The sequence below is a fragment of the Castor canadensis genome, chromosome 13 (assembly GCF_047511655.1).
Source record: "Castor canadensis chromosome 13, mCasCan1.hap1v2, whole genome shotgun sequence".
Lineage (NCBI taxonomy): Eukaryota > Metazoa > Chordata > Mammalia > Rodentia > Castoridae > Castor > Castor canadensis.
Window position 1 is genome coordinate 6000325 of NC_133398.1, and position 71709 is coordinate 6072033.

General features: G+C 44.5%; 1 protein-coding gene across 3 annotated transcripts; it reads right to left on the bottom strand.

The window, feature by feature from the left end:
* Positions 1-544: 544 nt before the first annotated feature.
* On the bottom strand, positions 545-52739 carry Fubp3 (far upstream element binding protein 3). 3 transcript variants are annotated; one of them, XM_074052991.1, is made up of 19 exons: positions 52571-52738; positions 38914-39019; positions 26381-26414; positions 24076-24125; positions 23636-23707; positions 22238-22295; positions 20111-20273; positions 18190-18288; positions 16064-16168; positions 14957-15059; positions 14144-14244; positions 12100-12241; positions 7866-8026; positions 7036-7109; positions 6697-6777; positions 6442-6518; positions 3917-3988; positions 2661-2788; positions 545-1865 (listed from the first exon to the last, which is right to left on the bottom strand). In XM_074052991.1, the coding sequence occupies exons 1-19, from the start codon at positions 52652-52654 to the stop codon at positions 1857-1859; spliced, it is 1719 nt and encodes a 572-aa protein (XP_073909092.1). In that variant the 5' UTR covers positions 52655-52738; the 3' UTR covers positions 545-1856. The 3 variants fall into 3 exon arrangements, with proteins under 3 accessions (XP_073909092.1, XP_073909091.1, XP_073909090.1); XM_074052990.1 differs by lacking the exon at positions 545-1865 and having other exon boundaries at positions 1874-2788; positions 26381-26411; positions 52571-52739; XM_074052989.1 differs by lacking the exon at positions 545-1865 and having other exon boundaries at positions 1874-2788; positions 52571-52739.
* Positions 52740-71709: the final 18970 nt, after the last annotated feature.

Sequence of the window (71709 nt, forward strand, 5' to 3'; positions counted from 1 at the left end):
TGATCTTTATTCTTCAATAGTCCTGTGGCCCTCCCTTTTGGTTTCTTTGATTTACACAACAGAAGGAAACCAAACACCTGCTGGCTTCTCCAGCTCTCCAGCAATCCAGGGTCTGGGCTGAGACAGGAACACTACCACAGAGCCACAGGTGAACACTGGGGTCACAGGTGGCAGCAGCTAGAGAAACAAGGACCAGGCCATGGGTAGGACACGAGTTTTCAGGTGAGGAGGTGCTGGGGAGGTATGGGGGTGGAGAGGGGAAGCAGGTCTGTCTCAGTCACAGGACACTGGGCTGATCTGGCACCTTCCAGGCCCATTTAAGATGACCAGTCTCGGAACAAGGAAACTCCAATCCCTTCTTGGGGTCAAGTCACTCAGAAATGTTTGAGTGACAGAGAAGAGGGCTGATTGTCACCCACCAGGGCTCTTGTCAAGATATTCAAATAAAAGCAGCTTAAGGCAGTTGCTGGGCATTTAGGCTTGCCCCTGCAATTCGGGCTGATGCAGGGAAGGAGGGACGAGCACACAGCAGACAGACTGCAAATACTTGGCCCACAAGATGCCTTGTGGAAATTTTATTACATAGTGTAAAATGTCAGTCAAATAAAAAGAACACCTTTTTAAAACGACATGCATAACACTTCCCAACTGCCTTCTTTAATAGTTAGACATTTCAAGCATTGCAAGAAAAATAAAGAGAAAAACCAGAAGGTGTAACTTCAGTACATTTCAAACGGAATGTCCTCAGGTCAATTAAAAATGCAAGAAAAAATAGCTTCAATTCCGTTTTTTTTTTTTCCTTTAAAAATACATGTTATCTGTACAAGATACACTACAGTAAACATTGAAAATCATATTATCCCTTTTAATAAATCAAAATTATTTAATTCATACTGTGGTTAATACTAGATTTACTTATTCATCTAGTTAATTTGACAAATATTAAGAAAATATTCAAAAGAAAAAAGCAAAACACATCTTGGAATTAAAAAATAGTTACTACATTTTATATGGTTTAATGTTCCACAGTGTTTGTTAAAAGTTATATTGAATTTCTTTTTAATATTAAAAATAACAGTATTTATATTTCTGAGAATAGAGAAAGGCTTTTTGTTTTGTTTTTAAAACCAGCTTGGAGGTCTTAGATACACAATTGCACCTGGTAATAGAGACATGAGAAAATGTCTGCTAAACACACGGACGCGTTTTATATTACCCTTTAGAACTCTAGAAATTATACAAACCCTAAAAAATGCCCCTCCCAATCCCTGTTGGACAGCAATACAATTATCTGTCTCAATTCAGAATTCACATAATTAATTACAATACATAATAGTTGTTTTTTAAAAAAATGCAATAAAACCAGACAGCCAAGATACAAGAAATTAGAAGTAAAACACTACTGAATTTACATTTAAGAATATTTAAATACTGTTTAAAATTTTTAAAAAGAATTTGTTACATACCACCTAAGACTTCCAAGCCACTTTCTGTTGCAACAGAAAAAAACTGTAAATAAAAAGACACAAAAACAACAAAACAAAACAAAACAAAACACACCATGTTGAAATGTCACTGCTCTGAGGCATTTTCTGGCACCTGAATTTGCAGGTATTGTTCCAAAAAGAATCCCAGAGCCTACACTTTGAAATAACAAACACAAATAATGAAATAAAAATTATCAGCAATTTTTAGTATCTACCTTTTCCGATTTTTAGAAAAATTTTGTTAATGTAAATATAGTGTTTCACAGAACAAAGGTTCTTCATCAAAAGGTTTGCAAATCTAGAAACCTCTGTTACAAACAGGTTTTCTCTCACACTGATTCGGGGGAAGAGCCAGCTGCAGACGCCCATCTACTGCTCCTGTGGGGGGGGGGGGAGGGAGAGGGTCAGCCTGAGGGCCATGGCGGGAGGTGATGGGTGCCCCTGCCAAAGCACCTCTGGGTCTCAGGTCAGGAAAACCTCTCTGGAAGAAGATGGGGCTTTTCTTCTGCTGGGAACCCTGGGCAGGGACAAGGGAAGGGAGCAAGTACTGCTTCTCCTTGGTCCCCACCAGTCCTAACAATTGGCCTCCACAAGGCCCAGCCAACTGGGCAGTGAGATGCCAGGGCTGGAGGTAACCAGCATGCTTTCCTGGGGCCTACTGGCATCAGGTCACCTAAAAGGTGCCCTGTGGAAACACTTTAATGGGAAATCCATTTTTGGCCTTGGGGTGGACAGAGCTCTTCAGGTTTCTGTGCAGGACGGTGAGCTGGCACTCCTCCTGCCCAGTCATGGGTGTGCACAGCAGCCACCTCCTGCTGCTGCCCACCTTCTTCAAAAGCAATCTGCTGGAGTGTGCCACCATTCAGTGTTGGAGGTAAGCTTGGCACTCATTTATAATCAGGGAAACTTTAAGGCCCAGAGGGAATGAGAGAGCAGCCATCAGCACTGAGCAGGTACTTCCTTTTAAGGGGCTACCCAACCAATTTTCCTTTTCCTGAGCCCCAACTTCTCTCTGGGGCAAAGAAAGGGACAGAGTAGTTACAGCTGGGCTCTCAGGGGATCACAGGGCCTGAGCTGCTCCTCCATGGCTCAGTGTGAGGCAAGCACAGAGCGGGGAGACAGGAGTTAGAGCTGCTCTGGGACACATTACAGTGCTGGGGACTGGCTACAGACCTGGCTGTGGGCCTGAGCCTGCCCTAATGTCTGCCCGTAGAAAGCGACTTGCTGTCTGTAATATTCTGCCCAGGCCATTGTGTAGTCTGGCGGGGAGCTGGCCTGAGGAGCAGCACTGGCAGCATGACCTGGTTGACAAAGGAAGAAAACACTGGAGTTAACTAATGAGAGGGGAATAGGGGCCATGGGGAGGTCCCTTCCCTAAAGCCCTCGGGCATCTGCTCCCCCTCTGGATATGGTGCCTGAGCCCAGGTTGTAATGCGACATGTGGCACTGCAGAGAGCTTACTACAGAAAGTGTGACTGGCCTTTTGTTGCTGGGTCCCTACCACACCCCACTTGAGGATATACCCTCTCTACAGAAGAACATCACCTGCCTTGCAGTTCCCAGCACTGGAAGACAGAACAGGTAGACGGAGAGGGGAGAAAGGAGCCCACATTTGTCTGTACAGGGTAGCCAGGCCCACAAGAGAGCATGAAACACTGTGTGAGAGGTCTGGGAACAATGGACAACTGAACTATCCAAGTTTCCCTGGTGATGAAGATCTCCCCAATACCCTGCCTCTGGCCTCCATAAGGTCTACTGTCCTGGTGAGTGCTAAGTCCAACTCGGGGCGAACCAGCTTTCTGACCGCCTTTGACCTAAGCATAGTCAAGTTACTACAAGCAACACCCCTCAGATGCAAGACACCAGATTTCTCTGGAGGCCAGAGCCCAACCTCAGCCAGTAACTGGAATGCGTGGAGGGTCAATGCTGACCCTCACTCACTAGGGTGTTTTTCCTTGCTATCTGCAACCCCTAGCTTGGCTGATATATGAAGAAAAACAAACGACCCAGCACTCAGTCAGTTTTAGGATTCCTCCCCTGAATTTCATCATCTCTTTTCTCTTCAGCTGCCCTGAAACAGTCCAATAGATGGGGCAGCAGTGACGCTGTCCAAGAGCAAGACACCCAGCTGGGCTGCATCCACACACAGCACCCCATAGGAGCTAGCTTTACTGTGACAGGTGACGCTGGACCTGAGGCCACACCTCTGGGCAGCAGCCTACCTCCAGGCCCTTCTGAATCCAGCAGGGGAAAGAGTAGGGACTGGCATGCAGGAACAAAGCCAGCAATGGAGGAGATAAAGTGAGTACTGTAACCCAGTCACACAGGGAAGGCACTAGAGACCCGATTATACCACGCTGTGGACAATTTTGAAGCCTATGGGTGAGCAGCTGGGACAGGACTGCTGGTCCAGAGGCCTTGGCACTCACTCTGCTTTTTGTAATAGTCTTCCCAGGCCTTGCTGTAGTCAGGCTGGCTGCTCTGCGGTTGGCTCTGCTGGCCTGTGAGAAAAACAAAAAGCAGTTAGGACATTTGGCCCTGCCTAGCCTCGGCCCAGCTCTCTGCATATCCTAGGCTCACTACTGGCCCATGTGAGTCCACAGCTTCCGCCTGTAAGGCACAGCAGGCCACCAGGTGAAGGCTGCAACTATGGTCCTTGTGAGGCAAGGACTGGCAACTAGTGGGGTGTGGCGAGCCTTGACATGCCCCCCCAGTTAGAGCCAAGCTGTAGCTAGCAAAGTCTTGAAGGGGCTGCAGCAATAGCCTTCCCAGACTCCCTGAACCTGCCTTCAAAAAGACAAAGGGTCCAGACAATCCTGGACACCCTACACCTGGCCCTTCTGCTCAGCAACCCACAGTTGCCCATCTAGGCACAACAGCAGGGAGCATGCAGACAGCCATGCAGAGCCTGACATTAAGGTGACAGCCTTGGAAAAAGCCACACCAGCAAGGTGCATGCAGTGGGAGGTGCTCGACTCAGCCTCCTTGGGACAAGTGGGATGAAAAGGGAAGACATCTGCTGGGGCAGATTCTGTGCAGAGCTCTGGATGCCTCCCCTGTGCCGCGCTAGCAGTGGAGACCACAATAAGGGGAGACAGAGTTGGGGCCAAAATGAAAAGATTCAAAGACTTAGCACAGGATGAGGCAGGACCTTTTGTTTCTGCTGAGGTCAAGGATGGGTGAGCGTCCACCTGTGGAGGCTCACAAAAGGCCCTTCAGCGTGTTCCCTATTACAATTGCAGCCTACAGCAGGCAGAAGGATGTGCCGCTATATATGCCTCACAGCAAAGTGCTTTCTCCACTTGTTCACTTACTGAAGCCTGGTTGTGAGGAAGAGGACAGTTACCGAGCTCCACGCGTGGGGCTGGGGAGGAAGCAAGAAAGGAGAGCAGACATCCTCCCTTTCCTCCAGGGGGCCGGGGTGGGGGCCCAGAAGAGTGGGATGTGGGCAGCAACCTCCCCTCAGGCATGGAAGGCAGGTGGCAGGACTCTGCTTCCTAACAAGATTTCACTGACCAAAACCAGAGTCTTGAACGATCAGGCTGCCACATGGCGGCCAGAAAGCAAGGCCTGTTCACTTACTCTGCTTGCCCCCACACCTTGGCCAATCTCACTGGGCTTGCCTGTGGTCTCTGCTGAATCATGGCTTAAGGGCCAAGCTTTCCACAGGAGAGAATTCACAGAAGGAGGACAGATCTTTCAGGCTCTACTGTCCTCACAGTCTAGGGGTTCTCACAGGTCCTCTGGCACAACAGGGCAAATGTGAATGCAATTCCATCACCCTGCTTCCCGGGGAGCACAAGGATCAGAACAGGATTTGACAATGAGAACACTGCCCTCCACAGGGCCATGCAGCAAGGAGGTGAAAAACTGGGGAACTAAGTGCAAGCAGGGTCTGGGATACAGCAAGCACAGTAAGTAGGGACTGACAGCAGGGCCCAGATGGCAGACAGGTGCTGATCATGAAATTTCTGCTCAAGTTTTAAACACTGCATAAGAAGGTTTTGGGGAAAAACACAACTATATAGTTGTGCTTGCAAGTCCTTGAGAAACCAAACCCAAACACTTTATTTCACATAGGGCAGAATAAAGGTACTGGGGAGGGGAGTGTGCTTAAGGCCCTGCTCCACAGAAAGGGGCCATGGCATGGGCAGTAGCCTGGTGTGGTTCCTGGCTGACCTATAGCTGTGCTGAACAAGGCTTTCCAGGCAGACGGACATTTAGGTGGGTCAAAAGAAACCTACTGTCCTAAGGTAAGGAGGAGGGGCTGGATCATGCACAAGCACTTCTCCACAACCAGTTGCCCCTTTTTCAGGACCTGGTTATACACACTTATAATCCCAGCACTCAGGAGACTGAGGCCAGGAGGATCCTGTCTTTGAGATCAGACAAGGTTACACAGTGATAAAACACCAAAAAATATTAGGGCTCGCAGAGTGGTTCAAGCGGTAGTGTGCTTGCCCTGTCTAGCAAGTATGCAAGTATGACACCCTGAGTGTGCAAACCCCAGTACTACAAAAAAAAAGGACCACTTTCTACTTTCTAAGAAGATACTGGAGACAAGACAGAAGGTCACCTTGAGGCAAGATGGGGAAGTGGGAAAGGGCCCCCAGCAACCAGGGAACTGATTAGAGGAGCAGGGCAGGGCATTGGGGAGGAGTGCAGAGCTCTGGGGCCCTCGAAGTGCAAAAATAAGAGGAGGGCAGGAGAGGTTCAGTGGAAACATCCCCACAACCAACCTGTTTATGGGGCTGAGAGGACGTGTGGGTCAGGGAGAGCCAGCCCGGACTCCCAAGTCAGCTGGAGGCCGATACCGTTTTTTCTGAGCCCCAACTGTGCACATGCATTCCGCTATGTCCCCCATCTCTGGAGAAGGGCAACCTGTACCTGGCACCAGGCCACTTCTGGATTTCCCAGGAGGGCAGATGCACCCCACCCCTCAGGAGTCACTTACTTGGGACCTGCTGTGTGGGCTGCTGCCATGCTTGGTAGGTGCTGCCCCAGCCTTGGGTCAAAAAGGCTGGAGGACCACTGTGGATGACAAAAGAGAGTCACTTATGTCTGTGTGTGTCAAAGGCGCCCTCCGCCCTCTAACCCCCATTGCCTGCTTCTGTATTGACTACCTCCCTCACCCCACCAGGCAAAATGGCCATGCCAGTAGCAGAGGGCCACATGACACCTCTAGCACTGTCTGTTCCAGGCCACCTACCTTACAGGTGTGCTGTGGGGGTTTCCATTCACCTTAGCAGCAATGTTGGTGAAGCACCCTGAGCCCCTTGGAGGAAAGGCGCTGCAGGAAGAGGAGCAAGTGAAACCAGCTGAGCCTGGTGGAGAGAGGCTCTGCCCACTCCCCTTAAGAAAATGGCAGTGACAGAAAGAGCCCCCTGGCTCTGGGGGGCTTCACTTATCACTGGTCAGTGAGCTACAGACAGGCAGGAGGGACCACTGGTGAGAGGAAAGCAAGCAGTGCTTTCTTGGAAGAAGCGGAAAAGAAAGAAGGGTGGGGAGTGACGGAGGCTCCGTGGTGAGGCAGAGGCAGAAAACTCACTTTTGATGAGGCGCAGCAGGCGGCTGGCTGAAGGGGCTCTGTCCGAAGGCTGTGGGGGCTCCAAGGCTGGCACCCTGTGTAGGCACAGAGGAGCTCTCACCCCCGCTGGCAGTGCCTCACCCCACTCAGTCCCGCCCGAGGCAAAGCCCATGTCTGGGAGGCAAGTCAAGTGAAGGAGACAGCTCTGCACTCACACTAGCTTCCTTCTCATGCAGGCCGTATCTGCAGCAGTGCTGCTGCCCCGTGAGTGACCAAGACCACCACACGGCCAGTCCTGGCACCACCACAATTGCCCTGGCATGTCACCCGGGGAGGACCAACCTGCTTGACTCTCCCGTCAATTTAGGCTGGCCCAGGGCTCTTTCTGCCATTCTACGTCCCCATTGAGGTAAGCAGTGGCCCATCTGTCCTCCATCAACACTCCCTTTCTTTATCTGCTTTGAGGTGCCTGAAACTAAAGCCAGAGTCAATGAATGCTGCCTGCAGGCTGGCGGCCAGGGCGATGCCCCAGGGAGCCCAGGGCAGTGCTGGGGGAGGCTGCTGCCCAGCTGCTCATCTAAGCCTGCAGGGGACATGCTCTGGGGACTGACTTCTGTGGCCTGGCGAGTCCTGCCAGGAGCTTCCTTCATTGCATCTGGGCCTGAGCCTGGCCCTGGTATTCCCTGGGCCTCGGACCTTCTACTTGGCAAAGGAAGAAGGGACACCCCCATGTGATGCAATGACAGAAAGGCACAGGAAGTACAAGGTTCTGGGGAAAAGCAGGTACCTTGGCCATCCAAAAGCAAATCCAGCTAGTATTAAGGCAGGTGGGGAAAGGCCTGTGTACGTACGCCAACTTTCTCATCTACGAGATGTCTGGCCACCTCGATCTGCTGAGGACTGCCCCTGATGGTGAATATCCGCAGGCTGGGGTCGGTGTTAGGAGGGGGATTCCGCTGAAGCTCCACATGTGCTCCCGACTGCTGGTTGATGCTTTTGATGTTTTCACCCCCTACAGGTAGGAGATTCAGGGTAAGTGGCAAGGGTGGTGAATGCAAGGCCATATGGCTGTTTGTGGGAGAGGCTGGAACCTCTGTACACTAGATCTTATTGAGAAAGAGAAGCACTTTCAACTTACTGACCAAACCCAGGGCTTTCTCATCTGCAGCACCAGTTCTCTGGAGCAAAGATGACCTGTCAGAGCTGTACTATGGTCTCTGTGGCCAAGGGGCAGAGAGCCAGTAGGCTGAGGCCCAGAGATCTGCAGGCCACAGAGCTCACCCTTGGAGGCAGCTCATAGTCCTCCCACACTAGCCATGGTCGTCTGCCCAGGGAAGGCACTGGATCCTTCTGTGTAAGGGAGACCTGACAGCCCCAACATACACAATGCGGGCCTTCAGCACGGGCATGAACCACTGCACCACTCTCCCTCCTTTCACGGGTCAAACAGCCGGCCATAGCCCCAACAATGCCTGGAGCCCACTTGGGCCTTCTCAGGTCCCCTCTCAGGGAGCTGCTGCCTCCATGGGTAGAATGGGTAGATAGGTGACAGTGTGATGCAAAAGAGGCAGTGCGAGGAAAAATTGTGTGTGTGTGTGCGCGCCCGCGTGGTAATTAACAGGGGGCTGAGTGGAGTGGGCTAATAAAAATTTAGTTGGACTCTTTGAAAAACCTGTGGGAGTCCCAGCCTCTTAATGAAATTTGCATAACAAAAGCCCCACCAGCTTAACAATACTCTGATTCTTCTTCTGAAATTCCACAGAACTTATAGATCTATTCTGTCAATGTGGGTGGGGGGGGGGTATTAGGAGGACCTACAACATAAGCAAAAGTTAGGATACAGTTTTGCAAAATGAGAAAAAGATACAACGTTGAAAGTCTGGCTTAGGAGAGCAGGAAGCCAGCCCCAGGTGATCAAAGACAGGGCAAGGGTCTGCTGGCTTTGCTCCTCCACAGCCAAAACCAGACTGAGACAATGTGTGTCACTGCACTGACACGTACCCCACAACCCTTAACACATCTCAGTACCCTACCAAGCAAGAAGGGGAGGAGAGGACAAAGAGAAGGGAAAAGATATATATATATATATTTCATCCAGAAGGAAGTCAGGACTCTATGGGGGTCAAGAAGCAAAACTGCAAGCTCTGTCTGGTAGTCCTTCCTATAGGCACAAGGGCAGTTCACACTGAGGAAGACCGGGGACTGCGCATTTGGGTCTTGGGTCCCAAGCTTGATTCAGCATCAGCCTGGTTTTATTTAGGGCCACTTTAAAGGAAAAGCCAGGCACTGATGATTCACGTCCGTAATTCTAGCTACTCAGTAGACAAGAGATCAGTAAGATCAAGGTTTAAGGCCAGCCTGGGAAAGATCTTATCTCAAAAAGACCCAGCACAAAAGAGGGCAAGTGGTAGAATGCTAGCCTAACAAGCATGAGGCCCTGAGTTCAAACCCCAGTACTGCCAAAAATAAATAAATAAAAATAAAATGAAAATTAAGACCAACAAAAGCAAGCCTTGTGTTTGTGGTTTTCTTAAAGTAGTGGTTCAGAAAAGAGCTATGTTTTCTACCATGGCAGACGTGTGACTTGGGGTACCTCAGCCAAAGCAAACAGCCCTGCTTGGCCTCCAGGCAGGTGCAAGCCCCTCCTGACCATGTGGATTTTATCTTTTTGCCAAAAGAAAAGCGAGCAGCTTTGCCCCCAGGCAATGGTTTTGGGAGAGCAATGAAGAGCAAAGAAAAAATGGAGGTCATTTTCACAGGCACCCTCAACAGCCTCCAACATAGGGGACTCATACCAGCCTCCACTCAGAGGCTTCTGCAGGCAGAAGCGTGAGAAGGCAAGTGTCTGAGACTAAGGACCTGAAGGCTTCTGCAGAGAGGCCTCAGGAACATGCTAATAAGGTGAGCAGGCGTCTCAAAACTACATGGGGCCAGAAGGAGTTAATTTAAGTTCATCTTCCCTCAAAATGAGGTCACTGGCTTGGCACATGGTGGCTGTCTATCGACTCATTCAGCAGCCCACTCCATTCTTCTATCTGATGGGGGGGCAGAAGCGACCCACCAGTGGTCCCCGGCTGGATGTGAAATCGTAAAGCAATTAATCAAACCTGCTAAAAGGCCTGGCTGACAAGAGCAGGGCTGGCCACACTATCTGTCAATGTTGCTGTGTTTATCATGGAAATCCAGCAGGGGCCCAGGAGGCCGCTGTCAGTGCAAGGGCCAGAGCAGGGAGAGCTGGGCCTGATGCTTGTGGATCCTGCTCCCTCTCCCTCACCCAAAAAAAGGAAACAGCTCACCCCTAGCCTTGGGGTGTGGAGAAAAAGACCCTCCCCATGCTTATTCACAGATTTCTCCAGGCTACTACTGAGCATACGGGACAGTATCATTGCTTTTTTCTGCTATCCCTGTCCTCTAGGAACCACTGGGGTGATTTTGTGGAATGAATGTGCATGTGTGTGCACATGCGCGCGCGCACACACACACACACACACACACACACACACACACACACGCACAGCTGTCACAGTGAAGACATGTCTCTGCCAGGATCTGCTGAAGACATGCTTAAGTGAAAATCTTATGCTCCTCTCTACCTACAGGTATCTATGAATTTGATATGGTACCAAGTCAACAGTCAGGATTGTGTATGGGATTTATTCAGCATTCTGAGCGGGCTAGCAGTACCCACTTAGCAGCAATATACCAGACAATCAAAACAAACCTGTACTGTTACCTGGGTGTGGTGGCCACATCTATAATCCCAGGAGGCTGAGGCAGGATTTGAGTTCAAAGCCTGTCTGGGCTATAGAGCTAGATCCTGTCTTAAAAAACAAACAACCCAAACCAAGCCAAATAAAACAAAACCTGTATTGTCTCTACCACCCAAGTGTTCAATAATCAAAGTCAAGTTCTCTGCAACATGCACTGCCCCCTTGTCCCCTACCCCACAGCTAAGAGATAGTTGGTGAGCAAAGAAATCTGAGAAACTTTGGGTAGAAAAAGATGATATTTATTTCCTTCATATGCTGTTAAATAAACAGTAAAGAAAATATGAGGCTGGCAGCATGGCTCAAATGTTGGAGTACCTGCTTAGTAATAAGCACAAGGCCCTGAGTTCAAATCTCAGTACCCACCCTACCACCCCCAGGAAAATACAAAATCCAACAAACAGAAGTCTCTGCCAGCAACAAGGTTGGGCTTGGTGCTCTTAGGGGGGCCAGCACTACAGAGCAGCCCCTTTCTGCTGCTCAGCAGCACAGGTGAACCAGCACCAATGGCCTAGACATCTGCCCTCTCTCTGAAGGATAGGAAGGATCTGTTAGTAATTAGTGGGTTTCCATATAACATGTCTAGAAACAACTAACAAATCAATTTTTTATCTCCCTCCATAGGGTGTCTGTTACTCAAGGTACATGTGTTGCTAAAAGAATAAAAACTACCACTATAGCCAGGTGTGGTGGCACACGCCTGTAATCCTAGCTATGCTGGAGGCAGAGGCAAGAAGGTCTTGAGTTCAAGGCAAATAAGGGCAAAGTTAGCAAGACCCTATCTCAAAAACAATACAAACAGAAGGGCTGGAGGCAAAGTTCAAGTGATAGCATTGCCTAAGCATGTGCAAGGTCCTGGGTTCGATCCCCAGTACTGCTGGAGGGGTGGGGGGGGAGAAGAAAAGCTGTCTTCTCCCACGTCAATAAAGACTAAGTACCCAAATCCAGTGAGGAAAAGAAGTGGCACATGCTAGAAAGCACTCTTCCTGAGGATATGAGTTCAACTGCTCCTTTGACTCCCTCAGGGGTGAGTTAATTTGTCAGCAAGCGCCCAAGGCCCTCTCTTCAACAGCCTGAGCTGCTCCAGCAAGTAGTGGGTTTTATTTACCCTCTGCCCATACTCAAATATACTTTGCCCCCATCATGAAAGACTCAGTCAGGGACTCCGGCAAAACAGGGTTCTGGCAGAGGGAAGCTGACACTGCAGCCTTGGCCCCTTAGTTGGTGTTGTGCAAGAATTACTGCAAATTTGGAGGTCTTTGCCACCTGCTTCCCTTCTAGCATCTGGAGAGGAGAAAATCCAGCAGTTGTCTCTTACCTTTGCCTATGACAAGGCCACACTTATCTGCTGGCACGGTGTACGTTATTTCCTGGATACCACCGGGGGTTCCCACGCTCCAGTCGCCACGGCCACGGCCTCTTCCTCTGGCCACCACCAGGCCTCCGAAGCCATCTCTTTCCTGGGAAGGAGACATGGCTCTAGTTGCGATTCTGCCTCTGCCCACCAGCACCATGTTTCATCTCCGGCAAGGAAGTTAAGCGACAGACTATAATCAACACCACATCCTGGAACCACTGTCTCTCAATTTCAGACTTGGAAGCCCACTTTCAGACCAGAATGAACCACATCCGGGGTACACTCTGAGGAGAATGTGTATACATAAACACATGTGGCCCTGTAAACAGCACAAACACACACACACCTGAAACAGGCAGCAGATGCAAACTCACACCTGAAGCCCAGTGGCCCTCTTCCTTGAGTGTTAGTTATAGAGCCCTGATCTACAGGCTTTCTCAAAGCTAAGGCTGCTCTTTCCTGTGGGCCTAACAGAAACCAGGTATTAAATATTAGAGCTGAAGAGCTCTGGACATTTGTAAGTGACATACAAGTCCTGACCCTTTCCCAGCCAAGGCTCCTCTAAAGGACAATTTAGTCTTGGTGGTCCGAATCAGAATACCTTATACTCAAGCCAACCAGCCTGGGCTGCATAGCAAGACCTGACTCAAAACAAGGTAGGATGGAGAGACTAGCCAGGCCTACCCACAGCCTGGAGCTGGAGATGTCTGGGGATCATGCTCACATCATCCATCAGGCAGACAGCCTAAACTTCACCCTAACAGAAGAAGGTCCTTTCTCTTTAGAAGGAACAAGCTTTCAGCCTGTATACCATTTCACTCTGGAGCTGCAGTACTAAAATGTTTTAAATACTGAGGTGAACCTGGTCAGGCTACACTCTTCCTCATGCAAGGAAGAAGCCAAGTAGTAGATCAATACAGTGCAGAAATATTTGGCAACACCTACTCGTGTCAATTGTGAACAAACTGAACATTTACCCAGAATCTAAACCAGCAGAAAGCTGAGACAATTGGAGTGCTTTCCTGTGCACTCTGCTTTTATGAGAGACAACTGACAAGTAAACAAAGTAATCTGAGGACTTACGTTAAAGCACACAATCTCACATACCAGAGCCAGTTTTCTGGGTACAGTACATTTAGAGGACAAGGCTCTCTTGCAAACGCTTCATGGCCTCTGCAGCCCTAGACTCATAAACTTGCTACAGGAGAGGACATCAAAGCCCATGCGGCCAGCTGTTCCTAACCCTAGGAAGTACCTGGGACTCCAATTAAGAACCTAGCTCCTCCTGTGGGAGTTAAAGACCTAGGATGGGGCCCACATATTTGTAATTTAGAAGGGTTCCCAGAGGGCTTACTTTCCTCCTGGTGAAAAGCGCCCAGTTTGCTGGTGAGGAAAGGAGGCGGCTCAGAGAGCTGAGCTTCCTAGGCTAATCCAAGATTACATGTCTAAGGGCAAAGGTGGGAATATAATTTCCAACCTGCTGCTTTTTCCTTTGGCTGTAGGTGTTCTCAGGCTTTTCCTCAGTCACACACCAGAAAGACATGCCAATCTGCCACCAGTTATAGCAGCTCCCTAGTGCAAGCCACAGTGGAGCAGGTGGACTCTGGTGCTAAGAGATACTAACGTCAGACAAGTTCACTCATATTCCAAAGACACACATGAAACCAAGTGCATGAAGACAACATTAGGACTCTGGAGGATCCTGACGTGCTTTCTAGATTTCACTTAATATTGTTGGAAACTTGGTATTCTAGCTTGGTATTTTTCCAAACAGTTTAAACAGTCTAGCATTTACTGGGTAAAGAAATCTAGATTCTGGGTAATAAAGGCAGGGAATAAGAAGCCAGCAGAAAAAAATGCACAGGCAAGGAGAAATATTTGGAGAAACCTTTGGTCTCCAATTAGGAGCCTGAGGGGTAAGTACTCTGTGGTGCTGCCCCAGTGCTCCACTGTGCATTTTCTGCTTCTGGGGGCCAGATCTTTAAATCCAGAGAACTGGACCCACCTGTGCTGTAAGAATCAGCTCGTTGATGATGTGTGCTGCATGCTGACACCGATCTGGAGGGCCCATGACCTGAGCGGCTCTTTCTGGACTAATCCCATCATCTGTGGAACCAGATGAGAGAGAGAATTAGGAAAAGCCCAAAGATAGAAGGAAATCAAAGCCAATCTGATTCACAGTAAATATTCTTCCTGGTACCAAAAGGGCAACAAGACTGTCACCAGCTCCACCAACTCTTATGGAGTGGTTTGGTCAACAGGAAAATGAGTGTGATTATGTTTTCTGTTTGTTTTTTTTTGCATGTTTCAGGTCAATACTCAATCATTATGCAAGAACAGTTTTTTTTTTGTTTTTTTTTTAAAGATACCACTAGAAACTGGGTGTGGTGGGCCCACACCTGCAATCCCAGCACTTGGGAGGCTGAGACAGGAGGATTTTGAGTTCAACATCAACCTGGGCTGTACAGAGAGACCCTATCTCAAAAACAAAACAAAACCTTTTTTATGATATTAAATTATATTTAATTATACACAATAAAAAAAATTAAGTCTTTACTTAGCAGAATTACAAGGTAGAAATGACATGCTGATTTCTGCAATCTAAGAAAAAACAAAAACAAAAAACAGGCCTGAAACCCTTGGGCTAGAGCATCAGGGCATGAGAAGTAGCATCCAAGAACACATGCCCTCCAGGATTTATAATCTGGCAACAATGTTGCAAAGGAGAAAAAGAGAACACCTGTATAGGATAACACAGCCTTGGTTTTCTTAGGTGTAAAACTTTACCACTAAGGGTTTTTGAGCCATCAAAACCAACCTGGTTTAAACTGAATCCTTACACCAGCATCATTCTGGATCTTTTTGATCATCTCCCCGTTTCTTCCTATTACAATCCCAACAGCAAACCTAGGCACAGACACCTAGTCACAGAGAAACAAAACCCCATCAAAACTTCTGCCAGTTTTTTTTTTTTTTTTTTAAAGTGGACTTGGTTTTTATTCAGGGCAATTCTGGAAATGATATAATAAAGTCTATTATAGTTAATGAACACAATCTTCACAATTAAATACATCAAATAAATACAAGATTCAACCAAAACAGTTATAAAATGAAGTAAATCAAGAAAAAAAAATCTTAAAGGATAAAAAGGACCAATTCATCTTCCAAATTCTGTAAGTATAAATATACAATACTGATTATACCGGTGATCCTTTAAATGCAGTGTTCTCTGTGTTTACAATTGTGGTTAAAATACATGAGCTGTAACATGCCACTCAGTCACTGGCAGGTATTTAACTCAGTGGCACTAAACATCTTCACAATGCTGTGCAACTGTCACCACTGTCCATACTCAAAACCTTTCTTAATGCTAACAACTCTTTCCATTAAACAGTAACTCTGTACCTCCCGACCCTGGTCACCTCTGCTTTGTCTCCGGCTTTGCCTATTCTGTAGCCATCTTCTGGCTTACTGCACTAAGCAAATTGCTCGAAACGTCCATCCTTGTGGCACATATCAAAATTTCATTTTCTTTTTTTTCCTGTACTGGGGCTTGAACTCAGGGCTTTGTGTTTGCTAGGCCAGCACTCTATCTCTTAAGCCACTCAACCAACTCCAAAATCTCACTACTGGACTGGAGGTGTAGCTCAGTGGTACAGGGCTTGCCTAGCATATGCAAGGCCTGGGTTTGAGTCCCAGCACCACCATTCTACCTCATCAATAAAACAAGATTCCAGTTTGACGTAATCACAACACAGACGGTCAAGAAAGCCTGAACTTTGGCCTTTACTTGGGCAGCAAGTTATTTCAAAGCCCCAAATGACCTCCCCCTGCCCTCCAACACAGCTGGCTTCTTATACTCAGTCCTAGTCTGTTCTCATCCTTGGCCAGCACATTTGCCCAATGAACTGTAATGCAAGCATACCTCTATACTGCCTCCTCCTACTCGGGAGCCGAAATCACCACGCACACCTCGGAAGTCAGCTTGGTCTTTTTCTCGGATGATCTCCAGTACCATTTCTCTTGCTTGCTGCATAAACAAAATGAAAAGCATCATGGGAAAAAAAGTCCTGAAAAAAGATCATGCCAGGTGAAATGTAAAGATACAACCCTCCCCACACAGGTGTGAAGATACAGAAGGTGCTTGACTGTGGGTGGGGGATGTATGCATCACATCTTACAGGATGTCTTCTTCACCTGGCCCAGAAGGTGCACACAAATGAGGGCCCACATTCTTAAGCCAACACTGGTCAGAACATCTGTGTGTGTCCAAGATCGATTCCTGTGGCCTCCCTTCTAGTGGGAGGGTTGGCTGAGAGCAGCTCTGTGAGAAAGAAGCCTTCAGTGGGGCTTCCTTGGCAGTAGCACTCCAGCTAGGTGAGAGAACAGGCAGGCCAAGACTATGGAAGCATCTCTGACACTCAGACTCCTTATTTCTTAGCTAAAATGCTTAAATTATTGAGTTACTGGCAAGACTGCTTCATGAACCTCACTGCATTTGAGGCAGACCCCAAGGCTCTCTTCCAAAAGAATGCCCTTGGTAAGTGCATCCTACCACACCTGCCAGCCCATACCAGTGTGGCCCATGGGAATCTGAACATGCTGTACCTCAAAACGCAAGGCAAAGCACAAACCAAAATGGATTCTTCGTTCTGGAAAAAACCCAAACCAGCAACTGAATATAGACAATGCTGTGGAATTACTGCTAATTTTGTCAGGTGTATTATTCTTAGGAGACACATGCTAAAGGATATAGGGTAGACAGTCATACCACCCACCTGTTACAAACCCCAAACAAAAGAAACTCCACACTCTGCAAAATGTTAAGTAAGCAGAGGGTATACAGTTGTTCACTGCACTTTTATCTACTTTCCTGGATGATTGAGGTTTTTCATAATAAAAAGGTTGGGGGAAGAAAAACAATAATTTAATCTGAACATAGATTACTTCTCTCAAATAAATAAAACTGGAATATATACAGTTTTAAAATGAAAAAATAAGGTGGGCATAGCTTAGTGGTACAGTGTATTCCTACCATCTACAAAACCTTGAAAATACCATCCAACGCTTTGATGGAGAAAGCAGGAAGAAGGGCTGCTAGGCAGCATCCTATGGTCAGCAGTCCTCTGCAGACCTACCACTTCCTTCTGAGGAGCTCTAGGTCTGGACAGCAGTAGAGCCCACAAACTCTAGTGAATGAGCAAATATTAGATTCAATTGGATTTTTAAAAAGCCCCCGTTTATACTTAAAGAAGGCTGGGGCTGGTAGAGTGGCTCAGGGGTAAGAGTGCCTTCCTTACAAGCGTGAGGCCCTGAGCTCAAACCCCAGTACCATCAAACAAAACTACTGAAGCTCTGGGGGAAGGAAGGAAGTGAGGGGCTGTACTCACACTAAAACCCTCTACTCTGTTCTCAAACTAGTATTTCACATGTGTACCCTGACCAGTTTGGCTGAATGATGGGGTTAAGAACAGGGGGAAATATTTTGCCAGGGACTTGTAGCCCCCACTGGGTTAAAACCCCAACTTTCCAAAAGAAGTATGGCAGCTTTGGCCTGTGGCCCCGGGCCTGGGATATTCTAAGTGCAGGAGGAGGAGGGTACAGGACCCAGGTGACTGCAGATCCAACTCTGACTGCTTTCAGCAAGTGGGGCTATCCTTTCCAGAGCTCGGGGCACAAGCAAACTTGGGCTCTGGTACCCATGTTCATCTCAACCCCCAGCTAGAGGGCCTGCATGGCCGGCAAGTCTACACTGTACCTGATTAGTGTTACCCAGCACCATCTTCCACACAGTGGAAATGTTATTCATCTGCTGTTCCATGGGCAGCCACACTCATGCTGAAATACAGCCAGTGGAAACTTTTATTAAAGTTGGATGTACTAAAAACAGCACTGGGCAACACAACTCTAGATTCTTCTCATAGACAGCTGGTTTCCCGAAATACAGGACCACCTGGTTATTTATACTTACTTGAATAAGATAAAAACTCCAGTTTATCACCAATTCACAGGCCCACATTCAGGAGACACACAATCCATGGTCTTTCCTACCTGTACTTTAAATGGATCTCCAGTGATACGAAGAGGCTTGTCTGCCCCCGTGGGCAGTGGACCATCCTGGATCATGACCATTTTCACACCTGTCCGCTCCTGTGGAGGAACACACACCCATACAGCCCTCACTGTCATGAGTTAAAATGCAGGAAGTTACAAGAAATGGGGCTGGGTCAGGTCATATTCACAGTAAGCCCATGTCCCTACCTACCAAATGGGATGGCCTTCTGACCTGAATGGTGGAGCTGATTTCTGGGAATTCAGACATACAGACTATACTAAGCAATGTCCAAATGTGACATATAAAACAATTATTTTACTTTTTTTTCATCCCTGGAATATCTAAACATTAGTGAGATGTTTTCTTTTTGTCTTTTTCAGAGTTACTAAAGCTTGAACTTGGGGCTTTGCACTTGCTTTTAGGTGCTCTACCACTTGAGCCACGCCTCCAGACCTTTTTGCTTTTGTTATTTTTCAAAATAGGGTCTTGTGTGGTTATGCTCTGGTTGGCCTGAACCTCAAGCCTCCTATTTACACTTCCTGCATAGCTGAGATGACAGGTGTAAACAATAAAGATTCCCAGCTATTATTGGCTGAGGTTGGTGTATATGTTTGTGTGGGGGGGCATTTCTCGTGACTTTTTGCCTGGGCTGGTCTCAAACTGTGATCCTTCCAATTTCCACTTCCAGAGTAGCTAGGATTATAGGGGTGAGCCACTGAACTGGCCTGAGCTGTTCTTGTTGAATATTATACAAAGAGCAAAGTACTTTGGTTACCAATATCTGATTAAAATTTATGTCCACTGTGGGAAAAAGTGCAGCCACCACACATTTCCAGGTGAAAAGGGTTCTCAAGCAGGCTGCCCAAGGCTAACAAGTGGTGGGTGGAAACATGGAGTATGGGACACCAAATTCTAAGCTATCCGAGTCTACACTAGGTTCTGAGATGTCCTCCATAATCTCAGGCCTGGGGTATGAGTGTACACAAAGCCAGGTACATCCTTTACCTATAGCTGCAAAAGTCCCAGAGCTCTGCAACAGAAGTTTATTTACAACTAACGCGGCAGCAAAACCGAACTCCAGCAAGTGCATTTATAGCCTTTCTCTCAGTCAGTGTGGGTACTATTATGTTTATCTGGGAAAATATGCACTTGATTAACTTGCTGGGCATGTTAAAATCTAAAATGTGCTTCGGCCCATGTGTCTCAGATCTCATATGAGGGCTTCTGCAGCTAATAGCAGCTGTTGTCCACGGAACATCTCTTTAGTACCAGATTCACATAAAAATAAGAGTGCCTATTATTTCAGCTCAGTGACAAAAAACAGGTACTTCATTCTTTTACAAGGACCCTGATGGCTCGAAAAGTAAGTAAGTTTTTTTTTCCCCTTTTTTGGATTTTTGAGACAGGACCTCACTAGATGGCCCAAGCTGGCCTTGAACTCAAGATCCTCCTGCCTCAGTCTCTCCAGTGCTAGGATTCCAGGTGAGTGCCACCAAACCCGCTGTAAACAAGCATATTTAAATCACAGAACTAATGATGTGGGGAGCTAGGGCAGGGCCCCAACTCCAGACACTACTTTCACTGGCGAAGCTGTCGTTTGATGGCACTCCTAACAGTCCTGACAGAGTCTCACTGCTACGATGGCTGCTGACAGACCACAGCGCCAGGGTACACCTGCCCCAACACACAGCAGCACACTTGGAATCATTTCTGGCTACAGTACATGCTAAGCATGTGCCTGCTGAATGGAGGAAGAAGCCTCTCTGACTCGAGCAGAAGTTTGGAAAGGAGCCTCAGTACCACAGGTGCAAGGCCAGACCAATTAGGAAATTGGTCATAACCATCCTCCCCAGGGCAGATGCATGAAGGCCCACTGCAAGGCAGCTGTCTGTTCTGTGCAGCATAGGGCTCACATACCTGCAACTGCTTGATTGTTTCCCCTCCTTTGCCGATGACAAGACCCACTTTAGATGCAGGAATAAGAATCTCCTGGATTGTGCTGTTGCCATCTATGTCATTATGAAAGCCAGGTCCATTTCGACAGCGGTCCACAATCTGCCCCAGGAGCCGTTTGGCTTGTCTTTGGGAGGGAGAAGAACCACAAGAGAATCAGCATGAAATGAGTGCTTGAGGTCTGGAAGGAAGGGAAACAGTACCAGGGAAAGCATGAGGGAGTCAAGGCAGCCCTCAATCCAGTTCCAGCTCCTGCCCCACAACCTGAGAGGTCTCTGTGCCATCCATCACGCTACTGGGCTGGAATATAAAAGCAACACACACCAAAATACCATTGTTTTCACATGGAGCCTCAAGGAGTTGGCTATTGCCAGACACCATACCCTGCATGTCTGCCTTCTGCACCTGCCTGTGTCTCTACAAACATGTTCTGCCTATCAGAATGTCAGCTGCTCTGGTGGCAGAATGTACCTCCCTGTGTAGAATCTCTCTGCTCCCCAAGCCAGCAAAACCCCCTCAGAGAGTAGACATTCAGTACACACTTGTTAAACAAGGGCAGGAGAAGAGTGATGAGAAAGATGGGAAGAAAGAAAGCAAGGGTTAGTAGTCATTACTTGAACTCCAAACTCCAAATGTCTTCTCCCTGGCCAACAAAACTGCCCTATGACCTTCAACTGGCCACCAATTGCCAGTGTAGTTTCAAGAGGTGAGGAAAAGGGAGGCAGTGCCCTGCCCTGGCACAGTACCCACAGGCACCTGCTCTGTGCAGTGCAGTTGGGACCCGATCTCTACAATGTGGCAACAGTACAACCCAGCCTCGCAAAGTCCTCTGTTGAACAAATTTCCTTTTCTGCACCAGAATCTTCCTTGGTTGTGTTTTCTGCAGAATTTGTTCTTTAAATCACCACACACCATCTATTTTTTGGTTCCTCGATAAAGAAGAATTTGTTACTAAACAGGCTGCTCTACTGCTCACTAGAAAGTGTTTTCTCCCAAATTTATAATCCCATGGCTTCAATTCCTTGGACAGACACAAAGTAGGAATGGTTAGAAGAATAGGAAGAAAAGAAAGAGAAGTAGGAGACAGATGTTGTTGCCTTTTGACGTCTTCAGCCTTTGTGTGAGGAACTAGCTTCATGGCGTTTCTCAGTTACAGCAGCTTTTTAATATTTTGCTGGTGCACTAGATTAACCTGTGCTGGAAGAAAATATCGCAACTCCAGCAAAACCATCCAGCTTGCCCTATAATGCACACCTGCCAGCGATATTTATTCTGGTTCACTGCTTGCAATGTTACAGCAGAACAAGAGAATTTAAGCTCATCTAGACTCCCTGAGAAATGGAAACAATAAAACAACCCTACCTATTGAGCCGGACATAATCTCAGCACCCCTGTCCCCATGTGCAACAGTACTCATAGATTGAAAAAGGGAAGTGAACTGACTCAAGTCAGCACATCCCCCATCCCCAGAAGGTTTTTGGGTTTATGAAGCCTGCATTTGGCACAAGGCTCTCAGCACGCACGTACTAGCATAGGAAAGCAATGCCAACCTTAGGGTTGTTGCAAGGGCCCCAAAACTTAAAGACATTCTCTTGCTGGTCCATTCGGCCCTTTGACTGGAGCAAAGGGCACAAATAGTGTATTTACTTGGCTCACAAACATCAGAAGGGTAAAGGGATCAGCCCAGGCAAAAGAGCTGGTGCCAGGGTTCTCTGCTGCTTATGAAGAGATCCCCTAATCCAGACCTGCTCGGGTGAAGGAGGTGTTAACAAGAAAGAAGTTGACCAGCAACTTGGGCCGGGTGAATGTCCACTCATGAGACCCTGCTTTATGAAGATGTTAAAACAGTGGTAGGGCATTCTACAGAGTATGGGGGGGAAAAAAAAAGGCGATACCTTGTGTATTTAAGGTAACCAAAAGGCTCCCCTGGCGTGGCAACCTCCCAGATCTTTTTCCTGTTGGAGCATCTGCTATGTGGCCAGACAGCAGCACAGATCGAAAGTGTTCAGTAACAGTTTTGCCCTTCCATATCTCCCCACTTGGGGAAGGAGGAAGAAGAATGAAAGAAAAAAGTAAATAAAATAAACTTACTCAATACTTTCTGGGGTTCCGGTAAGTACACAGGGTCTCTCTGGAATCCCAGAACTCTCTATAAGAAGAATCAAGAAGATGACGTGTGTTGGTGGGCATCAGGCAGCCATGTGCCTTTGCCTCTGTGTACAGACTATCTCTCTGTAGCTGGTTCCTACACCAGTCCCACAGAAGTCCAGTCTCCCAAGAAGACAGTTTGCTTTGCTTAGGGACAGTAAATTAAGCTGGAGGCTCACCCTAAGCTCTCAAGGCAGAGACAAGCCCAGCAGGGCAGCTGGGAGGACGAGGCAGGTCTGTGAGCTCATCCTAATGCCAGCCTTAGCTTCACTTCTGACCTACCCAGGGGCTATTAATCAGTCATCTTACCATGCTTTCCTCAATTGCTCCATGTATAGAGCAGACTGGTGTAAGGAACTCAACAATAAGCTCATCAGGAGTGTCACCAGTTACTGCATGAGTCTCCCAAGAGATCAGCAATAACCATGTGGAGCTGTCCTGGGCCATTTGACAAGAGGAAAATCTTACTTTCCATCACCATACATAATGATTTAGCTTGTTCCTAAAAACTGCTTCTTAAAATCCTTCCATAAAAACTTGAAGAGAGGGCTGAGGATGTAGCTCAGTGATAGAAGTGTTTGCATAGTATGTCTGAGGCCCTGGGTTCAATCCCCAGTACCGAAAAAAAACACCAAAAAACCCCCAGAAAAACACTTGAAAGAAATAGTTGACACTACTTCAAGTGCAGTTACTGCCTTCAAGACACTGTAATGAGTATCTTTTTAAATGACAAACTTAATCTCTGGCTGAATGTCCTTCAGACCCATTCTTCCCCAATGGAAAGAGGTCAAACTCAAATGAGATGGTAAAACTATGAAAAACAGTTTTCATTTTATTTAATCTGCACTCTCCGTATGAATGGTCAAAACTGACCCTGTAGGGAAAGGTCTTGAAATATGTCTGACATGTGCTGAATCAGTCAGAACCCCGACCTGCCCTCTCAAACGGAAGGGATGTTCTTGTCCAGGAAAGCCAGCATGCAATCCACAGAAGTGACCTCAAAGCCACAAGACGCCTGTAGCCCCACTATGCCTGGCATAACATTCTGGTGCAGAAAACCAGGCCCTAGACAGAGAGGGTTTGGAAGGGGCCGTGCGTGGCTACACAGATACAAAGTTCTTGCCCTACCGCCAGACAAAGCCTCCTTTCTGGTTGGCTTTCGCTCTAGTGCTCACATAGGAGTCCAACTCCAGAAGCACAAGGAAGATAGCAATCACATATACTTACCCAAGCACCCAAACTTCCGAGCAACAAGTAAAGGTACTGAATATGGAAAATTTTGCAAAATATTTGCATCTTGATTTCTATCGAACTGAGATCTGTGAAAAAAGATGCCCTTACCTGAAGCAATCTGAATTTTGCAACCAGACTCTGCTTGAATCCGTGAGATCTGCTCACCTCCCCTGCCAATAACTGCAACAAAATGAACAGGGTCAGACTGTGTTTTCCATTCCACATTCAACCATGCATGAATGACTTAATGAATTCAACATACATTTACACCTGGCTAGCTGCTCTCTACAAATCAAGTTGGCCTTTGTGAGCCCATCTCGACTCTCACACAGGAGCAGAAACAACAAGTGAAACACAGCAGACAGAGACAGAGCATTTAGCCAGGGAGGGATAGAGTAGGAATGAGAGTGAGGGTGGCCTGAAGAGAGGTCTGCAGCACTCCACATTGTACACATCACACGAGAAGCATTCTATTACGCTCACATGAGAGATTAAAATGAAAAAAACAGACAGGAATTAGGGAAAAAGAGGATAATGCAGATACTTACTAAATCCAACCATTTTATCTGGCACTTTGAATTCTTCTGTTATTACTGCCCTAAAAACAAAGAACATTTTGGAAAAAAAATATAGACTACAGAATTCTCCAATTATTTTAGATACCCAAATTTTCCATATTGGCAATGTTGCAAGATAAAAGCTTAAAATAAACATACCAATCTGGCCAACAAATCGTAAGTATTGGCAGGGTGTCATTAAATGGACCCTTTTGTCAACTACTCCTTAAAAAGACCTACACTTCTTATCTCATGTCAGAGGTTTCCTTACACCAGGTCCTCTACTACCTGTCTTTTCTTCATATAGCTGCTCTCAGTTGCTTAATATATCCCTTGTTATCTATCCCAGGACACTGCAAAGATCCTATTCTTGGGGTTTAGGGAGATGTCTACACATTTATCATGGTGTCTTCTCTAGATGAAGAGATACTTAACTTTTCTTCAATGCCCCTAGTTTCTCAATCATTTCATTATTTTCTGGACCCCTGCAATTTATCTGTCTTCTAAGGTGAGATGCCCCAAATGGACAGTATTCAACAGAAGTCTAATCAGTGTTGACCAAGACAGAATAATCACCTCACTTACTCTGCAAGGTACTTCTGTTAAATGCCATCCCATCCATTATGTGTCACTCTTTCTCTTTTTTTTTCTCTTCAAACTACCACACTGGCTCTTTCAACAAACCCTTGAATTTGCCATACCGTGCGTGTATTGTGGACAATATCCAATTTGCCCAACACTCCAGAAAGCAATTAAATCTAAACATTTACCTTAGGAGAAAGCTAAATGCAAGTAGTTTAAAAAAAAAAAAAAAAAAAAGCAAGCATTTTTAAACATCTCTCACACAGCTGGATTTTTACCCATCACAGAAAGGATTTGAATCAAGTGTATGTTTTTAGGGAAAATGAAGCACTTAGAAGAAATGCAATGGCATAAATAGTGCTTGCCACCATATCACTGTGATGGGAGCAAACAGTTTTCTCCTTGTGGTGTTTACAACCTCAGGCTTCTTACAAGGGGACTTCCTTCCTTCTTTCCTCCCTCCCTCCCTCTCTCCTTTCTCTCTCTCTCTGGATAGATACATTTACCCTAGAATCAGGCAATTCCTGGCTTCCTAATCAGTAATGCTGTGATGCCAACACCCACCCTCTTGGACTAACAAACGGCATCAGACACAAGGTTCTGCCAAGATGTGCTTCTGCTCTGCTGTCAGGGATGACAGCACTCCTGTACATGTGGGAGCCAGATTGCTGCTCCTACCATGTATAGCACAAGCTGTCTACTCTCATAGTATTACTAGGGAATTGACTAGAGGGCCTTCAACACTACTGCAATGTGAAGTGTCACAGAGCTTGGCAGCTCCTTGACCCTGAGAAACAATGTTGGCAGTGGAAAGTAACATCCTCAGTAATTATGGCTTAATAGTATAAAGCTTAATAGGGAAGTTAAGAGTTTGAAGCTAACAACCTTACTTAAGTTATTATAATTCATTAATGAATTTAAAAAAAAAGCAAACTACAAGAAAATCAGGATAAATCTTTTGGTAATGGCTGCCTTGTGATTTCTAGAAACTCCCAAACATTCATGTAAAAGAGAGAGAGCAGGACTGTGTCACTGGTAGTGAATACCATATTATAGTAACAAATTCCCTATGGAAGAGGACTATGCCATAGCTTCTGTGTGCCGTTTCCCTCTTTAGAATGACCACAAATATCCTACTTCTAGACTGGCCTTTTTAAAGCAGAGAGGGCTTTATATCTCTCTAACTCAACACTTGATAGAAAGCTGTGAAAGGATACAGAGGCAGAAAACCAACTGGGCACTTAGCCAAGATTCTCTGGCAAGTCCCTATCATCAAGGTGAGGGACTCTGGCTAGAGCCTCCCCAGCCCATGCTCTGGTTGTCCCCATACTTCCTGAGCACTGACCGCACTCTCCATGAGTCCAATACTTTGCATCACACTCTTCTTGAGTGAAGAGCAAGGGAAGACCACAAAACCAGGCAGGACAATTTCATATTCTCTCCTTTCAAATTAAACATACGCTGGAAGAAAGGGTAATTCCCACATTCTGAAAGTCTTTGGAACAACAGGGACTGATTTTTAGTGACTTGTATCAGTTCATCCCACAGCTTACACTGTCTCAAAAAGGGCTGGCAGAAACCGAGAGTCTTAAGGAAATCTAGCCCATGGCTTCCACACTCCCAACCTCTGACTTGCTAACACTCTAGTACAGATGGTAGATCAATAAACAATTAGAAATGATCAATAAATAATAAAACATAACCCACTGCTTACCTTTGATGTACCAAGGCCCCTAACTGGTTACCTACTGTGGCAAAGAGAAAGAGAAAAGAAAAATCAAAGCATTAGCACGGATAAACTAACTTTATCCTTATACGAGTTCTTACCATTGGGTGGGAGGGGGGTGGGAAGGAAGGCAGAAAGAAAGCAAACAGTAATTTAGGCTCAGTGGCTGAAATGAATGTGGTATATGATATGAAACAGGAGGGGATGTCTTGATCAACACAGTCTCTAACCCAGTGTCCAGCTGAACGCAGGATAAGAAATTGATCTGTGTGTCCACATGCTGAGAGGCCTGGGAGAAAATCCTGCTTGCGTAAATCCTCTAACTTCCTACCTCCCTCCTGTTCTGGATCCAAAGTCAATGTAAAGGCAGATATGGTCCTTCCCGCTTTTAAAAACAAATGAGAAGATTTAGCCTCCTGGAAGCATTGTTAAGGAGGCTCCATGGCAGCTGCAGTTACTAAGGACATGCACATATGTTCCTGGTTGCTGCAGAGGAGACAGCCCCATCCCCCACCCAAGCATGAGCAGCTCAGGGAGAGAGAGGACCAGGCCTTTCCTCCTTAGGCCCTTCCCCGGCCCACTACAGCATCCGATTGCAGTGGATGCTCAGAGCACATGGTGGCTCTCAAGTCCATTTCAGAGGCAGCAGTGCCAAACAGCCTCTTATTTGGAAAACTAACTCTCTAATCACATTCCCACAAAACCGCTTTTGCTACACTTTCTGTTCCAGTTTCTCCTCTTTCAGCTATTGATGAGTGTCTCCTTCACCAGCCAGCAGCAGAAATGATTCTATGGTGTTTCTTTTGGAAAATGCAGCTCAGGAAATATAGTCAGCAGACAATGAAAAAGTATAAACCCAAACATATTACAAAGAACTGAATGAACCTTCCTAGATGCTAAAAAGAGCATCTGAAAATGTCTCTGAGGAAACTTATTACAAAGATAGACAAGAGATAACTGTGAAAGGATCAATTACATCAACTTCAGGACAAAGAGTGAAAAGGTCTGACACCTGAAATTCAGAACTCCAACTGTTCTTCTTCCTGTTCAAGCATAACCCTGCCATTCTGTCTGGACAGTAGCTGGTCAAAGAGACAAAGGCAAAGAAACTAGACCATGACATTTTGAAAGAAGAGAAATCACCGAGAAACAATGCTAGCAAAAAGTAAAAGAAGCTACTGAGTTTACTGAAGCTGTTGATCCAGAAGAAATATGGTACTTCTTGTGGATCAATAGCAAGATAACAGTTTGCAGCCAAAATATTGACACTATATACTGTTAATCTGTTTATCTCAGGGATAAGAGAATTGACTCTTGAAACTTACATTCAGTTTGAAGGTAACACATGCTCTTGCTTGAGAGAGGCAGTGCTCATGGTTCCCTTTCACATGAAAACTGAGCAATCCCCAGCTGAGGAAAGGAATCCTCATCAGCGACTCAGTCCTAGAATGATGTGAAAGAGGCCTGTCCACCACAGAGGACAGGGGAGGAAAGAAACAACAAAGGAGAATGCCAAGGGCAGAGTGCTTGGGGGTTTGCTTAGCTGTTCCTATTCAACAGTGAAGTTCAACTGTGGCACATACCACTAATCCCTACGCTTGGGAACTGCCTAAAGAAAAAAAAAAAAAAGAAAAAAGTCCAGTTTCCCAGATTACTACCAGAATTTCTTACCTAGTGGATGAAGAATACTCTGAAGACAGAGAAACTAAATGTCTTGAAAACGAAGATGGCACAGGAGAGGTGCCTAGTCCCATGGGGCAACATGGCTACACAGTGGCTACTGGTCTAGTGGGTTAAGATATCAAAAGGCTAATGATCTCCAAATATGTCTGTCTTAGACAGAAAAGCCACAGAAAGAACAAAGGGCAAAGATGCCATAAAGAACTTCACAAGACTTACAGAAATGCTACAAGGGGTTCTGTCTAACATCATTCAAAATTTTGTACTCAGCATAAAAATGGGAATTCATTTTTGTTAGCAAAGTACCTGTCATAGGTGGCACACACGTGGCATCATTTCTTATAGTCAACTGCTTCCCTGTCAGGTAGAAATGGTCCTAAAAACTAACAATAAAATTATACACATCTCCATCTCACAATGCACGGACTCCTGAGGACTATACCATCCAAGAGTAAAGTCAAACTTGACACTAAGGAGGGCACTGGTGGCTCATGCCTGTAATCCTAGCTACTCCAGGCAGAGAGCAGGATTGTGGTTCAAAGCCAGCCTGGGCAAATAGTTCTGGAGACCCTATTTCAAAAATATCCAACATAAAACAAGGCTGGTTGAGTGTCTCAAGTGGCAAAACACCTGCCTAGCAAGCATGTAGGCCCTGAGTTCAAACAATAGTACTAACAAAAAACAAAACAACCACTTGACCCCAGAGTCAGCACTCTTTTGAGTTGGCAGCTTAGGAGGGAGTAGTATCCTCAACCTCCTCCACGTAAATGCTGAATCGCAGAATTTAAAAGTTTCTTTCCCTTAGGAACAGTGCCCATTTGGTGCCTAAAGATGAAAATCAGGAGTGAGATGAAGGGGTGCTGGGCACTCATACAGCAAACTGGTATGTCCAGCTCCAGGTCTCCTCGGTCTTCCTGATGAGGAAGGTTGCAACAGGGAGGCAGGTGGGAACACCTATCAAGTTCAATTTAACTGTAACTACAGTCATTTTACTGTAAAAAAGGAAAAACGATGAATAAAATCAGTCCTATTTCCCATTAATGGAGCATGCTGGTGGACAATGCTTCCTCTTGCTTCCCAAGTCTCCCTTAGTTCAATTCGAGCACCCCTGCACACCTGGGAATGGTCCTCATTTACTTTGTACATGACATAACAGGAAGGAGGAGGGGAAATGAACGTCTCACAGAAAAGAGGCATCCAACGATGTAAGAAATTCTTCCACAAGAGTAATACTCTGACAATTTCAATAATGATCTTTAAAAAGAATAGTACCATGGCCAGACATATTTTTCATGTTAGCGGGGTGGGGGGTGGGGAAGGATTTCATTTTTCCCTCAAAAGAACAAAGGATCACTGAGCAACAAACCCAACTTTAATAAATAGGCCTCAATTTTAACAGTCACCAGCTCCGCGTCCCCCACCCCCAACACCACCAAAAAAGAAAACCTCAAGAAACAAAGTGCCAATTACTCCACAAGACAGCTCAGGCAACACAGACTGGCATCACACAGGATAGTAGACGGAGTGACTCGTCAAGAAGGAAAATGGCAGCAGTTTTGGACATCAGCAGAAACAAACAAATCAAAGCTACTCCCTGCACACTTTGAAAACAATACTTCGCTACCCTCCCCTGGATCCCCATCTAGTCTCACTGTGACCAATGCTCTCCCAGACCCTAGCTAAGGTCAGTGATGCCCAGGTGGCTGGGGGACACAAAGACTTCCTGTGCCCTGCCCATCAACTCTTGCCCTGGGCCACAGAGCACTTATTGCCTTGCTGAGCTCAGCTCTAGGTTCATGGGCAAGTAATCTATTATTGGTTTTGCCAGCTATTTGTTTTATTTTTGTTCTTTTGGCAGTACTGGGGTTTGAACTCAGGGCTTTCCACCAGTGAAACAGGTGCTCTACCACTTGAGCTACACTTCCAGCTCACCCCACCCCCCTTTTTTTCCCCTGGTACTGGGGTTGAACTTGGGGCCTTCAGATTGCTAGGCAGGAGCTCTATCATTTGAGCTACTCTGCTAGTCAGAGTTTGAACTCAGAGATTTGTGTTTGCAAAGCAGGTGCTCTACTGCTTGAGTCAAACCTCTAGTCCATTTTACTCTGGTTATTTTGGAGATGGCCTCTCACAAACTATTTGCCTGAGCTGGCCTCAAACAGTGATCCTCCCAATCTCAGCCTGTTTTCCTGTTTTTAAGTGAGAGTAAACTCAATTTTATCTCAATAATGCAGCTCTTTCTCGCAGTGTTCGTGGCTTGTAAGCAAAAAGACCATCACCAACAGCTGCAAGAAGTGCCTTGCCTGCATAACCATACTTTGGCCTTAGACTGCCATCCTAGGAGAGAAGGCATTATCAGCGCTCCTTCCACAGAAGAGCAACAGGCACCTTCACACTTACACTATGACTGGGCCATCAGTGCCTGTGCCCATGAGAGCTCCGCGCCCATCTCTGCACTTTATCTAGGGGCTTTCAAAACTATCTTGGTTTTTTTTTTTTTTTTTTTTTTGTGGTATAGGACACTGAACCCAGGATTTCATGTATGCTAGGTGAGGATTCATACACACTCAGTCTACAAATATTATTCTCCAACTTCCTAGTTTGGACCCAGCATGTGCTAAGACTATCCTGAGGATAGAACAATAAACAAGGAATCTTTGCCCTCAAGAAGCCGAGATCAGAGGGAAAGCACAAAGCTGTGTGATGGGGGATGAGGATGAATCAGGACCTGTACCCCTCCCCCAGTATAGCTGCATAGAAAGGCCTGACAGGAGAGGCAATGGAGTGACACTAACATGAACAGTAATTGCATGATACTGCACTCACAAAATTAAGCCTTCTTCTCCTCTGAGCCAGCGGTCATGGAATCAGAATGGTGGTCACTGTAGCTTCATTAAAAAGTGAAGCACACCACACACAGAGAATATTTTCTTCTATTTCACTACACATGGATTTTCAGGTGTGTACCAACTGGTTCTTATGAAAATGATTACTTAATTCACACTGTGTGTGGCATTTTAAATAAGAAAATACCTTAATACTACAATCTGCACAGATAATCTCATGATGGAGGTCATTATAAGTTCTATCTATGGGTGAGGAAACAGAGACTCAAAAGACGTTACGCAGCCTGCCGAGAATCACAGCCAGCAACTCATAGCATTGGGACTTGCTATCTCTTAGGCTTTGGCACCCACATTTTCAAGTACTGCACCATTATAGCATCTGACATTGAGACACTTCTGTCACTGATTAGGTGTGTGGCTATGGTCAAACCACTTCCTCAGACACCAGTTTAATCTTCAAGTTCCATTCTATCTAGAACTTTTCTTATTCTTTCTAGGGTCCTGTTGTCACCTCCTGCACTGGATCTCTAACCCCTGGCAACCACTAATCTACTGTCTCCAAAAATGTTATCTAAGAGGGATTTGATAGTATGCACTCTGTTAGGACTGGCTTTTTGTGTTCAGCATAGTTCCCTTGAGATCCATCCACACTGCTGCCATGTACCAGTAATATGTTCTTTCTTACTAATAAGTACTACTCTATGATACTGGATGGACCACAGTTTGTTTTAATCCTTCACTTACTGAAGACCCTCTTGGCTGTTTAAGTTTGGGGCAATTAGGCAAAAAGCTGCTGTGAGGATGATAAGTTTTTGTGTGAAACATTTAAGTTTTCCTTTCTTGGAAATAAACACCCAGGAGTACAACCATGGGCATTCAGTTTTTTTAAGACTGCAAGACTATTTCCTAAAGAGGCAGTACCATCAAGCAAGTCTTTCTTTTTTTTAATCCCAAATGTGTTCATTGGGAGAGTTTCCCACTCATCTTGATTCAGGGTGCTTTTAGTGCTGTAAGCCTTGCTTTTCCTCTTGTCGGACGGCAGAAGGCAGTGGAGGAACCAACACACAAAATGGCTGTTTGCACATGGCTAAAAACGGTGGTGACAGCATCTGAGGCACTTCACATCCATGAAGTACGAATTGGGGCTCTGCACCAGGCAACTCTTCCTGCGTTTCCTCTTCTCCTTGTCTGGTGAGGAATGAAGGAGATCTTTTGCAAGAGGCATGTTCTCGTAAAGAGGCTGTCATCACAGGAAGGGCTTTAAAGCAACCTGAGTGATTTGGTTGCCCCGCCAGGGTAGAGAATCACCAGTTAAATAGTCCCAAAAAACTGAAAACCCAAGAATCCTCTTCTAACTTGATACTCCCACTGCAGACTTTGCTTTGAACCCACTTCTGTGGAAGACAACTATCTTTTGACCTTGTTGGAGAAGGCAATTGTTAACTAACCAGTCAGCTCATACTTTGCTAGGGAAAAAAAAAAAAAATCTCACTTCTTTCTACCATCTCACACATACAGATATACCCATTTGGCTATTGCCTTACTTCTGAGTTACACTCCTCAAATGCATAGATAGAGGGAGGGAGAAAGGAACAAGGGTAGGGGAAGGGCAGGGCACGGGGCCTCTGCCACTGAGTTGTTATCTGGATAAACCCAGTCTCTATCCTATTCTGGGTTCATTGAGTACTGCACACTAAGGAAGGGTAATGTGAGAAGCCACACCCTTCCCAGAAGACATGATCCTCAGAGGCCCATTTTATGGAAAGGGATATTCAGAAATTGATGAGCTAGAAGATGCCTCCAGGCCTGTTGATACCGACCTAATCACCGGAGGTCTTCCTTACCATCTTGAAGGCAACAGCTAACAACATCCCCAACTTACAACATGTACCAAAAAAGCAGACCCCCACCATTCCAACTCTTGTGAAAGGGTCCTTAGCTTTGGCCTTTCATCCCTGCAGCACCCGTAACTGTCCTTCACTAAGGGAATGCACTGGTGTCTTTGAGACTCAGTCTTCTCTCCTTCCAAAGGGAGGCTGGTGGTTCAGCATCAGCCAGCCTGGCCTTCACCCTAACAGCCTGGCTCCTTTTATCCCTCATTTCTCCTCAAAGTCTGGGATTTAAGAATTCTTTTCCTCTTCATTCCCTGTTTTCTTTCACTTTTCCCACAGCTAAAAGTGCTGAAAAAAAAACTTTGGAAAGGGTCTTGAAAGTATTCTCTTCAAATCTTTCTGTAAATTATTTATAAAATAATCAAGAATACCTTCTTGCCAGGTGCCAGTGGCTCATGCCTGTAATCCTCGTTACTTAGAAGGCAAAGATCAAGAGGATCGAGGTTTGAAGCCAGCCCAGGCAAATGGTTCATGAGACTGTATCTCGAAAAAACCCTTCACAAAAAAAAGACTGGTGGAGTGGCTCAAGGTATGGCTCTGAGTTCAAACTCCAGTTCTTCACCCAACAAAATGTTATCAAGTACGAGACAGTGTGGAAGCCAGGCATGGTGGGATATACTTGTAATCCCAGCACTTGGGAGAATGAGGAGAAGGATCATGAGTTTGAGGCCAGCCTGGGCTACACAGCAAGACCTTATCTCAAAAACCAAGGGATTGTAGCTCAGGGGAAGAGTGCTTTCCTAACATGTGCAAAGCCCTGGGGTTCATCCCCAGCATCCCCAGAGGGAAAAAAGATGAGAGTGTGGTACTATATAAAAAGGAACCACATGCTAGGTGCCAGTGTCTCACACTTGTGTAATACTAGCTACTCAGGAGGCAGAGATTAGGAGGATCGCGGTTCAAAGACAGCCCAGGCAAATAGTTCATGAGACCCCATCTCCAAAATAACCACGGCAAAATGGACTGGAGGTGTGGCTCAAGCAGAAGGGCACCAACTTTGCATGCAAGAAGTCGAGTTCAAACCCCAGTCCCCATAAAAAAAGGGGAGGGAGAGGGAACCACAAAAGCATCAAAGATGAGTCTTTGGTAGAAAAGGCAGGCCTATTTCAAAGGTACCCACAAAGCCTTTTTCCTCAGTGGTAAGAAGGGTACTCTGTTCACCCAAAGTTCTGGTTCAGAATCCTATATTCAGAGGCAGGGGAAAAAGTATGGTTTGCTTGGTTCAACTAAAGCAGCTCCAAGAGGCATGACCCCTGAAGCTCTTCCAGGGCAGAAAACCAGAGAGGCTTCATGTCTTGACCTCTAGGAACACAGAGATAAAGAAGTTTCTCTATCATCTAGCTCTGGATTAAACAGAAGGGAACTCACTTAAGTTCTTCCCACAGCCAGGACAGTTAAGACAGTGGAACCCGAGACAGGGAGACTAGTTAAGGAACTGGGGGGTGGAGGAGGGCTGTATACATTTCCCTAACTGAAAGATAAGGGAGGGTTAACCACTTGATAAAGCTGATTCTCCACTGGGGGGTGAGGGGGATGGACTGGAAACTACACCTGAGGGCAGCTGACTGTTTTTGTAAATAGCGTGCTACTGGAACACAGCCCTGCTCATTTGTTTACCCACAGTCTGTGGCTGCTTCTGAGCTCCAAGGGTACAGCTGAGTAGGTGAGACACATGGCCTGAAAGCCTAAAATATTTATGTCCCAGACTTTAAGAAAAAGCTTGCTAATCCCTGATCCAATTAAATTTATGCTTGTAAACAACAGCTAATACCATCTTCTTAAATTTGGAGCTCACTTTTCATAAAACGTTAAAATTGTCAATCGGATGATAGGACAGAGAGAGGTTAAGCAGAAGAGTTACTTCTTTAGCCTCCTAAGGTTCACAGAGAATGCAGACAGTCTGATCACAGCACATAAAGTTCAGGAGGACAGGTGCATGAAGGGCCCTGACACCTGCAGAATAAAGGAAGGGAAGAAGCAGTATATCCTAAGAAGGGGATAAATGAACCACTTTAGAAGTTCAGAGCAGAATGTGATTTTTTTCTTCACTGATGAGGTGAGTGTGTGAGAAAGGAAAAAGACCAGCAGAGAAGAAGGAAGGAAGGACAAGTGGGAGGCAGAAAAGATGAAGAGGCAAGGAAGCATGGGAGCCACGCTCTGGGGAAAGTCAAAAGAGAAGATGAGGACCAGTTTTAGAAGAAGTTACATCAATTTTGCAGCCTAAAGCCAAGTAGGAGACAGTCAGAAAAAGAGCTTGGTGGGGGTGACTAGTTTCAGGAAGAGCAAAGAGAAGACAGATGCATATGCTACAGAGAGCACAGAACAGGGGAATGGACTAGAAGGGCAGGGAGGCAACAGCCCAGATTAGGAAGTTCGGACATCCCTGGTTGCTGGAAGTGGCCATGAGACTTAGGTAGAGCACTTAGGTGGTCCCTGTAAGCTAAACTGTGATCCTTGCTAGAACCAAATAAGCTCTAGAACCAGCAATTTCACAGACAGCTCCAAACTGCCACTCATTGGACTGCAACTAGCCTGGATCCCTTTCTGCACCAGGACCAAACTGACCCCTTTGCTGCTCTGCCTATGTACTTTTAATTCTCCAACTCACATGCTTTGTGTGCAGATCTCACTGTCCAGGATAAACGTGTATTAGGGCTCTTTCTGGTTCCATTAAGAATTGAAACCCCAGTACCACCAAAAAATATTTTCTTTTTTCTTTTATTTTTTTTTTTGGTGATACTGAGGATTGAATTCAGGGCCTCACCCTTGGTGAGCAGGCGTTCTACCACTTGAGCCACTCCACCAGCCCTTTTTTTGTGTGGGTTTTTTCAAAATAGGGTCTCTTGAACTATTTTCCCAGGCTGGCTTCAAACAGTGGTCTTCCTGATCTCTACCTCTTGATTAGCTAGGATTATAGGCGTGAACCACCAGCACCTGGCTAGAATTGAGATCTTTTTAAGTAGACCTCAACAATACCTCCAGAAGGTGTTAGGGGACTGAACTTCAACCTTCTAGAGATTAAATAACCCTGCTTCACAGCAAAGTTAGAAAGTTCATATTGCTAAAGAAGCAACTGTCAAAAAATAAAACAAGCCAAAACAAACAAGAACGGTAAAGCCTTTGGCAGTCTTTTCTGCTAAGAAAAAAGTGCTGGATACTGTTCTCTTATTCTACCTCTACATTTTTCTAAACTTTCATCATGGACAGCAAGACTGTGAGCCTGAGAAAGTTACTGAGTAAACATGAACATCACTTCCCCAACAGGATCCATTAATTCATACACTTATTCTCAAGAGAACAGAACTGGTCCACTGACCTTATTCCCAGTACTAGTGATACTAGACAAACGAGAAGATGAGGCAAAGGCCAGCCCAGAATGCCCAGAGTTCTTGTTGATCTTAACAGCAAACCAAAATCGTACACGTGGAGACCAACATGAAGAAAAACAATTTGCAAAACACTGTTATTTAACAGTGCACAAGGCAAAGAAGATTAGTCTTATCAAACTGTGATGCAGAATATAAAAAGCCTAAGAGAAATGTCTTGTTCTTCAAATACAGTTTGTTGTGTCATAAAACAAGGTGTCCAGAGATGCTGGGAGACCTGGCAGGATACAGAAGGGTTCTCTCTTGGTACATTCCCACTAAAAAGGCTTAACATATAGAGGATGGAAAAGAGAAACCATTCATTTTCTGTTTATGACCTATTCTCCAAAAGGCAGACATACACAAAAAATTATGTATCTCAAAAGGACAAAATCAAGAGGTGAAAATATATGCTATAATAATGGACTGATGTTTTAAGTGAGATTCTGATCTTCCTGGGTAGTTCTAGCCCAGACACCTATATCTGCCTGCTACCTAGTTCTCTTTCTCTATAAATTCAGAGCCTTTTAATAATCTTTTCTGCTAGGCAAGATTATTTTTCTTTTTGGTAGTATTGGGGTTTGGACTCAAGGTCTCATGCTTGCTAGGTAGGTACTCTACTACTTAAATAAACCATTCCACCAGCCCTTTCTACTGATATTCTTGAAATAGGTATCCAAAGGACTTCTTGGGAAAAAAAATGTGTGCACAATGTCAGAGGGTTTAATTTGAGAGTATTTAGGGGTTCCTTACACAAAGGACACAGTGACCATCTGTGTATTGCATGTCCAAGTTTTAACACTTTCAACTCCACACAGTAAGAGAAAACAAAGCTGAACTGTTATGAAAGTCTGATGAGTTGTGAAATGTATTGATCTTGATTTCTGGAAACACTGGTCCAGAGACACCATCCATTAAGAAGATCTGTACTCAGAGCCAGACAGCTCAGTTTTATTTTTACATTGATGTCCCACAGGAGGAATCAAAGCCTGAAAGCTCTGAAAAGGTAGAAAGATTACTTTACATTACAGTGCTTCACTAAGGCAAAAATGCAGAGTGTACTAAGTCATGTTTGGTCTCAGAAATCACTAACACTAGTCAAATACAAAAAGATCACAGGGAACCATTTTGGAGCAGCAGTTTAAAGTACAGTTCCAATGGCCCTGGTGTGAATTTTCTGTGTGTGTGAGATCATAAACAGTTTTTAAACAGACAAGATTTTTTTCACACTCAACCAGGACCCTCCCTTAAATTCTTCATCTGTAAGCCCAAACAAGAATTCCTAAAGAGTTCCCACATCTACAAACAGTGGTCATCTCTTCTTTTAGAATTCTCAAAGAGACTAGAGAAATCAGTCATGCCAAATTATACTATTATATACCTTGATTCTTTTTTCAATTAATAATATACCACAGAAATAAGTGCCCTATACAAATGGGTACATATGCAGATTGACAAAGAACAGCAAAGAAAACACTGTCCCAAGTGACCACATGCAAATTCGTGTGAAACTTGGTGTATCTCACCATCCCTCGAATAGTAAAGCACTGCAGTGGACAATGATAAACCAAGTCTGAACTCTGCAGAAACACCTTTGACAGATTCTGTGCAAAAGTGCTGCTAGGCACTTCTAAGTGATCTCAAATTCCTTTTGAGATAAAAAGGGACTAAAAATAAACCAACAAAGCAATGAACGAAAGAAAAATGGATGCTTCTAGAGAAGACCCTGTCACACATCAAAGTAGATAGGGGCTATTAGGGAGGAGGATGGAGATCAGGGATGAGAGAGAAGAATGGGGGGGGGGGTTGCAGCGTGAATGTGATGATGATTGAAGTATGTAATACAAGTATATGAAAATGTACACTTGCAATCTCAGTACTCAGGAGTTGGAGACAGGAGAATCAAGAGTTTGAGGTCAATCTGAGCTATACAGTAAGTGAGAGAGTCTGCCTCAAAAAAGGTCAAGGGCAAAGGATATAGCTCAGTGGTAGAGCTCTTTCCCAGCATGCACAAAACCCTAGGTTTGATCTCCAGCACAGCAAAAGAGAGAAAAAAAAAAAAGAAAAAAAATGTAACAATGAACAATTAGTATATGCTGATAAAAAAAAAAAACTTGGAAGCAGAAGTGGTGGTACAAACCTGTCATCTCAGCACTCAGGAAGGTAAGGTGGGAGGATCTCAAGTTCAAGGCTAGTCTGGGCTACATAGCAAGACCCTATCTCAAAAAAAACAAAGAAAGGTGGGGGAGGGAGGAAGGAGGAGAAAAAAAAAAGGAAGAGATGAGCCCTTCTCACAAGGGGTTGGTGAAGACCCAGCAGGGAATGTGGAAAGGTCACCATCCCTCTTCCTGTTCTTGGCGGTCAAGATGCAGCCACAGCTTCCTAAAGCCACTGACCAAATCTTATCTTTTCCTTGGAGATAAGTGGGAACTTCAATTCCCACCATGCACTGGAAAAGCTGAAAACTAAATCAAACAATTCTCAAATGGGTCAAATTATTTCCAAGTGGATGCTCGGGGCCAAATCTTTACCTTGGAACCCAGCTGAAAAAGATTCCTGTATTATCAAGGCAAATAGGAACTCAAATGATGGAGAATTGCTGAGAAAAATCATCCTAAATATGTTCCCCTCACTCTAAGAGTGAGGCTGGAGAGAGCCGTTAAGGAAATGGCTGACACAGATTCAAACTTAACTGGCAGGTTCAATGCCATCTCAAAGGCAAGACATCCATAGCAACTTACCTCCATCATCCAAGGGCCGTTTCTGTACTCCATATCCATACACTGAGGGGTCCACTAGAGGTGTGGAATTATTCAAGTGAGGAATTGAATCAATTTTAGCAGCAATCTACAGAGAAAATCAAATTTAAATACTTAGTAACAGATCATAGCTGTATGTGCCAGAGAAAGACAAGTGTCTTTTGTAAGGCCTGTTAACCATTTCTCCTCTACCTGGATTAATGTAAGGCACTGTTCAGATAGGACAAATACTTTTCTCTGTTAATTGAGTTTTCGTTTGGTCTTAATGTGTCTTTAGAAATAAGATACTTCCCAAAATGTGTCGTCTTCAGGAAATTAGTATTTCGAAGCACTCACTTAATATACAGATATGCCACAACCACGCCCCCACCCCGCCCCAATTTTTGTGTGGTGGCTTCCCTCTTAGGGCTTTGCACTTGCAAAGCAGGTGCTGGAGCCAAACCTCCAATCCAGTATGCCACATATTAAGAAAACAAGGTTGGGCCAGGGACATGGCTCAAGAGGTACAGCACCTGCCTAACAGGCACAAGGTCCTGAGTTCAAACCCCAGTATTATCAAAGTTGGCAGACAATACGAAGAACTTTGGAAAGTTTTATCATAGGGAACCTTCCCTTAGGCAACAAGTGCCACAAAAATATTTCAAAAGCCTTGTTTGAAAAGTTACAGCTCTTCAGGAATACACCCATCCTATTAACACCTGTGAACTTCTGGTGCAATCCATGGAGACATAAAGTGGTAAGCAGCTTCTCCTCACTGAAGAGTTCAAACAATTTCAGAAGGATTCCTGCACCCCAGAGAAAGGGATACAAGCTCGGATAGCTACTTAAGCTGTTAACTTTTATCAGCAAAAGAACAGAACACAGCCATTAAAATTTTTCTCCAGAAACAAATGATACGCAAAACTTCTTACTATCTACTCTGTTCTCATCAGGACATTAAATGTGATCCTCATAATAAATCAACATCAGTGAAGCAAAGGAATTTAAAACCACTCTTTTTGTGTGTTGGGGGGGTTGCGGTACTGGGGTTTGAACTCAGGATTTCACGTTTGCTAGGCAGGTGCTTTACCACTTGAGCCACTCCATAAGCCCTTTTTTGTACTGGGTATTTTCAAGATAGGGCCTTTCAAACTATTTGCCCGGGCTGGGTTTAAAGCAAGATCCTCCTGATCTCTGCCTCCTGAGTAACTAGGATTACAGGCGTCAGCCACCAGCGCCCGTCTAGTCCCTCAGTTAAGTTTAGTAAGCAGGGTAATCAAGGGGCAGCTAGTGGATGTCTCACACAGCAAAGCAGTGGCAGAACCAGTCCAAAAATGCCAAGAAGTCTGAGGCCTTCTAGGACCAACATAAAGACAAACCCTAAGCAAACATTCGACCATAGAATCATTATATTGATAACCAATGCAGGAGTGAAAATGCCAGGCATCCTACAGTCTTGATGACACCTGGTCTCCTCTTCTCTTATTTACTAATTCTGTGATGGTGGGTAAGTCTCCTCCCTCTCTGTTTAAGAGCCCTTAGGTGTGGTACCATTTGTGTCATAGTTTCTGAAAAGACAGTAAGACACTGTTAACAAAGGAGCTGAGAGCACTAGGAAGCATTTCACAAATACCCAGGTTGGAAAACAAAGCGACTCATTCCTCAAGTGTTACATGTCTACTGTGTGATGGGGTCTGTTCCAGGCACCCAAACAAGACCAATCAGGACCTTACTCTCCAGGAGTTGGTAGCTGGTGGGGACTCACATAATACGTAAGATAAGCAATAAACTGATCATTTCAGCTGGTAATAAGCATTATGATAATGAGATGACATATGGAGAGGGCTTAGAAGAGCTCCTTTAAGTAGGGTGTTCACAGAAGGCCACTGTTGGGGAGTCACTATTTAGTCTGAGACCTAAATGATGACAAACTGGTCACAATGTAAAAGTCAGAGGAAGCATGTCACAGGATACTTGTACAAAGGCCCGGAGGCAGGAGCAGGCTTGGTAGGTATGAACGGAAGAGAGAAGTCAATGCCAGAATGGAAGAAACTATATGTGTTCCAAGAAGTGGACAGGCAGCTAGGAGCTGGTGGCTCACACCTGTAATCCTATCTATTTGGAAGGTTGAGATCGGAGGATCATGGTTCAAGACCAGACCAGGTAAATAGTTGAAGAAAGCTGCATCTTCAAAATAATCAGAGCAAATGGGCTGGAGGCGTGACTCAAGCAGTACCGCAACTGCTTTTTTAAGTGCAAAGCCCTGAGTTCAAACTCCAGTCCTACCAAAAAAAAAAAAAAAAAAAAAAAAAAAAAGAGAGGTAGACAGGTTACATAGGGAGGGCCTTACAGGTCAAGATAAGGAGAATGGACGTCATAGCAATGCTGGCAGGAGGAACCTACTATAAGTATTCATCAAGGAAGAAACATGCTAATTTATGTTTTAAAAGATCTCTTGAACCAGCCACTGGTGGCTCACACCTATAATCCTAGCTACTCAGGAGGCAGAGATAGAAGGATCTTGGTTCAAAGCCAGCTGAGGCAAATAGCTGAAGAAACCCTATCTTGAAAATACCCATCATAAGAAAAAAAAAAAGGATGAAAAGGCTGATGCAGGCTCTGTGTTCAAACCCCATTACTACCCAAAAAGAAAAAAAAAATCCCTTAACTGCTACAAGGGAAAAATTGTAAGAAGATAAGGGTAGGAAGACCAATTTCGGAGATACTACTATAATCTAGGACATGTGCCAACAACTACGGCAGGTGAGTCACCTGATTTGGCAATGAAAGTTTAGTTAGAATTCAACTACACTCGTTTGTTTACATTATCGTCTATGGTTGCCTTTGCACAGTGGCACAGCTAAGAAGCCACAGAGATCACACAGCAGCGAACCTGCAAAGCTTATGCACACCATCTCCTAAAAGACAGTTTGTCCACTCCTACCTAAGGTAAAAATGATGGTAGCCTGGCCGAGTGCTTAAGACTTTTTTTCCTCAGTAAATAATGAAAACACTAAGAAACCCATATAACACACCCGAGTCTCGGGGGAAAGAGTCATTTGCTCTAAAGGAAATTACTGTGTGAATCTTGTCTGCCACTGGCCTCCAATTTCACTCTACCTGCTTGAGATAAGCTGTCAAAGTTGGCTACTCACTTAAGATGCACAAACTGCCTTAAGTCCTCAGCTGGTAAGGAAAGTGGATTTTTTTGGCAGTACTGGGGTTTGAACTCGGGGCCTCACATTTGTTAGGCAGGTGCTCTACCACTTGAGCCACTCCACCAGTCCCTAGCAAGTGGATTTAAAAAGGTGATACTATGGCAGTGCCCCTTGCCCCACAAAGACCCTTTCATCTGCAACAAGAAACTGAGCAGTAAAACAGCAGGTAGAGAGACTGTCATAATTATTGGCCCAGTTGTTTGTTTTTTTTTTTTTTAAAGATGGCCACAAACATTCCCAGCAGACAATAAAGATGGCCCCCAAACAAAGAAATACTCTATAATCCTCAGTGGAGTTTCATAGCCAACAGCCTATGTATCAAATCATTCTCAAAGATGGTTAGGACCCCAACCACAAGTTCTACACATTAGGCAAGTTATACCTACCTCCTACCTTCAAAATCCTTTTCCTTCTAAACAGCTAAAATGTATTCCTACGCTCGTGGCCTTTATTATAATTTGTACAGAAGTTTCATGTGTGACTGGAATGTCACTTTTTTCCCTCCAAAGCTGCTATGTTACTTACAGCAGTTTCCTGTTCCCAGTTTGATTAAATCAACAAGTATCCTCCTAAAATGTTAACTGAGGCATTCAGCTTTGTTCTTAATTTACTTTTGTTTCAGTTATCTACAATTTGAGAAATTTCCACTAAGAAGCAGAACAGAATAGTTTAAAAAGTATAGCTCTGAGCCAGGCATAGAAGAACACATCTATAATACTATAACTCAGAAGGCTGAGGCAGGAGGATCTTAAGTTTGAGGCCAGACTGGGCTACATAAAGAGACTTTATCTCAAAAACAACAAGGGCTGGGGGTGTGGTTAAATGGTAGAACACCCAAGCAAGAAGTCCTGAGTTCAAAGCCCAGTACCACAAACAGAACAAAACAAAAACTACCACCACAATAAACCAACTAAAAACGGTATAGCTCTGAAGTTAATAGACTGCATTTGAATCCTGGCTACACAAATATTAGGTATGAGTTCAAAATTACAATATATAACTATATTCAATTTACATCACACTATACACTATATAATATTATTATTAAAGAAACAATGTGTTCCTTTATTATACAAAGACAACCTAGTTCCAAGAAATGGCTTTAAATGTGTAATAAAATAATGAGAATTAAAGCTTAGTAAGTGCTTTCTATGTGGTAGGCCCTCTATTAAGAACACCTAAATATGCTATCTCATTTATTCCTTACAGTGACTCTCCAGGAAACTGGTATAATTGCCATTTTAAGACAGAAAAACTGGGCCTCAGAGAAGCAGAATGACCTGCCCAAAGCCACCCATCTCAGAGGTGGCAGAAACAGTATTTAAAACTGGGTCTCCCTCACCCTACATAGTCTTGGCTCCTAACCACTAGGCTCTTTCTCCACTTAATACTTTCTTGACCCCATCTTGACCACCTAATACATTCTTAAAACATTAAAAATCCTTAGCTGGTAGAGTAGATCAAGTAGTAGAGTACCTGCCTAGTAAATGCAAGGCCTTGAGTTCAAACCCCAGTACCACAAAAAAATAAATTAATTAAATTAAATCCACATTTATCAAGGACTTACAACTTCATGATTCAGTGCTTAGAGCCTGACTGACTCCTTCCATCCTAACTGATCTTCTGAACAGTAGCTGCATATAGGAAATGAGGTATATAGCCAGGTGCTGGTGGCTCATGCCTATAATCCTGGCTACTTGGGACACTGAGATGGGGAGGATTTAGGTTCAAGGCCAGCCTAGGCAAATAGTTCTCGAGATTCCCATCTCCAAAATAACCAGAGCAAAATGGACTGGAAATGTGGCTCAAGCAGCAGAGCACCTGTTTTGCAAGCTCAAAGATCCAAGTTCAAACCCCAGTCCTACCCGCCCCCCCCCAAAAAAAGGTCCTGTTTTTCCAGCCAGCTCTCCTAATGTGTGACCTTGAGTAAGACCTTCAAAGGCCCTGCTCCTTGCTGTTTTCACCTGTAAAATTCAGGGCAGACTGAACCAGTGTTTTTCAAAGAGGAGTACACAAAACTATTCTGGGATGTACATGGATTAATGCTTTTAAGCTTACATATACATTGTTCTCAGTTGCATTCTATACACAGCAAAGCTTTCCACTTATAATACTGATTTACTTTCCTTTTAAATGCAATTGCTGGGCATCAGTGGCTCACGTCTGTAATCCTAGCTTCTCAGGAAGCAGAGATCAGGAGGATTGTGGTTTGAAGCCAGCCTGGGGAAATAGTTTGAGAGACCCTATCTCAAAAAAACCCACCACAAAAAAAGAGCTGGAAGAGTGGCTCAAGGTGTAGGCCCTGAGTTCAAGCCCCAGTGCCTCAAAACAAACAAACAAACATGTTAAATAAGGGGCAGGAGCAAGTGGCTCACACCTGTAACCTAACTTACTCAGAAAAATCTCGGTTCACGGCCAGCCAGGACAAATAGCTGGAGAGACCCTATCTCAAAAATACTCAACACAAAACAGGGCTGGCAGAATGGCTCAAGGGATAGAGTGCTCCTATCAAGTGGGCAGACCCTGAGTTCAAACCCCAGTACCGAAAAAACCAAAAAGAAACATGGCAATTAGTCATTCCCATTGCACATTTTCAAGACTAAAATTCTATGATGACAGATTTCATGATCAAAACAGTACACTTTACAAGTCCGAATGGGAATCTATGAATATCTCCATAACTTCACCATTCCTAGAAATTTATACTAAATAGAAACAGACAAGCCACCCAAGTGTCAAGAAGCCATCAACAACTGTGCCCATGCCACTAAAATACAGTTGCCATTGATTCTCCAGGTCCAGCATCAGAGGCACAGTTTGCATCTCCACCCGGAGAGCGGGAGCCCAACTTGCTTATCTGCAACCTGTGCTCTACAGCCCAGAGTAGCCCTGCCTGGGAGAATACGTAGGTTGTACTGGAACATTCTCTGCTCCCTTTGGCAGGAGGAAACTGTATGGCCACAGCCATATAGCTAATGGCTAGGACCCAATCCCAAAGATAGGGTCCGGCATCACATGTGCAGAGGCAAGTTGGAGTCCCACTCCCCAATATGCTACAAAGAGAGTAGTACATCAGATTCATGCCACACTTAAGAAGGTGTTCTCACTGAACCCTCAGTGACATCATAAAATAGTTACTATTCTCATTACCAGTCAGCCTGAAACTGCACAAGCAGGGACAAGGTGACAAATGCAGAGCACCCACAACAATACCAGGCACATAATAAGGAACCAGAAATGTCTGCTATTTTAACCTCTTTTTAACTTTTTTTTTTTTTTTTTTTTGAGACAAGGTCTCACTTTGTACCCTATACTTTAACTCCTGATGCTCCTGCCTCTGCCTCTAGAGGACTGGGATTCCAGGCAAGCCCCACCAGGACCAGCTATTCACTACCATTAACAATTTCCATTTTAAAGAACACTGAGGTTTAAGGAAAAATAAACCGGCTGAGGATCTGAGGCAAGAATACCAGGAGTTCTAGGCCAGCCTTATCAGTGGCTCATGCCTGAAATCCTAGCTACTTAGGAGGCTGAGATGCAGAGGACTGCAGTTCGAGGCCAGTCTTAGCAAATAGTTCACAAGAACCCACCTCCAAAATAACCAGAGGAAAATGGACTGAAGGTGTTGGTCAAGCAGAGGTGCACCTACTTTGCAAGAGCAAAGCCGAGTTCAAACCCCAGTCTTACCTGCCCTTCACCAAAAAAAATAAGTCAGCCTAGACTATATAGCAAGACCATAAAAAAAAAAAAAAAGTGAAATAACTTGTCCCAAGTCTCCTTGCAAATAAATGGCAGAACTTGAACTCACACATGGATTTAAAGTCTGTCCTCTCACTGGGGACTTTGTAACCATCAAATGAGAGAACATATCTAAGAATCCTTGCCTGGCACCCAGCACAACATGGGCCCCATGAATAGTAGCTATTGTTGTCATCAGAGATGGGGCCCTGGCTGATCCTGCTCTTTTTACTGCCATTAAGCAAAACTAGGAATTCTGTGACAACACAGTAAGATGCCAGCCTTTCCTGACAACCTCATCTTACCCATATTTGGACAGAATGAAATACTCCCACATTTGTTTTCCAAGCACTTTATAAACTACTCTCAATAGCATAACCACTGAAGGAGCTATTGGTTAAACTCTTTGAAAGCTCTTTGAGAGCTCTTTGAAGCACTGGGCCTATCCCACTCAACTTGATATCCCTACAACAGAATTTCGTAACTGGGAGCTAAAGCATTTAGCTTTAGAGAAATCTCAAACTTCCGACTAGGGGTGTAGCTCAGCTGCCTAGCAATCTGGAGGCCCTAAATTCAAACTGCATGGAAGGAAGGGAAGGGAAAGAAAGAGGGAAGGGAGGGAGGAAGGAAGGAAGAAGTTGTCCTGGAGAAATCCCAAACTTCCAAATATAAATAGTTCTGGCATCAGTTCAGTTTTCAGGAATCTCAAAAAGGTCCGTGTTAAAGAACATCTTCCCTGATGCTTAGCAAAATGCTTGACAGAAAGGATGTGCTCATTAAACATCTGAACCTAAGGATAAGCAGCTTGGTCTCTTAAGTTGAAATATGGATGCAGGTGAGTATAAAGATGACATGCCTCCCCATCCAATTCATTTGGTGCCTAGTTCAAAGATTCTGCTGCAGTCGCAACACTGAGATGGAAAACTATCCAACTAACTCAGCAAAGGAACCAAGCCCTTCTTAGAATGTAGAAGGCATGGACCCAAGAACTACTGCATATACATAACCATTTGTGTGCCTTTTTGAGAAAATTGCTTGATCTCCCTTTGGCTCATTATTTTCAAATATGGAATGACAAATATAGCCCTCACCCTGACCATCTCACTTGGTTATTGTCAGGATCTAACACCACAGTGGGATGAAAGCAGCTACAGATGTGTCTGATTTATCTTTACACTGGCTCAGAAGCTAACAAGAGGCTGTGAGGGCAGGAGCTCCTCAAATAATGGCAAGTGATCCAAACCATGCCATTACTTCCCCTAACTCTGCTCAATCTTTTTTTTTGCGGTACTGGGGTTTGAACTCAGGGACTACATCTTGAGCCACTCTACCAGCCTTTTTTTTTGTGATGGGCTTTTTTGAGACCGGGTCTCATGAACTATTTGCCCGGGCTGGCTTCCTCCACTTTCCTCCCGATCTCTGTCTCCTAAACAGCTAGGATTACAGGTGTGAGCCACGAGTGCCCAGCTAATTCTGCTCAGTCTTGCAAATGATGTTACCATCTGGGGTTAAGAAGTCCAGTAAATGACTCCCAAAGAAGTACTGCCTATTTTTTCCCAGTCTTCATGATAAAACTCCAAACACAAAACACTTTTAATTAGGATAATTCTAAGGTAAAACAATAGAATGGATTACACAGGGAAGCAGGGTAGAGCTAAAGGTGTACCTCAGAGATGTACCTCAGTGGTAGGGTGTTTGCCTAACAAGGCTCTGGGTTTGATACTTGGAACTGCAAAAAACAAAAAGCAAAAAAACCACCACCACCACAACAGATGAACAGAAGCTAAGCATAAGGGCACACACCTGTGATCTCAGCTTTTGAGAGGTGGAGGTAGGAGGATCATGAGTTTGAGGTCAGTGTAGAAGAAAGGGAGGGAGGGAGGAAAGAAAGGATTGGGGGCACAGCTCATATGCTATAGCACCTGCCTAGCATGTCCAAGACCCTGGGTTCAATCCCCAGGACTAAAAAAAAAAAAAAAGGAAAGTAGCCAGGTGCCAGTGGCTCATGCCTATAATCCTAGCTACTCAGGAGGCAGAGATCAGGAGAAACAAGGTTCAAAGTCAGTCTGGGAAAATAGTTCATGAGACCCTATCTTGAAATAAAACATCACAAAAAAGGGCTGGTGGAGTGGTTCAAGGTGTAGGCTCCGAGTTCAAGATCCCACAAAACAAACAAACAAACAAAACGGAAAAGAAGAGTTTGAATAGACATCCAATATAACATATTAGAAAGCAAAAGACCTACAATAATATGGTTGACTTTTTTTTTTTTAGTTGTGGCTACGTGAAAGCTCTGAGCGTTTCTGGGTATGAAGGAACTACTAAGATTATCTAGCCCAACACTTCCTAAAGTTTGAGTCATAGAATATGATTTGACTCCATGAAAAGAGGGCAATCAGTGATAACATCAGTATATTTCCACAACATACCTTCTGCCTTTGTAGGAGCAAATGCACATAAACTGTTAAATGCACTGAGAAGTCCTGACCCACTGTAAGTCTTCTTCAGCTCATAGGCCACTAGTTTAAGACCTATGGTCTAGGTATCTACAACACAACTGGGACTTCAGAAGAAAGCAAAGGGTAATAATATACACAAGCTATCAGATTTTAGAAGACACAGTAATTTTAGGGCTGGTGGAGTGGCTCAGGTAGTAAAGCATCAACCTAGCAAGCACTGAGACCCTGAGTTCAAACACCACAGTACCACCAAAACAAAACGATGAATTTTAGCTGAAAATGCAAAGGGCATCAGAGGCATATGATGAAATGCTCTCTACTTTTCCATACCAAATAGGAAGCTCAGCACTTTTGTTAACATGTGTGGCCTTAAGCAGCTCAGTGATGTCACTAAAACCTTAAAGGAGGACTTACTCTTTAAAGGGTACTCTACCAGGTCCCATCAAAGCAAAGTTACAGAAGCAGCTGTGGATTTCCTGCAGAAACAGCTGCCTTCAAATGTTTGAGAAAGCTACAATGAGGATATGGGCAGAAGTTAGTTCCCTGTATAATGCTGAGTTGAGTGATTCAACAGTTGGACATGTACAAGACAGTCTAAGTGGAGCACAACTTCTATCTTTGGAATATTCAGCCCATTTAACTTTAATCAAAAACATACATTAAACAAAAAAGGAATAACCTCTCAAGGTGTATCCAATAGCCAATGAATGCAAGTATTTCTTATCTATTTTGGTGGGTATGGGGTTTGAACTCAGGGCTTCACACTTGCAAAGCAGGCAATCTATCCCTGAGTGCACCTCCAGTCCATTTTGCTCTGGTTATTTTGGAGATGGGGGTCTCAAGAACTATTTGCCTGGGCTGGCCTCAAACTTTATCCTCCCAATATCAGCCTTTCAAGTAGTTAGGGTTACAGGTGCCTGATGAGTTGTTTTTTTTTTTTTTTTTCCTAATCGTAGATGTGCATTGTTCTTTTAAAGGAAATTCAGAGCTTAGGCAAAAGAAAGTCACCATTCTAAAGGACTGAAATCCCAAATATACCCAAGGGTATATGGCACATGTCCCAAATTATCTACTACTCAGGCTCAGTAGAAAAATGGCAACACAAGAAGGCATTTTCTGGAGAACTACAAAACTTCTGACTACATACCAATCAACATTCCTCCCAAAAAGATGCCATTAAAGACTAGGTTTCAGACCTAAAATATCTGCTAAAAAGCTACTTTCTATTGATTCTAAAATGTCCTGGCAACATTTATTTGGATGTAGACTCAGCTATGATGCCCAATCCCACAAAGCACCAATTTTATTACATTCCATATGAATAAAATACTGGAGTTATGCAATGCAGAGGCACTGGCTGGGTCTAGATCTAAACAGGAGCTTCGCTGGGAGTGGTAGCCCACACTGTAATCCCAGCACTGGGAAAGCTAAAGCAGAAGGATCATGAGTTCAAGGCCAGCTTGAACTACATGGCAAAACCCTATCATATACACACAGACACAAACAAACAAACAAAAAAACCACAATGAACAGCAGTTTAAAGTCCTAAAGAGCATTAGCAGTTTGGCAAGAGACCATCTCAAGGTGATGCCCAGCTGAGGAAGGTTGCTGAGAATCTGTAACAGTGATGGTTCAGTACTCTGTTAACATGCACTTGATGACAGACGCTACTAAACTGTTGGTGGACTTCTAGGAACATTTTATAAATATCTTCAGAAAAGTAAAAAAGATTTGCATCTACTGATCCATATCTCAGGGAGGTCCCCCTGTAAGTAAGCAGACAGCTAGAACAGAGATGCAGAATATGGTCATAGAACAAGATAACCTACTCTGGATTTGAATCTACACTCCACCTTTATTAGGATCCTGCTGTCTTTGAGCTAGTTGAACTTTGTTTTTGCTAACTAGCCAATGACTTGGGAGACCTAGTCATGTTTTTTTTTTTGTTTCAGTGCTAAGGTTTGAACTCAGGGCCTTCACCTTGAGCCACTCTGCCAGCCTTTTTTTGGGAAGGGTTTTTTGAGATAGGGTCTAGCAAAACTATTTGCCCGGGCTGGCTTCAAACCTTGATCCAATCCTCCTGATCTCTGCCTCCTGAGTAGTTAGGATTACAGGTGTGAGCCACTGGCACCGGTCTATTTTTTTTTTTTTAATTTTAATACCTAGCAGTTTTAGACCCTCATCAATAGGACTGAATCAGATCACATTTTTACTATCCTTCAGAATGGAGACAAATTACCCATTTATGCCAAACATTAACTTACTTGACCTCCCACTACTGGGTAAAAAAATTACTTCTTATTTCCATTGACAGGGGAGGGAAAAAAAAAAAACACAACTCTGCAACATCTGTATATACAATGGAGAGAGAAGTAGAGCCATGACTATCTGAGCGCTAGTAAGCGCTCCTTTGAGGTCAGCCTTATGGTAAGTATGCAATGCAGATGTCTAACATTCCATTCGTCCATTTGTATAGAATTCAAATCTATAAAATAAACCTAAAATTACTCACAAACCTGTTTTTTCTTTAGTTTTTAAAGGCCATCAAATCCTTGGAGAGAGTATGGACCTCCAGCTGTTAACGAAGGAACACATTTACAGCCCTGTCTCCAATGGGCTTATTACTGCTCCAGTCAATGGTGCATTTCAAAGCTGACAATTCCAATGAAGTTTTCATTGCTAGGAGTAAACACCACTGCTTCAACAATCCACATTAGTTCAGCAATTAACAGAGGGTCTCCCTCTTGAGCAGGTTGTTCAAGAATACGAGTTCAACCACTAGCTCAAGAGAAGCAGAAAGTCTTTGCAATGGTTTCAAAATTCACTTTATGTTCAACTATAGGCCTTCTGCAAACTGAGGCTCTGAGCTCTTTAAGGTAGTGACTATCGTTCTTCCTGGGCAAAGAAGGCCAACAAAGTGATTGCACACATCAGCACAGAGGGAAAGGCATTACATTATTAGTGGCCAGTGAGAAACGAGATTCGAGGCCCTATCCTGCAGAGCAGAGCGTGGCAATGCACCAGCAAGCAGAGGAGTAGTAGAAGGGGAGGTGGGTGGCATGTTCATCCATTACAACCAGTGGGTGGCTCTGAAGTCTAAGGAAGATAGATGCTCACTACTATCCTGGTTGGCACCTAGGCAGTAAGCAACAACTCATCAGATACAATTGTAGATGTAACCACAGGTTTGGAAGGTTCTGGGATCCAACACAATGTCTACAAGAGCATCATCATTAACATAAAATGCCAGTTATCTGAGAAACAGGTAGGGTTCCCTCACTTGGAATACTGGGAAGAGATGGAAAGACCACATCTTCAGCTGCCCGAGGGGAAACCTTCATACAATGAGTTCTGTGGCTTTCTGTCAGGAATCCAGCAGTCATTAGTTACAGCCCGACTTTTAAAGCATTAACGCACTTACAATTACATAGGCAGAGATGATTATGTAAGATGCTTAACAGGGGAACCTAAGTGTTAGGGCTAGCTGGTCACTAAGTTTTAGACATGATACAAGGACACGTTCTGTTCTAAGCACCATGCCAGAAGCCAAAGACTACTTCTGACAGGTCCTATATTCATTCTCTAGGGAAGCTTGGGACCTCTCAAGAACCAGTTAACAGACAAAACGCACGACACTGTCAGATGGTAAAACTTCGCTGTCAGAATGAGTCCATATCACACTTCTTCCCAGTGGAGGAAAACTGTTGCCATAAGGAACTTCTACTTTTTGAGGGCCACCCACTTAACACCTCCCTCTTTCCCTTCCCCAAAAAAGGACCTTCAAAAATAAAGTATCCTCGATTTCCCTCCACTTTCCCCTCGAAATCTAAGAAACCTAAAACGATGTTTTTCAAGTCCAGGTGAGCAACTTACTGGGCGTGAGAATGTAATCCTCAGCATGAGCTCCCCAGCACCCTCCCCTCGCGAACCCCAGAATCCGCAGCTGGCTGCTCTCCAGGTGCAGCCCGGGCGCGAGAACGCCACGGGGCTAGGCGCTCTGGGCAAATCCTTTCCCAGCGGCTCCAGGCACCTGGGAGACCCGCCGGACAAGCTGGACCGGGCCTCGCGGCGGCGCCTCATCCTCCAGCGGCTCCCGGCTGCAGGAGCCCGGCGGAACGGCCGGGCCCAGTCAAGGCGTCGGCTCGGGCTGCCTCCCGCCCCCAGGCCCGACCCCCTCCTCCCCGTCCGGCCCGGCCCGGCCCCGCCTCGGTCTCTCGAGCTCCCGCCAGTCGGCAGCGCCCATACCTGCCGGACCCGGTGCAGGGCGTCCACGAAGCCCTCGGCCTTCATGCCCACCGGAGCGTTTTGCCCCTGCACCAGCTCCGCCATTACCGACCCCGCCGCCGCTTCGGATCCCCGGTTCGGCCTCCCGCTCCGCTTGGGGACCCGTAGCCGGAAAGGGAAAGTCGCTCCACTTCCGGCGGAAGGGAGGCCGGGATGCTGTCTGTGAGGGGAGCCGCGTCTGCGAATAGGGGTCAGGGCACGTGACCGCGGCCCCGCCGGAAGTGGGGGCGTGGCCGCGGCGCGAGGCCACGGTCTACCCAGAGGACCAAGTCGCGAAAAGGCGGGGCTTGGTTCAGGGCCGTCGAAGATTTAGTGATAGCCCTTAAGGCTCTGATGTGGGCCGAGGCACCTGGCTGTCAGTGGTTTTGAATATCAGCGAGGACAGATGTGGCGTTCCCAAAAAGCCTAGGCCTTGGCAGCCTCTCCCTGAAGTAGCCATTGGTCTGGAATATTGGGACTGAGAGAGAGCCTTGAAATGGTACCGTGCGGCCCAGAGTGAGGCCTGAAGGGCCAGGCACCGAACAACAGAATGTCAGTGCTCCAGCTATGGCAATCAGTTTGCTGGAGGGTGGGTAACACCATTTCCTTCCCTGGGGATCGGGAGGGACGCTCCCACTGGTGTGGGACCAGCTTGGTGTCCTCTTACACATTCTTTCACGAACTCTGGAAATGAGGGCAGGGGCAGGAAATACCACAGGACCATCATTGCTTCCGTGCCTGCTGAGTCAAAGCAAGAGGGCCTCTTGGAATGTTGAAGCAATTTTTAAATTCTTGGTGTTAGTGATTAGGCATAGATCTTTCAAAGCGAGGCAAGGAAGACCCTTAGTGCTGGAATACACCTTTGGGGGTGGATCTCATAATGGAGTAAACAAACTACCCAGAAAAGTGAGAAGGCTTAGTGGCTTCCATACACATCGCGTTTGTGGCAGTTCCAAGTTGGGTTGCTCATCTTTGGATTTACTGCACTGGCCTCATGTCTAATATTTCTCAGGTCCATTGGTGCCAAGAAGTTGAATTTAATGGAAAGCCATGTTGTCAAACATTTTATGCCCATCTTGAAGTTATAAGGGAAGATGAGCATCAAGAAAAGGAAATAAAAGTATAAAATGTAATGATTTTCCTTGATGATCCCCCCTCACCACTCCTTCACCATGTCAGCCTGTTAGGAGTTTTGGAAAGAAGTATGAGGGAGAAGCATGGTTCAAGGACATCCTGGGAAATAGTTTGTGAGATTCCCATCTCCAAAATAACCACTGGAAAATGGACTGGAGGTGTGGCTCAAACGGTAGAACAACTGTTTTGCAAGCATGAGGCTCTGAGTTCAAACCCACCCACCAAAAAAATAAATATAAGTCAAGACCATGGCATCAATTTCCATTACCAGTGATTCTACTGACTCAACACTAGTGATACCTATCTGAGGTGAGAATAATGATTCATCCACATTCCAGGTGGCTCTCCCTTTGAGAATAAATAAGGTAAGCAGAGTGATTGCCCCAAATCTAAGGCACATTTCAAGGTTTGGTCCAAAGGTCATAGAATGCCTAAGTAGGAAGACAAGGTTCTAGTTGAGTAACTTTGGACGGGTCACTTATCTGTGGGAACACAGAAGTAGAAGATGATCCACACCTGGCCAGGTCCTCTGCTATGTGTTCTAACATACTGGGTTTCATTATCTTAACACTTATCACAATTGCTTTGATATCATTGTGTAATTATTTGCTTCATGCTTTCTTTACTACTAGAATAACTCCTCTGCTGAAACAAAAACCATGTATGCCTTGTACATTGCTCTCTCCAGCACCTGGCACAATGCCTGGTATTTGGTTGGTCCTCAATATTTGTGAAATGAATGCGTAAGAATGATTTTGCACAAAGAATAGGACAAGATTCCCAGAGATTTAAAAAAAAAAAAGAAGAAGAATCCACACACCTGGTTGTAACCAGCTTTGCTTATGAGACTTCTTTCCTAAGCATTCCAGATGTGTTACTGGTGGCATTGACATTAATCTTCCTTGGATATTACCAATTAAAAGCCACCCTAAATGAAATTGTATCAGCAGGGAGAGTCTAGGTTAGGCTACAATAACCAGCCTTAAAATGGTAGTGTTTCTTCTCATTCATGCTACATGAGCAAAGCTGGTAGGTTCTGCCCCTTCGATATGTGGTTGTCACTCTTGGACCAAAGCTTATAGAATAGTCTCCGTCTGGAACATTAAGCTGCAACAAGGCACGGAGAAGAGAATGGCAAAGCACATTGGCTTTTATAGCTTCTGCCTCATGTGACAGGCACTACTTTTGTTCATTGGTCTAAGAAAGTCACATGCCCAAACCTGATGTCAGTAGGATGCAGAGGGATGAAGCAGTCTGGCTTCTAGAAATGAATGAAGTGGTCTTGCCTAAAAATGACATATGGCACTTCTGCTCACATTTAATTGACTAATCCAATGGGCTTTTGGATGAAAAGTCCAATTTGTCAATTTTTCCTTGTATGGATTGAACTTTCAGAGTTTTAACCAATAAAAAATTTCCTAAGGACCAGGGGCATGGCTCAAGTGGTAGAGCATCTGTCTAGAAATTGCCCAGCCAAGGTCACAGAGATTTTTCTCCTAGATTTCCTATGAACAGTTTTATAGTTTTAGGTTTTACATTTATGACTTGGGTCCATCTTGAGTTCATTTTTTCTGGTGGTGGTATTAGGGTTTGAACTCAGGGTTTTTCACTTGCTACGCAGGTGCTCTCCTGATTGAGCCACTCCTCCAGCCCTTGAGTTCACTTTAATGTGTGAGGTATCGTGCAAGATTCACTTGGTTTTCATAAGGATGTCCAATTGTTTCAATACCAATTGTGAAAGGAACTATCCTTGCTCCATTGAATTGCTTTCACTCCTTCCTAAAAACAGCAAAACAAAACAAAGAAACAAATACATAATTAACCACACAAGTGTAGGTCTGTTTCTGGACTCTACTGTTCCATTGACATATGTGCTTTTATTTTCTCCAATACCACCCTGTCTAGGTTACTATATCTTTAGAGTGAATCTTAAAATCAGGTAGTGTAGCTGGGTGCCAGTGGCCCACACCTATAATCCCAGCTACTTGGGGGGCTGAGATTGGGTGGATCACTGTTCAAAGCCAGTCCCAACAAATAGCTCTTAAGATCTCATCTCCAAAATAATCAGAGTAAAATAGGCTGGAGGTGCAGCTCAAGCAGTAGAGTGATTGCTTTGCAAGTGCTAAGCCTGGAGCTCAAACCCCAGTCACACCAAATAAATAAATAAATAAATAAAACAATCAGGTGGTATAAGTCCTTCAGCTTCTTTCATCTTTTTCAAAATTATTTCCCACTGTTCAAGTTCCCTTACTTTCATATATAAATTTTAGAATTAACTTGTTGCCATCTATGAAAAATAACTATTGGGATTTTGAGTGAGATCATGTTGAATCTATAGCTCAATTGGGGGACATTTGACATCTTAATACTATTGAGTCTTCTGTTTTATTAACAGTGTACATCTCTGTTTATTTTGATCTTTGATTTCCTTGCTCAGTGTTTTGTAGGCAGATCCTATACATATTTAGATTTATACATAAATATTTCATGATTTTTGATGCTATTGTAAATGATACTTCACAACTTTTTATTTTCAATTGTTCTCCACTGGTATATAGAAATCAGTTGATTTTTATAATAAGTTTTTATTCCTAAACTTTGCTACACTCACTTATTAGTTCCAGTGGGTTTTTTCTGTAGGTTTGCTATGTGGCCAATCATGTCATCTGTAAACAGAGACATTTTATTTCATTTCCCTTCCTTCCTTCCTTCCTCCCTCCCTCCCTCCCTCCCTCCTTCCCTCTCTCCCTTCCTTCCTTCCTTCTTTCCTCCTTCCTCTCTCCTACCTCCCTTCCTTTGTCATGTGTCTTATTTCTTCCTTATTTCTTTTCCTTGCTATTGCACTGGCTAGGACCTCCCATACAATGATAAGTAGACATGGAAGAGCAGATGTGTTTGGAGAATTCCTGATTTAAGAGGAGGCACTCAGTCTCTCACTACTATGTAAGATGTTAGTTGTAGATTTTCTTAGATGTTCTATATCAGATTAAGGATGTTCCCTTTTGTTCTGTGTTACCAGAAGGGTTTTTGGTTAGTTTGTGTGCAGTGCTGGGGATCATATCCCAGCACCTCCTAGATAAAAACTAGGTCACAGGCAGGCACCACCACATGAGAATTTTTATCATGAATGAATGTTGAATCCCCCATACTCTCAATTATTCAACAACTTTCAGTGCATTTTGTTATGCCTTCTTCCAACACAGATGCAATGTATTAGTGTATTTTGATATTAGTCACTCTATCATTCTCTTTTCCTCTCCCTCCTCCCCCAATGGCCTCAAGCAGTCCCACTATTGCACATATAACTATACATATATTACACATAAAATCATGTTTATGTCTGTGTATACATTTGTCTTTTGGAGCTATCTTTGACATATGAAAACATGTGACCTTTGTCTTTCAGAACCTGACTTACTTCCCTTACCATGATGATTTCCAGTTCCATCCATTGCCTGCAAATGACGTAATGTCATTCTCCATGACTGAAATTGTTCTGTATTGTTCTACATAATTATACATAAACAATTTTCTTAATCCACTCATCAGCTGATCAGTTGTAGGGCATCTAGGCTGTTTCTACAGCTTGGGTATTATGAACAGAACTACAGTAAACATGGATGTGCAACTGTCTATTGTATCCTGACTTATGTTTATTCTTTCAGATATATGCCCAGGAATAGTGTCACTGGATCATATGGTAGTTCTGGTTTTTTGTTTGTTTTGTGGTACTGAGGCTTGAACTCAGGGCCTGCACCTTGAGCGATTCCACCAGCCCTTTTTTGTTAAGGGTTTTTTTGAGATAGGGTCACTCAAACTATTTGCCCGGGCTGGCTTCAAACCTCGATCCGATCCTCCTGATCTCTGCCTCCTGAGTAGCTAGGATTATAGCTACTATAGGATTACAGCACCTGGCTCTGTTTTTAGTTTTTTGAGGAACCTCCATACTGTTTTCTATAGTGGTTGTACTAACTTACATTCTCACCAACAGTGTCTGAGGGTTCCTTTTGCCCCTACATCCTTCCCAACATTTGTTGTTGTTTGTCTTCTTGATGATAGCCATTCTAACAGGAGTAAGGTGAAATCTTAATGTAGTTTTGATTTGCATTTCCTTTTTGGCCTGGGATGTTGAGCATTTCTTCATGTATTTATTGACCATTTGTACTTCTTCCTTGAAAATTGTCTCTAGTTAATTTGCCCGTTTCTTCAATGGGTCATTGATTCTTTGGGAATTTAGTTGTTTGTGCTGCCTGTAAATTCTGGGTATTTGTCAGATATATAGCTGGCAGTGATTTTTCTCCTATTCTGTGTGCTGTTGCTTCCGTTTGGTGTCTGTTTCCTTTGCTGTGCAGATGCTTTGTAGTTTCATGTAGTTCCATGTGTCAGTTCTTTCTTTTCATTGCTGAGCTATTGGCATTCTATTCAGGAAGTTATTGCCTGTGCCTATGTGTCCCAGTGTCTTCCCTAGTCTTTCCTGTGGAAGTTTTAAATTCTCAGGTTTTACATTAAGGTCTTTGATCCACTTGAATTGCTGTTAGTGCAGAGTGAAAGACAGGGATCTAGTTTCAGTCTTCTACATGTAGCTATCCAGTTTTCACAGCAGAATGTTGATTTTTGTTTTTCATACCTGTTGAGATGATGATTGGATTTTTATTCTTTAGTTTTTCATATAATGAATTACCTTGACTGGTTCTCAAATGTTGAAACAGCTTTCAAGCCCTACTTGACCGTGACAATCATCCTTTTTGCTGCATTTGATTTGCTAACTTTTTAAACATTTTTTTGTGTGTGGTACTGTGATTTGAACTCAGGGTCTGCACCTTGAGCCACTCCACCAGCCCTTTTTTGTGAAGGATGTTTTTGAGATAGGGTCTCTCGAATTATTTGCCCCAGCTGGCTTTGAAACAAGATCCTCCTGATCTCTTCCACCTGAGTAGCTAGGATTACAGACATGAGCCACTGGTGCTCAGCAAAATCTCTTATCTTTTAGCTCAGTGCTCAATCATGTGCTCAATGGCTGATTCTGTTGATTAATTAATGAACATGTTAAACAAAATCTCATCATTATATTTTAACCCCTGTCTTATTATTTTTATTATGAAATATTTCAAACATAGAAAAAACTGTATAGAATTCAGTGAACAGCCATGTACCCAGTGCCCAGCATAAGAAATAAACTGTATGGGTTTTGGGCATGGCTCAAGTGGTAGAACACCCTCATAGCAGCAAAAGAAAGGAAAGAAATAAGTTATATTACTAGTGAAGAGTCCTGGGTAATGCCTCTGTATCTTGCTCTTTTCCTTCCCTCTCTACTGGTAATTGCCTTCTGAATTTAGCATTCTTCCTTCTCCTGAATGTTATGTGTGTATGTGTGTGTGTGTGTGTGTGCGCTATTAAACATTCTATAAATGGCCAGCTACTGGTGGTTCACATCTGTAATCCTACCTACTTGGGAGACTGAGATCGGAATCGGGAGGATCAAAGTTTAGGCCAGCCTGGGCAAATAGTTCATGAGACCCCGTTTCCAAAATAACCAGATAAAAAATGGACTGGAGGAGTAGCTCAAGCAGTAGTGCACTTGCTTTGTGAACACTTACTTTACAAGTGCAAAGCCCTGAGTTCAAACCCCAGTCCCATCAAAAAAGATTACACAAGGATAATTGTTTTGCCTCACATATTCTTTTGAGGCATATCCAAATTTCACATCTGTAGCTATTTCAATTACTTTATCTTCATTTTGCCACTGTATAAATAAACCAGAAACTATGTATTCTTTCTCCTTATATAGATTGTTGCCATTTTTTCTGTTACAAGTGATGTAGCAACAAATCCTGAATTGATCTCCTGTGTAGGTGTGTTTGAGATCTATAGGATATAGACCCCGGGGAAAGTTGCTGGAGGTGGGGGTGAGTACTGGTACCACAGCTTTGCTACAGACAGTCAAATTGCTCTTCACATTGGATCATGTCTCCAAATTGTGACTTTTGTATCCTACCAACCAGGGACAAGGGTTCTTAACCCTCATGCTATGACACTTGGAAAACTGAAACATTAAACATTGGCTCCCCATTTTCTCTTCCCCAACCCCTGGTAACCACCATTTCCCTTTTATGTCTCTATGAATCTGACTGCTATGGATCGTTATATAAGATCATACACTGTTTTTTTTTTTTTTTTTTTTTTCAGTACTGGGGCTTGAACTGGGCCCTAGTTACTTCTTGAGAGGTTGAAACCAGGAGGATTGAGGTTTGAAGCCAACCCACGCAGGTAGTACAAGAAACCTCATCTCCAAAATAACCAGAGCAAGATGAACTGGAGGTGTGGCTCAAGTGGTAGAGCTCCCATTTTGCAAGTGTGAAGTCCTGAGTTCAAACTCCAGTCCCACCAAGAAAAAAGAAAGAAAGAAAGAAAGAAAGAGGACAGGTCAATGTTTTTAGAATAGTAATTATCCCAACACATGCTTTATTTGTTATTGGGAGGTTGTAGAATTTCTAGAGTTCTAAAAGTCTCATGCCTTTGGGTCTTCAAATTAGGACATGATTTAAATTGTGTGTGTAAGGGACAGTGAGCTGGGTTGAGGCCGGAAGTATTTGGCTTGGACAAGGCCGACAAGCTTCCAACCTTTTGCCACATGGGTGTCCAGTTATCAGTTGAGCAGCCTGGCTGTTGTGGTTGGCTCAGCTCTGGCCCTAAAGGCCAGGGAGGGGAACAATGACTGCTTCAATAGAACAAGGTTGCCATAAAAGAGGAAAAATGCAGAGCTTCCAAAGAAAATTCCACCCCCTGTGGCAGCCAGAAGAAGCAGGAAGTGACCTGGCTTCTTCACCAATAACCACTGCTAGTTAAGGACAAGTCAGTGGCTAGGATTGCCCCAAGGGACAACATGTCTTGAAGGCCCCATTTGCGCTTTTTCCCTATCATCCCAGCACCCAAGAGGGTGTCTTGACTTCCAGGTAGAATCATAGGTAACCTTTGTAATGCTCAGTGGGTGCATGGTGGTGACAAGTGCCTTTCTGGTTTTTCTTGTTGATTATCATAGCTTCTGAAGGACTCAGGGCTCAAGAAAAGAGGCCTTGTGGGCACTGGTGGCTCACAGTAATCCTAGCTACACAGAAGGTAGAGATCAGGAGGATTGAAGTTCAAAGCCAGCCTGAGGCAAATAGTTTGGGAGACCCTATCTCGAAATTACCCAATCCAAAAAAAACCTGGAAAAACCAAAATAGGGCTGGCGGATTGGCTCAAATGGTAAGAGCACCTGCCTAGCAAGTGTGAGGCACCCCAGTGCCACACCAAAAAAAAAAAAAAAAAGGCCAGAACTGAGGACTGTCCCCGAACCCTCTTTCCAAGTTGATCTCTGAGAGAGCCCTCTAGCCAGCCTTGGTGGGTGGGAAGGGAAGGGATGCCCACATTTTAGATCGAGGCTCATGAGTCACTCAGAGAACTCTTTGGGGTTTGTTTGTAAAGACCAAGTAGAGCAAGGGTGAGTGTCCAGGGCCCCTGTGACCTAGAAAATAGTTTGTGAGTTGTGGGCATTGTGAGAAATAAGACCCTGAAGACCACTAGCATCACAATTGAAGGCACAGAAGCAGAGAATTGTCTCGGCACGGCAAAATTTACTTCTGCAGAAGGGTGCACAGGCACACAGGCACCGAAAGCACAAGGAGCAGGCAGTAGGTCCTCATTTGTATTCCTGATGCGGTGGGCCATGCCCCTTGCTCAGATTGGTCAAGTTTGGGTGCACAATCTGCTAGCAGTTGGCTAATGCTACACTTGGAATTTGGGAATGGGATAGGTAGTAATTTTGGTGTGAAAATGGAGCTCAGTGAACGAGAACCCAGAATTGCACACGGCTAAGATGGCAACACACTTTGATAGAAAAGACTGCTTTCCTTACAGCATTCAGTCCTGACATTTGCCCAGCTTCCAGACCCAACACCACCACCCCCTATTCCTTCCTTCTGCAGTGACATGGGTGAATTTAAAGATGTGTTAGCTGTTGAGCTGGTGGAGTGTCTCAAGTGGTAGAGTGCCTGCCTAGCGAGTGTGAGGCCCTGAGTTCAAACCCCGTAACACCCCCCCAGAAAAAGATGTGTTGGTTGCTTGAGGAAAAAAAAAAATCCAAGTTGTCGAATGGTATGATCAGTCTGACCCCTTTATATATAAAAAATAATCAAATGTGCACAGACCACACAACTTATCACAGGATAAACTGTATTGTTGTGAAAACATACAGAAAACCCTAGAGCGGAAGCAATGAAATGGTAACAGATGTCTGGAGTATCTGGGGGAGGGAAATCCAAAGAGGTTTCAGCCTTACTTAAAATGTCAAAAATGTTTTTTAAACAAGCAGTATTTGTGTATTGCTTGTATAATTAAAAATCTGGTTTTTTTTAAAAAAAAGATTAGTTCGCAGTGAAGATGCCAAAGCTGGGTGAGAAGTGGATTGCTGTCAGGTGGCTCATTAGCAAAAGTGGGGAAGCCTTGGGTTAAGTTGTGTATCTGTGTTATCTATTTTAAGCCTCACACCTTATGAATTGATGCTTATTGCTGTTAATTATTCTCATATTAGGGGCCTGAGGCTCCAAGAGCCAAAGGGATTTGTTCAAGGGTAGTAAGTTGCAGAGCTAGATTTCCAAGCCATAACTTTGAACTCTGCAGCCTTAACGTTTAACTAGGAAGTTATGCCATATGATAAAATTTTCCCCAGAAGAGAGGGTGCCTTGCAGACTCAAGGCCCTCTGTTACCAATTCTTTTACTTCAAACTGGATCCTTTTACCCTCTCAGGACTATGGAACCAATAAATCTGAGCAGTGATTGAATGGCAAGGAGACTTGTTTGTTTTGTTTTGTGGAACAGGATCTTGCTCTGTAGCTCATGCTGGCCTGGAACTTGTTCTGGTCTCTTTTTTTTTTTTTTTTTTTTTTTTTTTTGTGGTACTGGGGATTGAACTCAGGGCCTCATGCATGCAAGGCAAACACTAAACCACTAAGCTATATCCCCAGCCCTCATGCTGGTCTTGAACTCTCAATCCTCCTGCCTCAGTGTTCCAAGTGCTGGGATCACAGATGTCTTATCTTGGCCAATAACAGGAAGGGCTGGGGACGCAGCTCTTGCTGGAGGGCATGCCTAGCATGTGAAAGCCCTAGAACTGAGCCCCAGAACCACATGCCAAACCAGCATTTGTTATTTATTATTACTGTAATTCTAGCCCTGGGGGAGCAAGTGTGGAGATCAGGCTGGGACTATTCTAAGTTGTTCTGTATTATATAGAACAGTAGCTTCAGGCGTTGCTTTTGCCCTGAGTGACTTGGTTCCATTTTGAGTGCAAATGCTGAGATAGAATGACTCTACATCTTGTTTGTGCAAATAAACAACCCAACTGTTAATGGTGCTGGTGCAGTCTGTGATCAGAAGACTTCCAAATTCTTTGTGTCCAGTGGGGAAGAATCCATGGCAGGACACATGGGAGTAAATGGAGTTTATTAAAAGTTAGGGAGTGGAAATACAAAAGGGAGCACGGCAGGGGCCAGGTGGAAGCTGGAAGCTGAGGGAGTATGCTTTTGTCCTTCAGGTGCTTTTAAAACCTATGATAACCTGTGGGAAGGGGAGAACCAGGTGATTCCCATACAATAATCAATGAGTGGGGAGGGGCCTGGGCAGTTCCCGGCCAGGTGAAGGCAGTTCCTGAGCCAGGACTTAGTTAATCTAAGATGTAATATTTTTCTATGAATCCTGAACTTTCCCTAATTTAGCCAGCTCACAACCACCATTGGTCCAGCAGAAACCATGAGGCACAGAGTAATAAATAACGTACACAAACATTACCATCTACGAACTTTTCAAATTTAATCAGCAGTACATGGGCATGTGGACATGAAAAGCCATATCCATGAGGTTATCAAACACCAGACTAATGAATGATGCACCCCCTGGATCTTATAAAAGAAGGAACACCCCCAGATTGGTCACTCATCATGAACCTCATTCAAGAAAACTGCCACAGCAAAGGAACTCCACCTCTGTCCCAGGCTCCAACTCTAGCTATTTCTCCTGACATGCAGCCCACTTCATACTGATGCTGGAAACTGCCTGCCACTGGGACATGCATGTGCAACTTAGAGCCCTGAAGAACTCTGGACCAATGATGGTTGTGAGGTAGCTAAAGAAAAAAAAATTTTTTTTTCCCAGTACTGGGGCTTGAACTCAGAGCCTACACCTCCAGGCACTCCACCAGTCCTTTTTTTTGTGATTTTTAAATTTTTTTTTTGAGATAGGGTCTTAGGAACTATTTGCCCAGGGCTGGCTTTGAACCTTGGTCCTCCTGATCTGTGCCTCCTGAGTAGCGAGTATTACAGCCCTGAGTCACTGGTGCTCAGCTTGCCTTTGGAATTTGTAAAACTTCCCTTTACAGGGAAATCCCCTACCTAGAGTCTTTTCCTTGGAAGTCTGTTTCACCTCTCTGCCTGTGTCCTCAGTACAGCCCCTGTGAACCCTATGGCCTCCTTAATATCTCCTTAGCCGTTCTGTAATACACACACACACACACAGAGACATCTATACATATTTGTGTCAAGTGTACTGTGTGATCTGAGACTTGATGATAGTAATGGAGATTGAACTAAAATAACCTGGGATTGCCAGCAGTCAGGGATACCAAGTAAAATCACTGTTACTTGGTGAATTAAAGCCAACAAAAACATTCTTGGTTTTGGCAGCTGGGGGTTGAACATAGGACTAGACAGGTGTACTGCCACTTGATCCACTCAGCCTTTTTTGGAAATTCTCAGGACAGAGGCTGGTGAACTATCTGCCAGGGCCTGGCTTCAAACTGTGATCCTCCTGATCTCTGTCTCCCAAGTAGCTAGAATTACAGGCGTGAGCCACTGGTGCCCAGCCAAAGCCAACACAATTGATGTAGCTTGTGAATTTTTTGTTGTTTGATAAATTCTGACATTGTAGGGCTGGAGATATGGCTCAAGTGGTAGAGCACCTGCCTGGCAAGCATGAGGCCCTGAACTCAAAACCCCAGTATTGCCAAAAAGAAAAAACTCTGACATTGTGGAAGATACAAGAGTATTCATCTAATGTTTTTGAGATAGCTTACTCATGTCACTGAGGCAAGATGATCCCAAGTTCAAGGCCAGCCTGGGTTATACAGCCAGATTCTGAGTCAAAAATAAATAAATAAATAAAACAAAGCAAACACCAACAAACAAACCAAGAATCAGAGAAGCAGGAAACAGACTCACAAATGACCTTCTTCAACAGTTGGGGGATGCAAGGTTATAAACATAGGTAAAGGAAATGAGAATGTTGGCATTAATAACCCTCCAATGCTGAAAACAGACACACAAGAGGCAGGAAGTCTTGACAAGGCAATTTCTCTTGATCAAGAGGGTGCAAGCATGTGCTCACTCCTGCTAAGCAAGCATGGAGCACAAAATGGTTGACAGTGGCTCCTCCTTATATCCCTGATGCAGTTGTACCTGCCCCTCACCTGGGATTTGTCCAGGTCAAAGGTTCACAATCTCCCTCGATTGACTAAAAGCCTTGGAGGGTGGGTTAGGGCATACAGTTTGGTGGGCAACGGAGTTGTACGTGAATCCAGAAGAAGAAGCAAGGACCCTTTAAATATGCAAGTCACCTAAGATGGTGACCTGAGGAATTTTTAAGTAATTTAAGAGAGTAACAAATACTTTAATAGAAAAGATCATTTTTCTTACAATTCCCCCCTAATTTAAATTCTTCAAACTCATTTAGAAGCTGTTGGTTCTCATGTTTCTGCATTTCTAATAGAAACACGTTATTTTGGTAGAGCAGGGTGATTGTTTGATGAGGGCTGTCTCAATTAACTGCTGTATTAGTCCTTGGACACAAGGAAATATGCAGCATCCTACTAAAATTAAAACTCTAGCCACTACAATCAAGGAAGTTAAGACTGAGGTCATCCAGCCCTTCCATCTCCCAAACCAATTTTTCATTAAGTCATCATTTATACCTGAGTTTTCAGCTAGCTCGTTAGCTAGGGTAGTTAATCCCTGTAGGGCCTTAGTAATAGTTGCTCGGAGGCTGTATTATTTGGTATAAATGTGCAACACGAAACTCCAGTCATTATGCAAACTCCTCCCTTTTTGGTCAACATCATGTCTAATGCTAGCCTGTTCTTCCAAGCCATCTGGTTAGTTGGTCCCAATTGCTTTGCTATTCCTTTGATGGCATCTCTGGTATAGTTAACAAACCTTTCTGGTTATAATAAATATAATTGATCCAATCGACATTTTTATTTATAGTGGATCACCAGAAGAGTACTGATTCAAATCCTGCTTCAATTTGATTTCTGGCTTTTAATTTGTTTGGCACACTCTAGGAACCCTAATGGCATCAATGTAAGCATGGGGATCAAGGAGCCTCTGTGGTTGGCTGCAGTGTCTATGTCTGTGTCTCTCCTTTTTCTAGATGTTGTGGCACAGGCTGGGGATCTAGATGCTAGGGTAAAAGGGATTGCCAACTGCACCAAAGCACAGGTGCCTGCCTAGTTACCTGGGAGAGTCTCAAGTAAAGGTTCTCTGCAGTACCACCAGACATCGGCTCTGCCCACCGAGAGTGTGCCACGAAGAGTGTGAACTGTTTTGTGAAGCTGTTGAAGGACTGGCTTTCACTTCATCCCATCAGGTTTCCCACATTTGTCAACTGTCCCCCTGTCTGGTGAGACATGAGGTATAATTGACATCTAGGACAGGTGGCCTAATAGTCCTCGGGGGCTGACCCTCAGGACCTCTGACCTCTAAGAACAGTAGTGGTAATGTCCAACAGGATTCGTTACCCCACGCCATGGCATCCTGAAACAGAGCCAACATGAAATACATTCCACATGGATCTGAGGACCATCCTAAGTGGAAAAGGGACCACCTGAGACTCTGGCCTCCCAGTAGTAACAATCACTCTTGTTTAATGTCTGGACAGAATATTCTATCCATTCCATCCAAGCATTTGTGTCCCTGTACCCGATTTCAATAGCCACAGTTTGTCTTAGTCCTTGACTTCTACTACAGTTACCTGAGTTCAACTTTTGCATAAACGTGGAGGTAACATTGGAGCAGAGGTAGAACAGGGCGTTCACTGAGAGGATTTGGGAGCTAGACAGAGCTCAAGGCACCTTAAAGGGTCTGTGCCTGAGACATCTGCCCCCAACCCATATTTACAAAATATGGATGGTTCTTTTGTCATACTCCAAGAGCTTTCTATGACCAATCTAAGTGGGTCACACTGTTTATCTTTGCAAGAAGGAGAGGGGTGTGTCTGAAACAGCTGTAATTTTGACTGTAGACTGTTAAAAAGACTGTCAGTTGTTCTGGATGGTGGAAATTGGAGTCTTACCAGTACCTCAGGGTCTGGTTCAGCCCTTAGGATTTGTCATAAAAGGAAGACGTGTCTTTTTTTTTCTTTTTTTGGCACCACTAGGGTTTGAACTCATGGCCTCCTGCTTGCTAGGCAGGTGCTCTGCCACTTGAGCCATGGCCCAGCCTGAAATGTATCCTTTAAACCCAGAGTTTCACCCCACATCCATCCACTCTGGACAGATACCAGGCTTCCCTGTGGGTCCCCAGCTGGGACACATATAAAAAGAGTACCCTTAGAGCTGGAGTTGGGATGTAAGGCCTCCATGGAAGGATCTGGCATGCATCAAATTCAACAGTTAAGGGAAAAGTACTCTGAGTTACATTAATAATAAACATACCATTTCCCAGATGAAAGAGAAAGAATAATTTCACTATAGTCTTTTAAGTTTACTCTGGTATCTCCTGCATGGTCCATTGTTCCTTTTGGTCAGGTAGGGGTACCTTCTTTACCCATGTGTGACGAATCTACCCCTCTCTGTGGTCCGGAAGGCTGTCTCCATGGCCAGCAGGACCAGGAAGGGTCCTTCCTAAGCTGGCTCAAGCTTATTTTCTTTTCAGGTCTTAATCAGCACATAATCGCCAGGCTGGTGTGAATGAATGGGAAAGTCAAGTGGAGGAGCTTGTGCTAACAACCCCTTTTTCCTAAGAGAAAGTAAGGTAAAGGACAATCTAAGTATATAATTTTTGAGGAAATAGTCTTTAGTTTCAAAGGTAGGCACATCAATAACAGAGCCATGGTAAGGAAGCCCATAAAGGACTTCATAAGGGGAGAGGCCAATGTCCTTCCAAGAGGCTTTCCTTATCCTGAGTAGTGCTATGGGAAGGCATTTAATCCAAGGTAATCTGGTCTTTAAGGCTAATTCAGTGGGCTGATTTTTTACAGAGTCTGATTTAGAGCAAATAATTCAGAAGTCTGTGCTGACCAATTATTAGGGAGTCAACCAGATTCTATTATAGTCAAGGCCTACCCATTATGTCTTTTTCCCTCAATTACCTGAGAGGATCACCCAGAAAGAAGTGGAACCTGGTCTGGAAAGGAGTTTCCCCAAGGTCTGGCCTTACTTTCATTTGGTATTCAGTAATATCTAAACATTTATGTGCGGGGCTCCTCCTTTCTGCTTCCCCTTCCAAGAAAATGGCTGGATTTAGGGCCTTATCAGTAGTTAAAGTAGGGTCATCCTTTTCTAGCAAGATAGCCTCATACTTTAGGATCCTAGAATCTGTAAGCCATCTACCCACCTTTTGGTTTAAGATCATTCTAACTTGATGGGGAGTGCTAATAACTAGACTTTCCCCAAACTTGATTTTTCTACTTTTTTTAGTTATAAGGTCTATAGCCACTATTGCCTGAATGCACTCAGGCCAACCTCAGGTGACAGGATCTAGGAATTAGATAAGAAGGCCATCGGTTGATGTTGACCCCCATGTTTTTGGGTTAGCACTCCAAAGACAACTCCCTTGTTTACTCTTACAAAGAGGTGAAAAGGCTGTTCAAGAGAGGGCAAGGCTAGCATTGGTGCTGTGACAAGGGCTTGTTTTAGCCCATCTACTTGTTTTATCTCTCGGGGATCCAAAGAAGGGGGTCTGATCCCTCTTGGATCAATTTGAGATATAAAGATTTAGTTTTAAGGGCATATGGGTCCATCCACAGCCAGCAGTATATCACTAAGCCAAGGAACTTTATTAATTCTTGTTTTGCTCCTGGGAGCAGGAGACCAGTGATTCCTTCTATTGTTTCTGGACCAATCCTTCATTGGCTCTTACTGATCAAATGTCCCAAATATTTCACTTCAGTCTCAGCAAATTGTAACTTATTCTTTGAACTACAAAGTCCCTGGCTTCCCAGGAAATTTATAAAGATAATGGTTGTGTTAATCATCTCCCCCTGATTATCCCCTCATTATTAAATCTCTAAAGTCTTTCATATTTTTCAGTGCCCTGCAGTTTTGTTATTCCATTGGGAATCTTGATTAGGAAACATAATATCAAACACCAGGACATTCTGTCCCAGGGGATGTTCATGCTCCCAGATAGCCATTGCTGCTCTACAGATCATGGTTTTTCCTCCCCTGAGAAGAGAATTCCCCAAATAGACATTAAGTCAGCCCAAGTATATATCTGTGGTCCCAGAAATTGATCAACTTGTTCTGAGACCCTGAAGGGATCCTTGAGAAGAGGTCACAACTCCTTTTTAAAATTTTGGACCTCGGAGCTGGTAAGAGGGGCATTTACAAACCCAATTTCACCTCCTTCAAGGGGAACCTCCCTGAGAGGAAAGAGGGAGTGGGGTTCTTCTTCAGACTGAGGAAAAGGTAGCTTCTCAATGTCTTGATGACATTGTTCTAACTCCCTTTGATGTCGCAGTAGGGAGGGGTTCCAGATAGAGAGAGAGAGAAGGAGGCAGAAGTGGAAGGGCTGGAAGGGAGTGTGGGGAGGTGGGGAAGCAGGAGCCAGTTCTGGAGCCTGACCCAGAGGAACAGCAGGGTTATAAGTAGGGGGAAGAGAGGAGAGTAAATCCCAGTTAGAAGGAGTTTTGGGTTTTTTCCTTTCTTTTCTTCAAGTGGAAACAGGACTGTGGGACTCTGTCTCCACAATATTGTTTCCTCTTGAGTGACGGGCTCTTGTCGTTTACATGTTGAATTAACAGTTGGCAGACCCAGTCCTCATCAGACCCAAATTTTGGCCAAAAAAATCAAAGGCTTTAAGATCAGTTCTTGGGTCCAGATAAAACAACAGTATTTGACCATTCTTTGTTTCTTTTTCCCTTTGGTACAGGGGCTATCATCCCAATATCTTAACATCTTTCCTAGGGGGCTCTCAGAGGGTATTTTATCCTGGAACTTTGTTGGCCTCCCTGCCTTTATTTCCCATTTCTCCCTTCTGGTTGACTGTGCTCTGTCTATCAGGAGCTCAACCTGCCTTTTGCCTTGGAGATTTCTTGTACTCTGATTCTCTTTTGCTTTGTCCATCTCTGGCTGTGTCCCTTGTGGGAGCTTGAGGCACATCTTGGTATAAGCTCCTGATCTGGATTAGATTCAAGAATCTAATTCCACCTCGGAACTGTGGATCAGGACCCCACTTTCCCTTTGTGTCACCTGACACGTCTCATTTGCACATCACACAACCTCCACTATCCCAACCAACAAGACATTACTTGGTCATCCCCGTGACATTTCCTATCTTGGTTTGTGCACAAAACTTATGTGGTCACTGCGGTTCCTGTCTTTAGAGCTATTTTACCCACGCTGTCAAGAAATTCTGGAGTCCGAGTTCATTCACAGATCCAGAAAGCTGTTGCCCTTGGCTGAACCTCCGGCCGCTGCAACCGGGCAGCAGGACATGTCTCCCCCAGAAGGGCTGGGGCCCCCCTTTCTGGACAGAATGTAAAATCCCAGACCGAGTCCCCAAATTGTTGGAATTAAAGACCCTCTGGTGCTGAAAACAGACACACAAAAGACAGAAAAGCTTGACAAGGCAATTTCTTTTGATCAAAAGGGTGCAAGCATGTGCTCACTGCAGCTGAGCAGACACCCAAGCACAAAATGGCCGACAGTGGCTCCTCCTTACATCCCTGATGCAGTTGTACCTGCCCCTTGCCTGGGATTTGTCCAGGTCAAAGGTTCACAATCTCTCTCGATTGGCTAAAGACTTAGGGGATGGGTTAGGGCACGTAATTTGGCAGGCAGGTAATGGGACTGTACAAGAATCCAGAAGAAACAGGAACCCTTTAAACAACGCAAATCACCTAAGATGGTGACCTGAGGAATTTTAAGTAATCTAAGAGGGTGACATGTACTTTGATAGAAAAGATCATTTTTCTTACAATAACCAGAGCAAAATGGACTGGAGGTGTGGCTCAAGTGGTAGAGTGCCTGCTTTGCAAGTGTGAAGCCCTAAGTTCAAACTCTCAGCCCCACCAAACAAAACAAAATTGGTTCAGATGAGAGAAGTTAAGCAAAATGGGGAAGGATTTCATTAACAAACCAGTTAGCCTGCTACAGAATGGTCTGTCTCTCTTGATTTTTTTTTTTTTTTTTTGGTGGAACTGGAGTTTGAACTCAGGGCTTGAGTTTTTTCAAGACAGGGTCTCATGAACTATTTGCCCCCGGGCTGGCCTCAGTCCTTCTGATCTCTACCTCCTGAGTCACTAGAATTATAGGCATGAGCCACTGGTGCCTGGCCTTTACTTATTTATTTATTTATTTTGGTGGTACTTGGGGTTTACATGCAGGGTCTCTACCACTTGAGCCATTCTGCCACCCCAGAATGGTCTCTTGATCAGGGCTCTGGTTATCCCTAGTAAGTAACAAATGGCCCCAACTTTAGCACCTTAAATCTACTGTTTTGCTTTGCTTACTTTGTGGTCAGGAAGGCTGGCCTCCTGGGAGGGCTGAGCTGATTGGACTGGACCTTTCTGGCTTGGAGCTGTCTGAAGCCTGGAGCTGCAGTCAGATGACTGGAGCTGGAACAGCAGGGGTGGGAGCGTGTCTGGGATATCTGAGGAATAAGTGAGCATCCCTCTTTCCCCATCAGGCCTCATGTCTGCTCCATGTGTCTTCAGACAGACTAGATCAGGATTTCCAGCA

What these genes read in the sequence shown, in the direction of transcription:
- Fubp3 (XM_074052989.1), bottom strand. Translation starts at nt 52,654, where the DNA reads ATGGCGGAGCTGGTGCAGGGGCAAAACGCTCCGGTGGGCATGAAGGCC. An exon ending in GGGGCCTTGGTACATCAAAG is followed by an intron (nt 24,126 to 26,380) that starts GTAAGCAGTGGG and finishes CTTTGTTTTTAG; the next exon opens with GGCAGTAATAACAGAAGAAT. An exon ending in CCCCACAGCACACCTGTAAG is followed by an intron (nt 6,519 to 6,696) that starts GTAGGTGGCCTG and finishes TGTCATCCACAG; the next exon opens with TGGTCCTCCAGCCTTTTTGA.